Raw genomic sequence first — 72,089 nt, 5'->3', positions numbered from 1 at the left:
GTCTGTCTGTTCTGTGTGCTTGCCAGACACAGATAAAGGAAGCAAGCAATCCAACTCCATTAGAATCAGTAAGTACTAGCAAGAGAATGCATTCGTTTATTTTTATTTTGGCTTGTGATTTTCTCTGTGCTGAGAGGAAGGCGTATTCCTGGTTTTCTTTTTGTAACTTTAAAGTTTGGCCCAGAGGAAAATCCTCTGTGTTTTTGAATCTTTTGTTACCCTGTAAAGTTATTTTCCATCCTGATTTTACAGAGGTGATTTTTACCTTTTTTAAAAAAAATAAAATCCTTCTTTTAAGAACCTGACTGATTTCTCTATTGTCCTAAGACCCAGGGGTTTGGGTCTGTGATCACTTGGTAACCAATTGGTTAGGATATTATTCTCAAGCCTCCCCAGGAAAGGGGAAGTAAGGGTTTGGTGGGATATTTTGGGGAAACAGGAACTCCAAGTGGTCCTTTCCCTGATTCTTTGTTAAATCACTAGGTGGTGGCAGCGTACCCTCCAGGGGCAAAGAATTTTTTCCTTGGGGAAGTTTTAACCAAAGCTGGTAGAAATAAGCTTAGGGGCTCTTTCATGCAGGTCCCCACATCTGTACCCTAGAGTTCAGAGTAGGGAGGGAACCCTGTCAGGCTGTTACCACAGAACAGACTCACCATGGCACAAGAATGCGCTTGTTACTCCTCCATCCACCTGTTGCCGGCACCCAGTGCCGAGAGGCAAAACAACAGCAGGGGTTCGTTACCCGGTGTGCTTCACTCAATAATCACAACGGGGTGGAGAAGCAGAAAAGTTTATTTGAAGCTTCCAAAAGGTACAGGGAGATTAGAATCTCACATCCTGTACGCAGAGCAGGAAGTTACACAGGCTTTTATACATCCTTTCTTCAGCATATTTATCCAATAGCAAGCTGCCCTAAGTATCCATATAGCCAGCCAATCCAGTTCCCAGCTAGTTTCCTTGTTTTTTGTATCATTTGTTAAACTATACATAAAGCTGCTTTATTCAGCATTGTTCTTCCATATCTGCCCTGTTTGGCCTTGTTTAGTTTCAGGCAGTCTGACTCTGCAACATATTGTTGCAGATCCTCAGCATAACTGCTGCGAGTGCCTGCGGGCGGGGGCGGGGGGGGGGGGCAAGGACACTTGGGCCTAGTGCGAGGGGGCTTCATCGACACTTGTGGTCTTCCATCTTCTCGAGTTACGTAGTGGTCATGCCCAGTGTCCCAACACACCCTAGAACATATTATGTGCCAGGGCCTTTTGCAAGGCAGGAAGCGAGACTTGGTGGAACCAGTTCTTTGGATCCACAGAGGTTTTCGTGCACTGTGCCACTTACATATAGCCCCTTTGCACTGACACAAAGTGGCTACAGGATAAGTATTACTCAGGACCATCCCCCTAGTGTGTGGATCATCATTCAGGTATGCCAACAGGGTAACTGGCTAACTGCCATTAAATCACCACCCCACATATTCTTTAACAAAACAGAGTATATTTCACTGACAAAATTGATTTTTTTTTAATATATATAAAAATGTTGAAGGTCCACTACACGGTTAGTGCTGGTTGACAAGTTCCCAAACAATAGCAAGAAACAGTTTACATATTTCAGTAGATTGTGTGGATGGGGGGTTGTTAGTTTGTTGTTGTTGTTAATATTTACCTATAACTATGGTTTTAAAGGAATGTGGGATCAAGACGGCTTTATATTGTCAGCTCAGTTAAGTCTTTTATAGGGAAAATCTTTATTTTTTGATATTTATTGATTTCCATTGCAAGACCTCTCTTCATTTCTAGACTTTAATTTCATAAGCCACAAATGTATTGATCTCCTTAGATCTACAACCTTTTCAGATGATCTACAAGGCTGTGAGCCCCACAAAACATTAATATTTAACAGGATGTTGAAACAAAATCAGTAAAGTGTGTGTGTATAGTAAAAATAAAGGGAAGGGTAACCACCTTTCGGTATACAGTGCTACAAAATCCCTCCTGGACAGAGGCAACATCCTGTTACCTGTAAAGAGTTAAGAAGCTCAGCTAACCTGGCTGGCACCTGACCCAAAGGACCAATAAGGGGACAAGATACTTTTAAATCTTGGGGGTGGAGGGGGAAGGGTTCTTAAAAGAAGAATTTTAATTAAAGAAAAAGAATCACCTCTGTGAAATCAGGATGGTAAATACCTTACAGGGTAATCAGATTCAAAACATAGAGAATCCCTCTAGGCAAAACCTTAAGTTACAAAAAGACACAAAAACAGGAATATACATTCCTTTCAGCACAACTTATTTTATCAGCCATTTAAACAAAACAAAATCTAATGCATATCTAACTCGATTGCTTATTAACTCTTTACAGGAGTTCTGACCTGCATTCCTGCTCTAGTCCTGGCAAAAAGAAAAACCACACAGACAGAGAGAACCCTTTGTTTCCCCCCCACTCCCGACTTTGAAAGTATCTTGTCTCCTCATTGGTCATTTTGGTCAGGTGCCAGCGAGATTATCTTAGCTTCTTAACCCTTTACAGGTGAAAGGGTTTTTTCCTCTGGCCAGGAGGGATTTAAAGGTGTTTACCCTTCCCTTTATATTTATGACGGGGGGTGTGTAGGGCTTGGGGGGATATTTTGGGGGGGAAGATGTCTCCAAGTGGTCTCTTTCCCTGTTCTTTGTTTAAAACGCTTGGTGGTGGCAGCATACTGTTCAAGGACAAGGCAAAGTTTGTACCTTAGGGAAGTTTTTAACCTAAACTGGTAAGAATAAGCTTAGGTCGTCTCTTTCATGCGGGTCCCCACATCTGTACCCTAGAGTTCAGAGTTTGGAGGGAACCCTGACAGTCTGTACACACACATGAAAACTAAGCTTTATTTGTTGTGTGTGAGACAGAGATATGCATTTGAATGTCCACTTTTTGTGCAACTATATTTACACACACAAATCCAATTTCTTGTGCAACTCTATATTTATGTTGCATAAGGAACTGGACACCTTTCAGACAGCATTCAGATGTGTTTTTATTTAGAGGTCTGTATCTGAATACATATTTTAATGTTCTCTTATTCCATGATTACAATTGCTTATAAAGCCACAAGGAGAGCTAGTTTTGTTTAATCTGTTCTTTCAACGCAACACATCCATTGAAACATTGTATTGAAAAGACAAACAAAAACAATAAACCCACACTTCTCTTTACAGAGGGGAGCACGAAGATTTGAAACTATTGCTGCAGAGGAAAAGGTGACAGAACAACAAATGTTATAAATTAAATTGCATGGTAATGTCAGGCTCACAACAGAGGATCTATTGCAGAGTTTATCAGGAGGACGAGTCAAATTAAAGCTATGTTTTTCCCCCGTCAAAGAGAACATTAATAGCGCAGATTGCATTTCTGGAAAGAAATGCATTAAAGCTTTTGACCGGTTTTAAAATTGAAGCAGAACAAAAGTTCAATACAAGACAAAAATTTTTTAACCAGGTATTGTTCTTGTGAGTCTCACTCACACTGCTAAAAACAATAATGAAAAAAGAAGTCCAATGCAGATATAGAGACACCTGCCAGAAAAGCTACAGTACACAAATGATCCCTTCCAATATAAATCCCTTTCAATATTTTAGCACAACTGGGGAGATACAAGTACTAATATTTCAATTGGCACTGATTATTTAAACAAGGTGCTTCCTCTCAATACTTTCTCCTCATTGTTCCTTCTTCCACATGACCCTTATGTTTGGAATTGTCTCCACTACTTCAGTGCCAGTGGTTCAATCCAAAGCCTTATGAAGTCAATGGGAGTCTTTCCACTGACTTGAAGGGGTATTGAATCAGGCCACAAGTTACCGTCCCTCTCCTTCAAAACTCAAGGCACACTGCTTTCTTCAGAGCCTGTCCACAATGACTACTAACTACAGATTCCAACATCTCCTCAAACACTTATGCACTTACACACGCGTGCAGTCCCACCAAAATCAGAATTGACTTACAGTTACCATGCTATGATGTCTAAGGTGCCACAGTTATTTCCTTTTCAGACTAGAGCAAAGTAGCTATAACATTCCAGCTACTGTGATGTGCAAATTGTAGGTAAATTTTTCCTTTTTAAAATTTGTACCGTCAGCCATTTCTGACTATTGCTGTTGTTTACAATATTTGTGCTATTCTCTAAACTTAAAATGGGAAATGATCAGAAATAATGTTTAGAGGGTTATGTGGATACATGGCAAGTTTTTAAGGGGCTTCTGTGTGTCAGAATCTGTCAGAAATGCTTGTCTGTCTACATTAGAGTGACAGATCCTTCAAGGCGGTGTGGTCCAGGAATAAAGTAAGCAGATGAGAGTCATGTGACCTGCTTTCTATTCACAGCTCTGCCCTTGGCTCACTATACAGCTTGTCAAGTCACTTAACATTTCTGTGCCCATGTCCCCTCCCCCCCCATCTATAAAAACAGGATTAACAAAGTGTAATCACGTCGGGAAAACACAGCTATCTAGTGATGACCTTATGTACACACAAAGTACTGCTGCTGCTCCCGTGAGTGTCCCATTCTGACAGCAGCATTGCCCCTCTGCCAAGCATTCACAGGTGTTTGTGGTCTTGCAAGTTGGCTTTCCAGTGGAGGAGGAATTCATGACAGAGTCTGGATATATTTTAAGTGCAGCTTGTTTATTGACATGCATACACTAGTGAGATGGGCAAAAAAAATTTGCAGGACAATCCTTTCTTCCAGGAAACTCAGCCCAGTACCAATGCCCAGTTCCCAAAGAGCAACCTGTCTCAAGAATTGATTCTAGTCAAACACCAAAACAGAGAAAACTCTCCTGCAGAGCTTCCACAGTTCCTTCTGTCCTGAAGCAGCCTGTACCTGAAAACCTTGCCTAGCCCAAATCTAACACCATAGCACATCTGCCCAAGTTAACATTTGTACTCACACAAAGTAAGAGTTTGGAACGCTAAGTAACAGTGACACCTGCCACAACAGTTGGAGCAAGATATCACATATCTTCTCATATGTCTGTGTAACCCTTCTGCCCATCAGAGTTGGCAGCAACAAGGGCCGGGTTCAGTATCTAAGGATTCCATTCCAATAACACAATGCAAAACCGGCTCGAGCCCCCATCCGGTGCCTTGGGACAAATATATACCACCCCCGCTGGGTGCCTCTAAGAGGCAATACTTCTCCTCTTGCAAGCAGAGTCTGAGAGTGTAGCAAAAGCCTTTTAATAACAGAGAGAAACGATGTGGCATTATGTTGGGGAAACACCACCAACAGGATTCATAACACAACCCATGAGCAAAACCCATCCCAAGCAAATTGGGCTGTGTTCTTTTTCCTTTGGTTCTTGAGTCCAGCAACCCCAAAGTCACCCAAAGTCCCAAAAGTCCAACAACTCAAAAGTCTCTGTCCCTGGTCAGTGCAGCCCCAAAGTTTGAAAGTTTATCTGCAGAGTCTTACCTCCCAACCTGGGTGGAAATGGGAGGGTTAAGGGGCACCTTACATGATCCAAAGCCGATCGCCCCACCTCTCCGCTCTGCCAGCTGTCCCACGAACCGCTCTGCTCTGCCAGCCCCACCGTGAGCTGCTCCACCAGCCGCTCTGCTAGCCATCCCATGAGCTGCGCCAGCCATCCCGCGAACTGCTCCGCAATATATCTTCAGGCTCCCCCACTACTTAACACAACACTCAGTGATTTCAGCTTGTAGTAGGAGAGCGTCAGTGCTGGTGCACCATTGGCCCAAAGTGATTTAGCTCAGCAGCCTGTAACTAGACTCCTAATGGAATCAAACTTAGCTCTGATATTCCACAGTGGGGGGGGGAGGAGGGGAGGGAGAGCACAAGCGGTGCAATTGGCATGTATGGCCCTCACCACCAGATACTACTAGCTGTCCCCAACCACTCTCAAGTCATTGAGTTTTGGAACCCATATCCCTTGCCTAGCGAGTGCTACTTAGTTGATGGCGAGTCCCTCCATCATAACAAAAGGCCAAGTACAGTTCCACTGTCCTTGATTCACATAATCAGGATAATAACAATTTATTCTTCCTGCCCCAATAACAGAGAAACTGGGAATCCCACAGCAGCTAAAGTGACCATTTGGGCAGCTATGGGCTCATGCTAGGCGGAGTGGGTGTGCCTATGCAATTGAGATCAGCCCCTGAAGTTCTTTTCCACAACTTGCCACAACTCCCCACCAGATGTCAAGGTGGAGCTCATCCTGACTCTGCTTACATCTGTAAATATAATTCAATGTCTTCAAAATGCCAGGTGGTTATAGTAAGTAATGAAGGAAGAGACATTTCCAGTACATTTTGACTAGAGCTGGTAGAAACTTGGAATTTCCACTTTGAAGGAAATCCTGACATTTTGAAATTGCCTTCAAAACAAAATTTTCAAAAAAGTTTGAGCTCAACCAAAATGTTATATTTTATTAAATTTCAAAACAAAAAAGTTGCTTTGAAACAAAAAGTCAAAATGTTTCATTCTGATTTTATGGAAATGCTTTTACTCCAAAATGAAATTGTTTAAGTCCACATGTTCTCAAGGAAAGTTTTGATTTCAATGAAGCAGCATTTTCTGACAGAAAAAGTGTCCACTTAGAAGATTTTTGATTAGCTCTTAGTCACTTAAAATTCAAATGAAAGCCATCTGTCAGTTTCTCTGTTTTGTTTGCCTTTATTTACTGCTTAATTTTCTACCACAATAAAGAGGGGCAGAACCTTTCATAACTACAATTCAACAGTTATACAAATGCTTCCATGGGTATAAAACTAAAGGCCCTGTCATGGTTCTCAGGGAGCCCATGACCATGAGTTACCTTGCTATCCCACCCTTGCCTCCAGCAAGAGGGAGGCTTGCTTGTGCTTAACTGGGTGCCATCTCCCTGACACCTCCAGTCTGTTAGCCCCCCACCCCTGTTTGAAAATGTGGGCTTTACTGTATAAAAATTGAAACCAGAATCCCTGTGCATCTTGCTGTCCTTGCCAACACTGTGGTTAATCCATCTTGCTCTCCACACTGGGAGAAATTCAGCACCTCTACTGAAATGATGAGTTAGAACAGAGCAGAATTGGACCCTTTCTGTGCAGATGTAGTTCAAGTGTTTTAATAAACCCTCAAGCCTCTGTTTTGGATACTTACAGCCATGCCACCTCAAGCAGGAGAAAAATAAAAATAAAAAACAGAAAAAAAATGCACATCTCTCTCCTTCCCTTCCAAAACCCCTCATAAAAAGTATTCATCATCCCATGTTGATGGCAAAACATGGTATTAAAGCTACATCAAAACCTGTCTCTTTTTCAGGTAACCAGCACTCCCATGAATACAAGTTAACATCTACTAATCTTGTTTATGTTTGTTTAGCTGTTTCTCAGAGGTTGGCACTAAAGTTGAAAGTTAAAAATCATACAATTATGCCATTTACTGTCTAATTTGAGGAAGGAAAGGACACCAGCAGGTAGTCTATTATGTATAGTTATTCTATACTACGTTTTCATAGAGCAGCTAAAAGTTTTGAAGATGAGAAATGAAAATTGGGGTAATAATATGACTAACAAAAATATGCGTGATTGTCTGTTATTTTCGCTCACTGGCTATACTGGCTTCAGACAGGTCATTCATTGATTTATATTAGCTTGGGGATACCATAGGTTTATTCTAAATTACTAAATCACAAGAAATCTTTATAAAAAACAGCACTCACTCATACAAGTCCTGGATAAATTACTGCAGAATAAGACCAGAGTCATTTATATGGCTTGGTGATTTTGATTTTATTAAAATTTAGGACTGTAGAATACAGAACTAACACACAAAAGAAAGAAGTGATGATATTTTTTCCGCTGTCCCTCCCCTTTTCTGAATTCATGGAGTAGTCCTTGCCAAGCCTGTGAAGATAGACGTTGTGAGATACCACACCTGTTGTCTCTCATACATATCCAATATTCCCAAATTACAGGGTGTGGGTGGGGAGAGTTATTTTCTAATTCCAGCCCTGGAAACTCTCCCTATGACGTGAAAGGCAAGCAGTGTTCACTCTAGACCTGCAAGCTACTCCAAGACTGAATAATCATTAAAGAGAATCCCTGTTTTTGACTACATGAACAGCTAATTCCTTAGAGACAAATTGTAAGAACCACCCCCACACACAATACAGTTCTTGAACTGCATCCTCACATTTCTGCTATGCTATATTATTCCCAGAAGTACCACCAGGGAAAACAGTTAATTCCCCATGAGCTTATACTTTTTCAGGAGTATAAATCCAGAGATTTCTAAGGCGACACAATATGGCATCCACCTGAATGACAGTAACACCCACCCATAGTAGTTGATAAGTGTCTACACTTAAGTACTGCAGCTGTATTTTAAGTGTACACAAAGCCTAAGGCAGGAGTTCTCAACCTTTTTCTTTCTGAGCCTGCCCCGCCCCTCACCATGTTATAAAAACTCCACCACCCACCTGTGCCACCACAACTGTTTTTCTGCATATAAAAGCCAGGGCAAGCATTAGGGGGTACCAAGAAGAGCAATTGCCCAGGGCCCTGTGGGACCTGCAAAGCTTAGGCTCCAGCTTCAGCATCCATGTGGTGGGGTTTGGCCTTCTGCCCTGGGCCTCAGAAAGTCTAACGCTGGCCCTGCTTGGCAGAGCCCCTGAAACCTGCTCATGGCCCTCCAGGGGGCTCCAAACTCCCGGTTGAGAACCACTGGCCTAAGGGAATAACAGTCCTGGGTTTACAATGCAGTGTAGACATATACCCTTAGAGGGTAGGGAGAGTTGGGTCTCTTTTCTATCCTCACTATCTAGCTGGGATAGGGAAGCAGCTGAGGGACAGATCTTCCTATCAAAGAAAGGAGGCAGATAAGGGACTCCCAGCTTGGACAATTCTTCTCCCATCAGGTTCTGGTGCGGCTCCAACTACTGCTGTGAGGAGGTTTGGAGCCAAACTCCCCAGCCAGGCATTTGATCCCATTGTCGATCCCAATTTGGATTCTCTTACCTGAAGAGTCCCTATTTCACCAGCCAGCAAAGAGGTGGAAGGAGGGAAGTTCAAGTCCCTCAAGCATGGGAGAAATGCAAAAGGAACTCTCCATATGGTTTTAGCAGAGGATGAGGAGGGCCCCCTTCTGCTTACACTCCATCCTCCACCTTGTTGCTGGCAGTTGCAAGATCTAAGATATTAGAATGAAAGAACAGTTTTCTGATGTAAGCTAAACTTGAAAATAAGCAGCTCATGGCTTATTGGACTGTTTTTATTTAAATATCATTTGTCTTTTCACAAATACCCCAGGAAAATAAAACACAGCTTAATCTACTAATGAACACGGGGAAAGTGAAATCTAAATGCTGATAATGAATATTATAAACCCGCAAGCTCTGTATTTAAGTGTTGGGAATTGTTGATTTCTAATGTTAACACTCCAGAGTAAATATTTGTGCTGAGGGCGCTGGTCTAACCATGCAGAACTACTACATTTGCATGTATTATGTAAATTTGATTTTGAAAACAATTCTGGTTTGTGTTTTTCTCTGTTGAAAATTGGTATTTTATAGACATTATGTAAATAAGCTGTTGTGGAAAGAGTACTTTTTTCCCCCTCTAGAGAGATTTATGAAACTTGAAAAAAACTAAGACACTTTAGAATTGTATATGGAGTAGTGCAATGTGAGCAAATATTTAAGACACTACAGTAGAACTTCGGAGTTACGAACACCAGAGTTACAAACTGACCAGTCAACCACACACATTTGGAATGGGAAGTACACAATTAGGCAGCAGAGACAAACACACACAAAAAAAACTGTACAGTACAGAACTGTGTTAAATGTAAACTACTAAAAAATAAAGTGAAAGTTTTAAAAAGATTTGACAAAGCAAAGCAACTGTTTCGGTGCTTTCTGACAGGGTCAGATGGCTATAGGAGAGTAATTTTTTTGTTTGCATAACACACTTACAAAACAAAAAACAGCATATGCAATGTGTAACACAGCAACCAATGACAATTGTTCTCATTAGCTTCAGGGGAGGGAAATGTTCAAGCTTGCCTGGGCCCAGAGCGGGGGGGGCTTCCTCGACTCTAATGGTCTTCCACCCTTCCGAGTTATGTGGTGGTCCAGAGCAAGGGGGCTTCATCGACTCTCAAGGTCTTCCACCCCCTCGAGTTACCTGGCGTCACACCCGAGTGTCACCAACAATTCCCTTCTCTGAAAGCACCCAACAAAAGGGGCAGGCTGTGGGGTGGGCAACCCGGGGAGGAGGGGGCACGTGCACCCACGTGTGAAAGGACCCCTCTAAGGTGGTGGTGTCCGCAGCAGCAAGGCTGGGGTCCCTTACTCTCTCCCCCAGTCAAAGGGTCAAAACAAAGGGAGCCGGATGGGGACACTGAGCAGAGAATCTCGGACAGCGCCCACTGCTCCTCAAAAGCATCAAGGGAGTCAGTGGACGTCGCCCAGAGGAACTCCGTCCGGATACGTGAACGGACCGAGGAACGGAAAACGGCCCCACAGTCACAGGAAACTCCATCGGCCAACCTCCTCTCTCTGGTTTTATAGATGGCCGTTTTAGCCAGAGCCAGGAGGAGGTTGACTAGGAGATCCCGCGACTTTGTGAGGCCACGGATGGGGAGTGCATAAATAAAAAGGTGAGGGGAAAAATGCAACCAAAAATGTAATAAAAGATTTGTGAGGAGCCGGAACAGGGGCTGCAGCCTGGCGAACTCCAAATATACGTGCGCCAGGGTTTCCCTCACACCGCAAAAGGGACAAGTATCTGGGATGGGGTTGAACTGCGCCAAGTACGTGCCCATGCTCACAGCTCCATGAAGGAGCCGCCAACTAATATCCCCGACGGGCCTCCGAACCAAGGTGGAATATAGGCTGGCCCACCGGGGCTGCTCACCCTCCAAAGATGGCAGAAGGTCTCGCCACTTTGTGTCGGGGCGGGACATTAGGGTGAGGACGTGAAGGGTGTGGAGCACGAGCGTGTATAGATGTTTCCTTGGTGCGGTTTGGAAGCATACCGGCTGCAGTTCATGCAGCCAGCTCTCCGTAAAAGGGTGAAGGGGTCAATTGGGTCTACGGGGCAGGGGTCCAATATAAAGGTCTGGCAGGCCTGGGGTAGAGGGTGGACGGGGCGTGCCTTCAAGCAGGACCCGGTCGAGGTAAGCTCTAGCAGCAGGCGGCAAAGCGGCCTTCACCTCCTGAAGTACACGCCAGGGGGTACGAGGTCTGGAGAGCCCCATGCGCCGAGTGAGCGTCAGGGATCCAGCCAGTCTCCCCAGTCGTAGTCCCGGAGGTCTCCAACTCTCGTGACTTCTGCCAGGATCAAGCTCTGGCGCACCAAGCGGGACTCCGCCACCTGCACACGGAGCTGGGGGTTGTGTAGCAGGGACTCCGCGAGGAGATCTGCCCTCTCGGTGGCCGCCACAGACCTGCCCTCTCGGTGGCCGCCACAGACCTGGTCATTAAAAACAGTTTCCAAGTCCGGAGGAGGCCTGGTAGAAGACCGGCAGCCCGGAGGAGGTCTCGCGGAAGACCTCCTGGACAGAAATAAAAGAGCTGCCGGTCATATCGGAGCCCTTGGATGCGGCGCAGGATGGCATGCGCCAGTATGCTCCACGCCGAACTGCCTGCACCATAAACCAGCCTCTGTAGGGCCTGGAGGCAGAAAACGCAAACCTGAGTGTGCAGACACTTCAGGCCCTGTCCTCCTTCCTTCAGGGGTAGATGAAGAACCCTTACAGGGGCCCAGTGCATTCCTGACCAACAGAACCCCAGAATCAATGTCCAGAGGTTGGTCAGGAAACCAAGTCCGGGGGTTGGCCAGGACCAGGGCGTTGAGCCGGTACCAGAGCATGGACAGGACTAGTTGATTAAGCACCAGCGCTCTCCCTTGGAGAGAGAGACATCAGAGTAGTCCCTTCCATTTCCGGAGCCGCTCTATCACCCCGCCCTCTAAGTTTTCCCAGTTCTCCGGTGGAGAGGGAAGCGTGGCAGAAAGGTAAATGCCGAGGTAGAGCAGCGGACCCGCGCTCCACCAGATGGTCTGAAGCGCGGGCGGGAGGGAGCTCGCCTGCCGCCAGTCTCCTACCGCCAAGCCAGAGCTCTTGACCCAGTTGACCCAGGTGGAGGAGGCTGCCGAATAGATGGCCTGGCAAGCCTCCACCCGCGCCAAGTCGCCGGGGTCCTGGATCATGAGGAGCACGTCATCAGCGTACGCCGACAGGACCAGCTGCAGCTCCGGCTCCCACAGCACCAACCCTGTCAACCTCCTGCGGAGGAGACAGAGGAAGGGCTCGATCGCCAGAGTGTACAGCTGGCCCGAGAGGGGGCACCCCTGCCGTACTCCTAGCCCGAAGTTGATTGGTTCGTTCAGGGTCCAGTTGAGCTGAACTAGACACTCTGCGGAAGCATACAGCCCACAGAGTGCTCAGGAGGTACCTGTGGTCCACCCTATCGAAAGCCTTCTCCTGATCTAGGGACAGGAGGGCAAATGACAGACCGTCTCTACGCCTGAGTTCCAAAAGATCCCGAACCATAAATAGGTTATCAAAGATACTGCAGTCCAGGACAGTGTAGGTCTGGTCTGGGTGGATCACGTCTCCCAGCACAGACCCTAGCCGCAGCGAGATTGCTTTCACTACGATTTTGTAGTCTGTACTGAGGAGCGAGACGGGACGTCAATTTCGTAAATTGAGGAGGTCCCCCTTCTTCGGCAGTAAGGCGAGCACAGCTCTCCTGCACGAAAGAGGGAGGACCCCGCTCTGCAGAGACTCGGACCAGACGGTGACTAGGTCTGGGCCGAGGACGTCCCAAAACACGCAGTAGAACTCCACGGTCAGCCCGTCCATGCCTGGAGACTTATTAGTGGGCATACAACAGAGGGCTTCCGAGAACTCAGCCAGAGCGAGAGGCAATTCTAGCTGGTCTCGGTCGCTCGCGCTGACCATAGGGAGCTCCTCCCAGAGCACTCTGCAAGCACCAGGGTCGGTCGGATCCGGGGAGAAAAGACTGCATAGAAGGCTCGGTCCCTCCCGCACATCTCCACTGGTTCCGTGAGGGGGGTGCCGTCTTCTGCCAGGAAGCAGGTGACGTGTTTCTTGGCCCCCCTCGTTTTCTCCAGGGCATAGAAGAAGCCGGAGCCGTGATCCATCTCCCAAAGGAGGCGGATGCGGGATCAAACAAAGGTGCCCCGGGCCCGATGGTCCTCGAGGGCCTGGAGCTCCTCGCGCTTCTCCCGGCATGCTCCGCAGAGGAGCAGGTCCTCGGGGCTGGTGGCCAAACGCCTCTCCAGCTCTAAGACCTCCCGTTCCAACTGCTCTATCGCCGCATTTCTCCATCAGCTGGTGCCCCGGATGTAGTCACGGCAGAAAAGCCTGGCGCGCACCTTCCCCAGGTCCCACCATCGCCGCGCCGAGGGAAAGGCACGCTGCTGCCCTCGCCAGGCCAGCCAGAATTCCCGGAAGGACGTCACGAAGCCTTCATCCTCCAACAGGCTGTTAAAATGCCAGTAGGCTGGCCCCGGCCTCTCCACACAGAGGGAGGCTGTCACGGTGGCTAGATGAAGGTCAGAAAATGGGGCCAGCCGAATGCTGGAGGAGTGGGCTCGTGAGAGATGGACACGTGATAAATAAATGCGGTCCAACCAGGAGTGGCTCGACTGACAGGCTTCCACCCAGACAAAGCTGAACCTGGAAGTGTCATCCGGGTGGTGGTCGCACCAGATGTCCACTAGGGAGTGATGTTTGACTATCTCCCGGAGGGTGTCCGGGCTCTGCTCGGTCCCCGAGCGGTCCTGTTCCTCGAGGTGGTATTAAAGTCCCCTCCCAGGACCAGGCACTCGTGAGAATCTAAGGTGCCGAGGAAGACGGACACCTGCTGGTAGAATTGCAGCCACTCTGGGCCCGATGTCGGGGCATAGACATTAACTATGTTAACCATGAGCCCCTCCATTCAGACCTGGAGATGCAGCAGGTGACCCGGCACGGCCTCGGCGACCCCTAGCACCTCAGGCCGCAGGTCGGGGGAGAACAGGGTCGCCACTCCAGCCTGTCGAACCATGGAATGGCTAAAGTAAACCCTGTCCCCCCACTCCAACCATCAACTGTCTTCGGCGGTCAGGTCCATATGGGTCTCCTGCAGGAAAAGCACAGAGTACCCTCCCTCCCGAAGGAAGGAGAGCACCTGGGACCTGCGGAGAGCCATCCTACAATCCCGGGTGTTCAACGTTGCGATGGTGAGAGGTGTCATGGGGAGGGTCGGGGGGGTCCTCACTGGCAGGGACACTCGCATCTCCCAGCGGGCCGCGCAGCAGTCCGTGACCCATCCCGTAGGTAATTGTTCAAGGAAGACGTGGACCCATCAGTGGGCCGCGGCATCCTGCTTCCCCGTCCCTTTACCTTCCCCCATGAGGGCCCTTGTGGCCCAGAGGATTTGAGAAAAGTCCCCCCATTGCTGGAGATCAAGTTGTACCTTGTTGCGGGAGCCAGGGACATCCTCTAAAAACTTCTGCAGCTCTCCTCGCAGCTCATGGGGGGGTGGGGTTACGGTTTCCCGGTTGTTCCCCGGCGGGGCCCTTGGTGCAGCCCCGTGGTCCACTAAAACGGACAAGCAGGGTGTGGACCCCCGACGGGGTGCCTGATGGGCTGGAGCTTCTAGGCCCACCTCAAGCTCTGGAGTGATGGGGGCGGTGGAGGGAAAATAGCAGCTCCTAATGGGTCGGGGCAGGAGAACACAAAGGCCGCTCCCTGGGGGTCATCAGTTGGGAAAGGGAAGGAGACAGCCCTGGGGGTGGCAATGACATTGCAGGAGGTAAATTGGATAGGGGTAGGGGCAGAGGCAGGGGCAGAGGCGAGGTTCTGGGTTTCAGGAGGTAAGCAGCTGGGTGTAGGCGCCTCCCAATCAGGCTCAAGGGTTAACAGGGTGGGGAGGGAGCTCTCAGTGACACTGGGCGCGTGCTCTGTGGTGGATTTAGCAGCCACAGCATCAGGAGGTGGATTATCCAGCCCCCGCCCGGGAAGGAAGTCGATTGCTCCGCACCAACGGGGGGTGCCCCTGGCGACTCGTGTCCCGGCCGTGTGGCACCGGCTGTCACCTGAGCAGGCTCGGTGGTCGTCAGCGGGGTGCCATCAGCGGCTGGGTCGGTGGAGGAGTCCAGGGGCTCCTCGGAGGTGGGAGTAGAAGCAGCAGTTAAGGGGAGGGAGCATGGGGAAAAGAGGGGTGGAGTGAGGTCGCCCAGATCAAGATTTGCTGGCAAAAGGTCATCCTCCCCCTGGGCAACCGGAGTCAGATCTAAGGCCTCGATCTCCTCGAACATGGAGGCGAGGACGCTTTCCACCACCCCGGGGTTCTCCCCGCTGGCACCCGCCATGACGGTTGCCTCGGGGTTCATGGGGGCTTCAGGTAGCATCAGGACAGAAGGGGCTTCCTCAAGGGTCTCGGAGGGGAGGGAAGACACTACCCTCCCGTGCTGCCATGTCTTTCCCGGCTGACACCGGTGGATGGAACGCACTCATGGGCAAAGCGGAAGGTTCGGCATTGGTGCTCCCCTTCCTGGTCTTCCCGGGGGCCTCTGCCTCGGGTAGATAAGGCGGAGCTCGAGCCTTCCGCTTGCCTCGCTTCCCCTGGACTAGGGCCCAGCCGTCCATGGTATCATCTGGGGGCTGGTTAGCAGGGGTCGTGTCAGGGGGTAAAGGCGATGGCTCAGGGACTTGGGGGGGGGGAACGGTGGGGCAGCATAAGGGAGGGAGGATTCTCCCTGTGGCAGGCTCTCTCCCATGCCTGGTGGTATCTCTGTCACACCCTCCTCCATAGGCCCGGCTAGATTGTCAGCAGCGAGGGTGGGGCTCTCCCGCTCATCTGGGCGTTGTAGGGGAGGTGCCCCTTAGGCCTGAGCGGGAGTAGCGGTGTTCCGAAGAGGAGGGGGGGCAGGTTCAGGTACCGGGCGGCCAGGGGCGTCGGCAATGCTGGGGCGATGCACTGCCGGGTCTCAGAGATCCCAGGTGCCCCTCCTTGTCGGGCTAAGGGGCAGTCCCTCCGGACATGCCCCGACGCCCGGCAGAAGTAGCACCAGGCTTCCCCTGTGGAGAAATACACCTGGTAACGGGCCCCCTGGTGGGGGACTAGGAAGGACCCTTCGAGCGCCACTCCATCACACGCCGCTGATGGCAGAAAAAGTTGCACTTGCTGGCAGAAGGAAAAAATGTGACGGAGGGTGGGGTCCTTGCAGCCCAACGGGAGAGGGCTGATAACAGAAACAGGCTTCCCCAGGGTGGAAAGGGCGGGTAACAGGGCAGCATTGGGGAGAAAAGGAGGGACAGAGGTCAGGACCAGGTGGACACCCAGGTCCTCTAGCGGCTCTAGAGGGACAAGCACCCCCCATCCACCGCCAGGCCCTTCTCCACCGCTTCCTAGGCAGAAGCCTCCAATGCTAAGAAGAAAATGACCTTCCCATACATTTTGGAGGCCGCCACAATGGCCGAGGGCCCCACCACCCTCGCCAACACCCGCACGTAGGTCTCCACGTGGGGCGAGGCAGGCATCAGGAGGCATCGGACACCATGCTTCCTTGTCATGGTGGGAAAGGGGCCCCGGCCGCTATTCATGGTGGCGGAGGTGGTGGGCAGGAGAGATGACGAGGCAGAAGGCGGGGGGGCTGCCGCCGCCCGGGCATACATCCTGGGGGTTGAGGGAGGGACATCCGCAGAGCTGGTGGAGGGGGCAGCAGGGGAGGATGCCGTGGTCGGTGGCGGGGCTGCAGGAGTGGGGGTGGCCCCTGCCATGGAGGGCCCGGTGGTTTTAGCGGGGCCTTTCCCACTGCCTGGGGGGCTTCCCTAGAGTCTGGGGAGGCGATGGGCATGGCAGAGGCAGAGGTCACCCCGGTGCCCTCCATTGCCAATGCCCCAGCGGGGGCAGTGGCAGGTGATTAACAGGAGTTGGGGTTAGGTAGAAAGGGACAAGCTTTGGGGTGGACAATTCGGGGCGGGGGGCACATGAACCACCGTACACTTGTCCACAGAGTCCTGTTTGGTTGGCTGGTGCTTCTGGCCCACGCAGTGGAATCATGGTGAGCAGGTGAGTCCAGAGGCAGATGTTAGACAGCCAGCAAAGATGGTGGAGTGGGGGGGTTGAAGATCGTAGTGTGGGGGTTGGGAGGACACAGATGGATCGGGGGGCAGCTCTGTGCCACACCCTCTGTGTCCCTACAAACACAGTTAAGACACAGTCAAGGCCTCCCCCCACACGAGAGCACAGTTTGAAAGTTACTCAGTCTTAGGCCCCCTCCACAGCAATTTGTAGATTCCCCGGGTGGTGTTCCTCCGGTGGACGGCTTTTTCTCTGTCTGTTCCGGGCTTTCTTTTTTGCAGCAGCAGCATTCCAGAAATGCCGGAGCAAGTGATAAGAGTCCTCTTGACCGGAGACGGGTCCGGAGACAAACAGCAAGCGGCTGGATCTGGGGCTGGGTCCTTCCACTCCCCCCCTCCGGGGAAGCAGGCCGGCAGGACCCCCCTCTCTTGGGGGGGGTTTCAGCAGGAGCGGCAGCAGCGTCCGAGAGTGGGCGGCGGTGGGGGGGGGGCGCGCTAACAGCCGGCCGGCAGCCGGCCAGCACTCTAGCAACAGCAGAGAAAGAAAAAAAACAACAACAAGAAAAGAAAGGGGGGAGAGCATCTGGCCCAGTCACGGGGGAAGCTGAAAGCAGGGGCAAAAAGCAAGGAAAGCCCAGGCCAGAAGGCAGCAGCAGGAGAGCAGGCTAAGTAGGTACCTTTTCCCTGGTTAAGGTAACAGGGAAGATTCCAGAACAATCAGGAACCTTCTGGAGACAATTAAGACAGGCTGATTAGAACACCTGCAGCCAATCAAGAAGCTGTTAGGATCAATTAAGGCAGGCTAATCAGGGCACCTGGGTTTGAAAAAGAAGTTCACTTCAGTTTGTGGTGTGTGTGTGAGGAGCTGGGAGCAAGAGGCACTAGGAGCTGAGAGTGAGAATGTGGACTGTTGGAGGACTGAGGTGTACAAGCATTACCAGACACCAGGAGGAAGGTCCTATGGTGAGGATAAAGAAGGTGTTGGGAGGAGACCATGGGGAAGTAGCCCAGGGAGTTGTAGCTGTCGCACAGCTGTTCCAGGAAGCACTCTAGACAGCTGCATTCCACAGGGCCCTGGGCTGGAACCCGGAGTAGAGGGTGGGCCTGGGTTTCCCCCAAATCCTCCCAACTCCTGGTCAGACACAGGAGGAGTCGACCTGGACTGTGACTTCAGAAAAAAGGCCAAGCTGAGGGCTGCCATGAAGCTCCAAGGCGAGCAAATCCGCCAATAAGCGCAAGACCCACCAAGGTAGAGCAGGAACTTTGTCACAGCTTGTTTAATTTAAATTAAGATGGTTAAAAGCAGCATTTTCTCTTCTACAGTAAAGTTTCAAAGCTGTATTAAGTCAATGTTCAGTTGTAAACTTCTGAAAGAACCACCATAATGTTTTGTTCAGAGTTATAACATTTCAGAGTTACCAACAACCTCCATTCCCAAGATGTTCATAACTATGAGGTTCTGTTGTATTTTCCTTCTCTTTTGTATTCCAAAAATTTTACTGACCTTTCTGATGCTCATGGAGACATGAGCTCATGGCTAATAAATGTTCCTCACAACATTTTCTGGAAAGGCCAAAGATTGATTCTGAAGTAGTAGAAAATAATTGTGTTGAAGAGACAGTGTCTTCTTCAATCAATCATGTTCAGGTAATAAAACCCTCTAAGGTGCATGCACAAACATGAGCATCAAATAGTATTCCTGGAATGATTAATAATTTAAATTACTTAGTTCCTCAAATAAGAAAAACTATCCATTTTTGTTTACCCCCAAGATAGGGCCCACCTATTACTCAACTCTACCTTGAAAGTAAAGGCAATAAGAAAATTGTTCACATTGTGTGAGACGCTTTGTCTACGGAATGACAAATCAGTTAAGGTTAGGGGTTCCATTCCACTGAGAATAGAAACTAAAAAAGGCTAAATTATCTAAGCAAGACTCTCAAATTTACACATTGATAAACTCATTATATCTTCTGGCCTAGTTAAAAAGGAACCCCAAAAGATTTCCAAAGCAGAGCAACACCTTGCTTTCCTATGCAAAGTGGCCCTTTACATACTGTGAATGAATCAAGATCAAGAGATGGGTGGGGAAGCTGCAGGTTTAAACCAGTCATGACAGTCTGCTATGTTACTGGGACCAAGTTTCCTTGTTGCTCCAAGAACTCTGGTTCACAAGTTTTCAACCCGAATTATAAACTACACATTTGTGTGCTTGATGAATAAAATACACCATGGATAATCTGTTGTTCATTCAATATGTCTTTCATTCCAAATTATAAGCTGTACATCTGTCTTCCTTGTGAATCAGATAAACAGTCTCTCTCTATGTGGAAAATGCCTCTTGTTCATAATCATTTCACATCAGTTAGGGCTTACAATACAAAAAAAATATGTATGGACTATGTCCCCAGATTTAGAAGACTAAAAGGGATTTTGCTTTCTAAACTACTGTTGCACTATGGAAATGGTACGATTTGTGTAGGACAAGAAAAGAACATTACATAGGACTGGAAAGGACCTCCAGGATCATCTAGTACTGACAGATCCAATTACATAAACAAGGTACCCCTTTAGAATATTATGATAAATTGTTTAAAAGGGGGGTATTTCAAATAAATATTATTCACTAATACTGAAATACAATCCAAGAAACCAAACAAAAACCCCTCCAACTAAGAAACACATCAAAGAAATGTGTTACACAGTGGTGCCATCTACTGGATACTGATGGAAGCAGTAAAGACAATTAGCTGGAATTGAGTGATCAGACAAGTGCCAAATAGAAAATAAGAGGACTACCTTCCTCTAACAGATCCCAAACAGGATATATAAACCCAAGAACACAACATGGGCACCATAGATAGCTGAACCCATGGAGAGAGACTTCCCCTCTCCCCCCCCCCAGGCTTAACAGGGGTGAGATTTTACTTCAGATATGTATTTATTTTTGCATTCTTTAATACAAAGAACTGAAAGTTATCTGGTTGAGTCTACACTCTTTTTAGTAAGACCTCAAGTAACCATATTTTGCATTTGAACTAAATAATGCTGCATGCATACTCCTTTAAAAGCCAAAGCAAATTGGCCTAACAAAACAATTGCTTGTGATATTCTAAACTTATTTTCATTTCAAACTTTTCAGATAACACAGATTACACTATTAAGAATGTCTTTAAGACAAGCGTATCCTTGTTCTTTGCAGAGGTCCTGAAAGTATAGTAAATTTATTAAAAGTACTAAAGAATTGGTAACTGATTATTATCGATAAATGTAATAAGAAATCTTGGTGATTTGCCTTGTTCCCTTGTATAGTTACTGGACCTCAAAACTGGTTTGTTAATTATTTAAAAGATTGCATGTGTACAAATATTCAGTATTTGACTGGAACTTTTGTATCTACACTGGATCAATTAACTGTTGATTATGTACTCAGGTGGTTGTGGGTGAATTAATAGACTATTAGTTAAGAATAACAGTATCCAGATCTAAAAAATACTGTCCAAGGTAAAAGTTGACTTGGAAAGAGCCTAACGTTAAAATTAGTAAAACTAATTTGTACTCAATTAAAAGGGGTTATTCTATTTAAATTCCATCACAGTATTGGCTAGAATACTTATGAGATTGCTGAGCTGCCAGATAGATTTTAAAGCTGATATCTGACTAACTGGATTTGCTAAATTCATAAAAAGTTGACCTTCATTCACACTTTCATCTGACAGAGAAATAACCTGATTTGAAGGAATATGCTCATCCGGTCCCAGCAGAGAGACAGACTCCAAGATAAAATTCTCCAAAGGCTGAGGAAACACAGAAGAGAAGGAAAGCAGGATGGTGAGGAAGAAACTGATCTACTAGAAAGTATTTTAGGAAGTGACCAAACCTTCATCTCTCACCTAAACCCTATCCTCAATCCAAATCTATTACTCCTTTTACCCAAATACCCATTTCATGGAAACCCAAGAAATTAATTTCAATGGTTACTTGTGCTACTACTAGGGTACACAACTTTGTATAGCTGCCAAGTCCCGCTGACATTTGTTGATGATGGTACAAGACATTCACACTAGCGCCTAGGGGGAACCTCTGTTCTCAAGCTAGGTCAAATGCCACATGGCAGTACAAGCAATCTACAGAGAATATCAGAGGAAACTTACATAGGGAAGAGATGAGGGAGGAAAGATCTTGTGGGGACAAAGGAGGAGTTGTTGGAGGGAGAGAGGGGAAAAAAGAGGGATTCAGGGAATCAGGTGACAGAGGAAGGATAGAGAAAGTTGAGCACGTGTCAGTGGGAGAAGGTCTGTAAAAGGAGTAGAGGAGACTAAGGAGGGGAGGAGAGGAGAGAAACTAAAGGATGTGGGTGGCACACAAGGGAAGAATGAATATGAAATATGAGATAAGGCAATAAGAGAAAAAAATTACAAAATGGAAAAAAGGAAAAGACAAGAAATGATTCATAGTATTACCCATGTAGATATTTCAAAGTGTACAGAGCCTGGCCCACTGATTTATCACCATAAATTATAACAAAGAGTCTAAAGAAAAGATTTCCTAAAGAAGGATTTTGTTGTTTTAAGAGACTAGCTACGGTGCTCTCTTTGCATCTAAGTGATGTAGCCAAGCTTCTCTTGGTAACGTACATGATTTAAGGCGTAAAATTGTCTGATTGGTAATCAGATTTAAATAGAATTCAGACCCTGCTTACCTTAGCTAAAAATTTTAGTGTGGCTAACTTATTCTTTTGGAAGACTGCACAAGGGGGATGAACCTGAATATTCATAACCTAGAAAGTTAATTATTTTAAAAAGGTGCCTTCCTTCTCCAATATACAGTGGCACTGAATACAGCTAGCATGCTCTTCAGATTACAGTATTTAACATTCCTTCAGGAAGCCTACTATGTTCTGTAGAATATAGTCAATATTGTACACCTTCCTAAAACAGCATCATATGACATGCTTAGAAACCACCTTACCTTCTCTATTTACTAAATTTTTACCAAAATATAACAAGAACATTTCTAGAAGCATAACATAGGTTTCCGATTTTTGTAGAGAAGATATGAGACAACGGGAAGGAAGTAACCTCTCAGTTCTATTTGGTAAACTAAAAGAGTGACCGTGTCAACCTTTTAATACAGTTCTCTACAGTCACTTGCAAAAGCCCTCTGGCAAGAGCCAGCAGGCTCAGACATTGTGCCCTAATCTGGGAAAAAGATACACCCCCCCATCTCCTCCTTGAGTGGGCTAAAACTATAGTTCAATTCATAACCTGAGCAAAGGATGCTTATGCAAAGGTAACTAACACTAGAGGAGAAAATCTCTCTCTTCAGTCTAAGCCCTTAGAAGTGGTGCTGAATGAAAACATCTAGAGTGAGTGGATAAACTCCAATTTCATGGTTGCTAAATCCTCTAGGGATTACTGCCTGGTGCTAAATCAATTTATGACTGCCCACATCTTTCACATAAATAGCCTCAAAGACCTACGTCAAAGCTCATTTTTTTTTGTAAAGGAGGCTTTCTGGAAAAACTACACCTGAACAATCTCCCCACAACCCAAATTACAAAGTGTAGCTGACATTGTCTTGGAAAGAAATTCTGTTCATCAACAAAGAGTTATAGTGTTTGATCTGTGTTTTGGCTCAGGGCTTTTACCATTGCAATAATCCAGTTAGGTAAGGTTTCTGAGAGTAAAAGTGCTTATTTACTTAGGGTGAGGCAAGTACTCCCATTGAAATGAATGGAGACACATGTAGATTAAAATGCTACTTAATGTGAATAATGGTATCAGTCTCTCCCATTAAAAGTTTTCAGAAAGAATGTTGTTTTGTTTTTAGCATGGGTGTTGTACTGTGTGTGTGTGTGTACGTACACACACACAGTACATTTTAATGTACAGTATCTATTGTAAGTTAGTAAGTCATTCTTTATTGGGTTATCAAAGAGATTGTTATTTTACATGTGTCTGTCAGAGGGAAAGGTACCATATTTATGAGGGATTCTGACAGTTTTTCGTTTGGGTATGACAATGAGCTCTGCTATCTCCTCTTATTTAAATGCACAGGTGAATACGCTACCATTGACAAATGAAGGACATATTCACTGAAGTCAGTACCAATACACTAGGGGTAAATTTGCCCCAGTGTTTCCATGTTCCCCTCTTTTTCTATTCTTAAAAATCAAAGCTTTTTTTAAGCCACATCCACAATGTTAGGGGTATTATACTGCAGTAATCATTACTGGCCAATTGTGGGTCTACTGTGATCAAATGTGATGGGATCAACTAATGTGTGTAATACAAATTTCAAATAGCTAAGAACATGCCTGAAACAGTAGGGTAAGTATTATCGCCACAATCTTTTGAGGAGTTGAGTGCATTCAACTCTCACTGACTTCACAGAAAGTCTTCATCATCTTAGAGGAACAGGTCCCAATTCCCTAGTTAAGGGCTTGTCTACATGGTGCCACAGTACAAACTAGAAGGCTGTGAATTGTGAAGCATTGTAACTTATTGCCCTCTAGCTGCCTCATGTAGATCATGATGGTGCAAACTAAGTGGCAGCTAGTCCATGTTAACATAATCCTTTGCAGCAGTGCACTAAAGGATATGCGTTAGTTCATTGCTAATTAACAAAGCACTGAGTATATGCTTTAGTGATTTGTTGAATTTTGGATTTAAACAAAAGCTGAAAGGGATTCCAAGATTAATTTACTGTGAATTTGCTAATATACTGTAATAAATTTTAAAGGCAGTCTTTGTGTATGTCAGTGAAGATGGGTGTTATAACTAGCAAGGATAATGATTCTCTTATCTGAATAATTGAACACATGCTATTCTCTTTTTAGAAGTTAATTTTTGAGCATAACAAAGTTCAATGGTCAAGAACACCACACTGACAGCTCCAATATAAAAATACTTCTTGTTTTCTATCAATATATAGAGCAAGGCATTAAAATAAAACATTTTTAATTGTAACAGTGGATGATAATCCATATCTAATTACCCTTAACTATATAAACCTGCTCTCATGATGCTTTGTATGTAAAACACTACTACAGTACAGTACTTTCAAATACCTTTTAAGGACTCAAATCAAATAGATATTCCACGTGATACTGATTTCATCCTTTCTAATAGCTATCTCTATATAGCCATCTCATGGCAGGCTCCAATATTGAAAAAAAAAAATGCTTCCTGTGGCAGAATAGACAGGGGCTATGGTTAGCAAAGGATGTCAGCCCAACATCTGGCAATTTAAAGAAAAAAGTCTAAGTTTAAAGAGACCTAATTTGTCATAGAGTTTTCAGTATAACAGGTGTCATTTAGCATGTTTATTCTGAAATATCTACTGCTGATCTGATTGGCTGAGAATTGGACAAATGCTATTTGTACTGTGGCACTATCTTGGATCTCCAGTCATTGTGCTAGGTGCTGTACAAACACAGTACAAAGATGGTTTCTGCCCCAAAGAGCAAACATCGAGCTTATAGTTTCAAATACCCCACACTAGTTTAGACAGGGAAGGCACTGTTAATTCCCTGCAAAGAGAACCAGGCAAAGGACCTATGACGCCTTGGGAGAGAGGGAACACTCATCTTACCTATTCGAGGGAGCATTCAGACTTTGACTCCTCACAACACTCACATTAGCTGTAACTTTTTTTAAAAGCAGTGACTGGTGTGGTGGTCACTAACAAAGTGTTGCCTAAGCTTTGTGCATAACTTTTGAAGCTTAGGCCTGGTCTACACTTGGGGGGGGCGGTAATCGATCTAAGATACACAACTTCAGCTACGAGAATAGCATAGCTGAAGTTGACATATCTTAGATAGACTTAGAATTACTTACTTCGCGTCCTTGCGGAGCAGGATTGGCAGTGGCCGCTCCCCCGTCGACTCTGCTTCTGCCTCTCACAATGGTGGAGTTCCGGAGTCGACGGCAGAGCGATCGGGGATCGATTTATCGTGTCTACACTAGACGTGACAAATCAATCCCCGATAGATCAATCACTACCCGCCGATCCGGTGGGCAGTGTAGACATGGTCTTAGTCTACACTTCTCGGTATAGCTATAGCAGTTCAGGGCGTGGGGGAAAAAACCCTCACACCCTTGCCAACGTAGCTATGACAACAAAACCGAAAGTGTAGATGCAGCTATGTCAACAGAAGAATGCTTATGTCAACATAAATAAAGTTTGGGGGAAGTGGTGTTCCTACACAAACAAAAAAAAAAAACCTTTCTTTCTGTGTACATGGTTTCTACATAGCCATACTGGCATAAATGCCATAGTGTAGACATAGCCTTGTTGGATCATATTAAAGAAGTTCTTATTAAAATCACAAATGAGTTTGATTCCCCATAGTTTAAATTCCAGGGTATTACTAATTAAGAGGTCTCTTGGGTTTTGGTACTGTTTCTCTCCCTCCGTGTGAAACTTGCAAGCTACTAATTGTGTTAGTACATTCTAAGACAGTCTGTTCTCAAAGCAATTCTTTGTAACAACTATTCACACAGAGAGAGACTCAAAGCAATACTCTGTAACAATAGAAACAGCACCCAGAGACTCCCCGCCCTTTTGTTGTATTCATCTCGCTTTAACAATTGCGATTAAAATAGAGATAGAGGATGTATGTGGATGGATGCTTGGTGTGGATAATAACTGAATGATCAGGGAGGTGCCAGCCTAAGAATCCAATGTCCATCGGCTGAAGAAGGCGTCAAGTGGAAATAACCAGAGGACCCCCGGAGGGCAGATTGGAATCCACCCAACAGCTTCAAGAATGGGAGAACCAAAGAACAAGATAACATCTGGCAGCACAGAGCCGTCAGGAATGTGACATCTGCTGATTGATTCAGCAACAGCATGATGAAGCAATTCCCAAGACTGGCATAGGAAGAAATTCCTATAAAAATGGACTCTAGAAAGTGAGAACTTTGGGGTCTGATTCTGCAAACCAACTTCCAGGAGCATCAGATGAGCATCTGACAAGGCCCTGCTCCCTCCTCATGTCCAGGCCACCTGGCCAGTGGCTTGGCATGAGCAACTCTAAGGCTGGTAACTAGGATAACAACCTTGCAGAACCTGTGTATGTGTGTATGAATGAATGTGTGAATAAATATGAAATTGAATGGAATGTTATAGCTATAACTAACTGCTTACTATGATTCTTTCTGTATTCACAATAAATGTGGTATTTTGCCTTTTCCCCTTTAATAAGATCCTGCTGGTTTTTATTTTATCGGTATAACAGCCTGAAATATGATTCAGCTTTAGGAATTATTTTATGAATGAGTTACCTCTCCTTTCTGCCATGGCAATATTGCTACAGCATTTATTACACTTTCTGGGGCAGATCTTCCTCGTTTAAACTGGTATGAGAGTTGCTGTGGATTTACACCACTGTAAAGCCTTCTATATTTTAAGACACATTGTGTTATCTGCAGGGTTTCCAAACTGGGGTATATGGTTCATCAGACATTCTAGTTTTAAGAAAGAACTATGCATCTGAACACGTGCAGTAATGTAATGGTTGCTTTCCCAGTCAGTAATAGAAAAACAATGCACATGATGGTGTTAGGGCTGTCTAAATAGAGATATGAAGCAGAGAAAAAAAAAGTGTAACAACTTCATAGTGTACTCTCGTTACATTTCCATTAGAATAGCTACTTTTCCTAACCTTTTTTTTAATTCACATTGCATTTTATAGGGTCATTATTATAATAGCATGCGGCCTTCCATAGAAGTCAAGTTTGGATTGGAATTAGAGATTTTTATTTTTACTAATTACTGTAGTACTGACAAGCTGGGTGAGGGAATATATTTTATTGGACCAACTTCTGCTAGTGCAAGAGACAAGCTTCTGAGCTGTAAAAAGCTCTTCAGAGAGTACTGATCAGTAGGTGACCTACAGTATGTTAAGACCATTAAAAGAATCAGATGTCATTCATGATTCATGTGGTTGCTGACCCATTTAGTCACTGCACATCACAGAAAGCATTTTTGTCCTTTTCCCCTTTCAAGTTGAATTCCAGAAGCTGATCCTGGTTACTTAATGCACTGTTTGATATTACTGCATTGTGGAAAGCCGACTTTAAATTCCCTGATCCTCTTGTATCTCCTCTGCATCTGTGAAATTCTCCACTTCGATTGAAATGCTTCAATAACTATTGTACCTACTCACTTTAAAAGCTTCCTGTCATATAGTAATTGAGTGTGGACAGCTGAAAGAACAAGTTCATAAACAGATAGAAAATAAAAGAGATCCAGACAAGGGAAAAAACCAAATAATGTAGATTCAAGAGTGCAAAACACAGGACATTTTGGAAAAGATTAGGTAATCTTGCTAGGATTACCACTTATGTAGTCACTTAATACAAGGTTCTGACATTCCCACAATTACAGGAGCACATTTTCCCCCGCAAGAATGGACTCATTTGACACTGTCTTTAAACGTGAGGTATTATGCATCTGTTCTGAAGTTGTTCAAGTTCTCTTACAACCCTAACAAGCAAACAGAATATTGTTCTGTTCATACGGTTTTCTCACTAGGATATGATGCCTTGAACATCTTGATGCCTTGAACATTTAAGGACCTAATCTAGCAAAGCATTTTAACACACATGAATAGTTCCATTCATTCATTAAGACTACTCACAAACTTGAAGTTAGCTAAACACTTCCTGTTTTGCTGGATGGACACCTGATACTCTTTTGCACCACTTTTCTCCTTTGGACACTAGCTTCAGCAGCATGGGTAGACTTTGCTCAGGTAATTCTCATATACTGTGCTGCTGAAGATTGCCTCTTCATAACTAAAGGCTACATAACACGTGCTGTTGATGTTGTAATTACACCCTCTCTACAAAAATTACATCTAGCTTGCTGGTCTGATATCAGGGGACAGAGGGGCTGGATAGGAGTTAAACTGAGAGAGAGAGAGAATGAATGTGGGTGCACATCTCCCCTTTACTAAAAGCAGAGTGGAGAGTTCCTTCCTATCCCACACCTGGGTATGAGGGAAGCTAACATATGGCAGCAGCCAAGGGGCACACAGCACCATGGGCAAAACCCACTTCTATTTCCTCTTCACCAGGGCTCTTTTAAGGACTCACTCAGTTCTCAGCAGTCTTCTCAGCCCAGATTCCTTTAGTTCACTCTTCAGCAGGCTGGCAACAGTTTGTCAAAAACACAGCACTCAGAAGTTCCAAAACAAACACAATGTCTTTTTCAATTCTAGCTCCAGCCTCCTGAACTGCCTTATCTTACAGCCAGATTACCTACCTCTGGCAGTCTCAGCTACTTCTCACAATCATCCCCTCTCTACAGCCTCCTGCTGCCTTTTATATTGGAATTACCTGATTCCTCCCAGGTGGAGTTTATCTTGTAATCAGGGCTGGCTGAGCCCCAGGCTCTACAGCTCATGATTTTGGGGGCCTCCCACATTTATTTGGAATACTTATTTGGAATCATAGGTAATTCTCTCAAGTCAGATGCCTCAAGTTAGTAGGAAACAGTATATTATACATGTCCTCCATTTGCTTCCCAAACCATTATCATTTAGTTGTTTATAAACCACATTTCTTCAGACATGTCTTATACTCTTGAGAAACGAAGGCCCTAGCAAGTCTGAAAGTTGAAAGAAACTATCTTTGAGTTACCAGAGTGCAAAATGTGCCTGAAAAACTGCAACTGGTGGAGAAAATACAGGGATTTATGCTCAGACATCTCATGCTCAGATATCAAAACCAGCCAAACAGCATGTTACTGCATTTGTACTTTATTACATTTTCCTCTGATCCTAAATTTATTATGCTTGTTTTAGGGGAATTTTTAACCGTCTTAAAATAGGGTCTTAGACTGGAAATGCGTTTGCAACTGTAACTATAATGCCACCAGTTCAGTGCTATAATAATGTGAATCCCAGTCCAGAAACAATAGAACACTGCAACAGAAGCATCTTTCATGATTAGCACATGGTGTAAGCTTAGTTGCATGCTGTATCCATTTGGGAGCAAAACTACCTGGGCACTGCTATCATCATTTGAGAGGTTGTGGAATGAGTGAGTTAATGAAATCACTAATTTAAAAAAAACCACCACCACCACCAAAACATAAAAACTCACAGGCCTCAACCAAACCCCAATCACAAAACCTGTTGTGATCATGATCATGCAGTCATGCAGATGGTTTGAACTTAGAGTTGGTTAAGCAAGATGGCTAATCCACATGAGTGGAAGAAAGTGGCCCATGACAGAATCAACTGGGAGAGAACTGGTGAGCTACTTCAGAGGAAAAGCAGTGGCTACTAAATGAAGCAGGATCAGACAGAGGCTAGAAGAAGATGCCACCACCATCATACAGGGCTAGGATAAAGGACCAAAAGCAATAGCAGCTGCCAATTACGGCATTGGGAGGACCCCCTGAAGAAGCCAAGAAAACCCCAGAGAGGAAATTGGTGGTGGGGGGACTGAATAATCACAGATTTCAGAGTAGCAGCCGTGTTAGTCTGTATTCGCAAAAAGAAAAGGAGTACTTGTGGCACCTTAGAGACTAACACATTTATTTGAGCATAAGCTTTCGGATGAAGTCCGATGAAGTGAGCTGTAGCTCACGAAAGCTTATGCTCAAATAAATGTGTTAGTCTCTAAGGTGCCACAAGTACTCCTTTTCTTTTTGTGAATAATCACAGTTCTTCCAAGTTTTCTACAGCTCTAGATATGATATGTTATGCACATTTAATGAGACTAATGTGCATATTTTCCAATTTTCATAGAACTATAAATTTCAGCTTTAAAAAATGATGAGAAGTTAATGCTAGTGAAAAATAATCAGCGGATTGACAGCCCTGATAACTACAGCTGGTTGAAAAGTACAAGTATTTTCCATATTTTTTTAAAAAAAGAAATTAACTATTTGTATTGATTTTTGTAGTTGTTGATGGGGGTGGGGGGGGGAAACGGGACCATGAACCTGAAACATTTCAATTTTTCTTTTAAAGTAAAAAAAGAGAAAACTTTCAAAAGAAAAAAAAATGTTTGCAAAAAAGAAAAAAAAATCCCTTACAGAAGTTCATTTTTTTTTCAGTTTAGAAAAACTGAAATGGCACTGAAACTTCTTAAGAAAGTGGTGTGTTCCATCAATGAAAATTAATATTATTGTTTCCTCCAAATCTGAATTCCTGTGGACTGAGACTGCAGTCTCATAATTGCCATTGGATCAGGGTGGGTCACTTGAAATGGTGAAATGGCACTTGAAATGGATTATTTCACTCTGCTTACTCCTTTCTTTTAGGAGTAAGCAGAGTGAACAGGAAAAAAATAAGAAGTACTGTGTCTATGCACATAAAAACAAACTGTTTAATGAGAGTAAAGGGATAATGTAATGAGAAAGATAACACAGTCAAATGGAAAAATACAAAATGTCTAAAGCTCCAAGCGTGTACAAATATGTCAGACAGAATGGGAGTAACATTCACAATACTCCATTGACTACTTCCTCCGAGTATTCCTTTAACATGTCCTGCAAAGCTTTTCTGTCAACATCCACCCAGGGATCTTCATAAATGTCAAGAATACTTAAATTTGACAGTACAGGATAAAAGCAGATGTGCTAAAATAATGAAGCAAAAATTCTAGTAGTAGTGAATCTAACAAGTGTATCAGATATTGTCATTTACACTTATTTATCTGTGATCTGATTTAAGTTGCATGGTTCGTGGAACTGGTTGAAAATTTTTTGACAGAACAGATTTCCACAAGAAATTGCTCTTTCGTAGAAATATAAATGTTTCACTGGAAGTGTCAATTTTGACAAAATATGATGGAACAGTTTTGAAATTATTTCAAATCTAGATGAGTATTTTGCTTAATTTCAACTTTTAGATTATATTTCCTATTTATATCTATGACTTATTAACTATCATATATAAAATATTATTTTATATAAGCGACATTATAGAAGCAAAATGTTTTGATACGGTTATTTCAGTGATTTCACAAAATATTTTAGGATTTTGACTTTGATTTTGTAACAATTTGGGATTCAAACAAATTTTAAGATGTTGGTGTTCTTATGGGATGGAGATTCCCATTTTTGACCAACTCTAATGCTTAGTAAATAAATATATTTTGCAGTTAAAAAAGTTTGCTAAATGAAAATTTCCCTCTCTCCCCCAGATTTCTCCTGTAGATATTTAAGTAATCTGCCTAAAGAGCTGAGGATGCCTTAAATCAAAGTAGTGTCCTGTAACATGCAGGTTGAGTAGATAGCTAGCTATTGCTTAGACACCTCTACATTTATGGTATCCTACTTATATATTGTGACAAAGTTCCTCCTCTATCTTGGTGGGTCTTGCACTTATTGGCGGATTTGCTCTCCGTGGAGCTTCACGGCAGCCCTCAGTTTGGTCATTTTCGTGAACCCACAGTCCAGGTCAACTCCTCCTGTGTCTGACCAGGAGTTGGGAGGTTTGTGGGGAACCCGGGCCCACCCTCTACTCCGGGTTCCAGCCCAGGGCCCTGTGGAATGCAGCTGTCTAGAGTGCTTCCTGGAACAGCTGTGCAACAGCTACAACTCCCTGGGCTACTTCCCCATGGCCTCCTCGCAACACTTTCTTTATCCTCACCATAGGACCTTCCTCCTGGTGACTGATAATGCTTGTATACCTTAGTCCTCCAACAGTCCACATTCTCACTCTCAGCTCCTAGTGCCTCTTGCTCGCAGCTCCTCACATGCACACCACAAACTGAAGTGAGCTCCTTTTTAAAACCCAGGTGCCCTGATTAGCCTGCCTTAATTGATTCTAGCAACTTCTTGATTGGCTGCAGGTGTTCTAATCAGCCTGTCTGTCTTAATTGTCTCCAGAAGGTTCCTTCTTGTTTCTGGAAACTTCCCTGTTGGGAAACGGTACCTCCCTCGCTTGCTCCTCAGCTATCTGCTTTCTATTCTTTCCTAAAGCCCCCTGGTCTGGATTTTTCTTACTTTTTGATCCTGCCTTAGTCCCCCCCCCCCGCCCCGACCGGGCCAGACGCTTTTTTGTTTTGTTTTGATTTTTTGCCGTTTTTTTTTTTTGCTGCCGTTTGAGTGCTGGTCGGCCTCCAGCTTGCTGCCAGCACCCGCCCCCCCCCCCCACGCCTGCTCTCAGGCGCAGCTATTTGCCTCAGCTGAAACCCAAGGAGGAGGTGGGGAAGATTGCCAATTTGCTACCCAGAGGGGGGAGTGGAAGCCCCCAGACCCAGCCGTTTTGCTGTCTGTTTGGAATTCCTTTCTTATCTCGGCCTGCCGGAAGCCTTGGTACACAGCCAACAAGCTGGAGAAGAAATCACCCAGGGAAACTACAAATCATCGTGGAGGGGGCAGTAAGACTGAGTAATTTTTTGAGTTATACTCTTTTGGGGGGAAGTTTGACTGTGGTTTAATTGCGTTTGTGGCGGCACAGGGGGTGTGGCACAGAGCTGCCCCCCAATCCATCAGTGCCCCCCCCACCATTACTACAACTGTCACGGCCCCCCCACCATCCATCCCTGCTGGCAACCTGCCATTTGCCTTCGGATCCAGCTGTTTGCTTTGAACTTTGCCTTTCGGACCGGACATAACAGCCGACCAAACGAGACTCTTTGGACAATTGTGCTTGGGTCTACACGCTCCCCCCACCCCGGACTGCTTATCCCACAGCTTGCCCCTATCACCGGACCCCGATTTCTGTTTTTCCCCCCTCCCAGTCCAACCCATTTGGCATTCCCCCCTCACCCCGCCTACAGCCCAGCAGGGAGGAGCGGTTAATCTGCTTCCCCCTCCCCCCTCCTCCTTCTGGTGTCTCCCCGTCTCTCCCTGCTCACAATTATTAAATATCAGTTGTCCCTCCCCCACCTACCCCCCTGCCCAACCCCCAAGCCCCCGCCCCACCACCACTGTCAAAACACCTGCCACCGCCCCCGCTGGGGCACCGGCAGCAGGAGGCACCAGGGCGATTACTGCCACTGCTACGTCCACCCCCCCCCCCAGATTCTAGGAACCCCCCCGCAGTTGGCCGGAAAGGCCAGGGCGGGAAGAAAGGAAAGGGCCCCTCTAAAACCACTAGGCCCTCCATGGCAGGGGCTGCCCCCATCGCTGTGGCCTCGTCATCGACCATGGCGTCCCTCCCTGCTGGTCCCTCTACCAGCTCTGCGAATGTCCCTCCCCCGGCCCCCAGGACATATGACCGGGCGGTGGCAGGCTCCCCCCTGCCTGCCGTCTCGTCATCTCGCCCACCCACTGCCTCCGCTACCATCACCAGCAGCCGGGGCCCCTTCCCCACCTTGACCAGGAGGCACGGTGTCCATTGCCTCGCCCCACGTGGAGATATTGGCGAAGGTGGTAGGACCCACGGCTATTGTGGCGGCCTCCAAAATGTATGGGAAGGTTGTTCTTTTCTTGGCTTCGGAGGCTGCTGTCCAGGAGGCGATGGAGAAGGGCCTGGCGGTGGGGCGGGTGTTTGTCCCCCTAGAGCCGCTAGAAGACCTGGGCGTTCGCCTCGTCCTCACCTCCGTTCCTCCCTTTTTACCCAATGCTGCCCTGTTACCCGCTCTCTCCACCCTGGGGAAACTTGTTTCTGTCATCAGCCCTCTCCCGTTGGGCTACAAGGACCCCACCCTTCGTCACGTCCTTTCGTTCCGCCGACAAGTGCAGCTTCTACCGCCGGTGGCGGCACATGATGGAGAGGCCCTCGAGGGGTCCTTCCTAGTCCCTTACCAAGGAGCCCGCTATCAGGTCTTTTACTCCACCGGAGAGGCCCGGTGCTACCTCTGCCGCTCAGCGGGGCAAGTCCGCAGAGACTGCCCTTTGGCCCGGGGGGGAGGGGCACCCGAGACCCCCGAGACCCGGCAGGACATCGGCCCCGTTGTTGCCGACGCCCCTGGCTGCCCGGCACCTGAAACCAACCCTCCTCCTACTCGACCCACCGCTGCTCCCATCCGGGCTCAAGAAACACCTTCCTTACAACGCCCAGGTGAGCAAGGGAGCCCCACCCTTGCTATTACCAATCCAGCAGAGCCTATGGAGGAGGGTGTGGCAAAGATATTACCGGGTATAGGAGAGGGCCCGCCCCAAGGAGAACCCCCCGCCCCTCATGCTGCCTCACCGTTACCCCCCCGAATCCCTGAACCATCGCCTCCGCCCCCCAACACGACCCCTGCTAACCAACCCCCAGACGATGCTATGGAGGGCTGGACCCTAGTCCAGGGGAAGCGAGGCAAGCGGAAGGCTCGAGCTCCGTTGCATCCATCCGACGCGGAAGCCCCCCGGAAGACCAGGAAGGGAGGCACCGATATCGAGCCTTCCGCTATGGCCACGAGTGAGATCCATCTGCTGGTGTCGAGAGGGGAAGACAGACTGGCATTGGAGGGCAGAATCCCCCCTCCACGGGAGACCCTCCCCTCCGAGACCCCTGAGGAAGCTCCTCCTGCCCGGATACCACCCGAACCCCCCGCGAACCCCGAAGCGACCATTGAGGCTGGCCCTAGAGGAGAGGCCCTCGGGGTAGCAGGAGTTGGCCTCTCCTCCATGTATGTGGAGATTGAGGCCCTAGATTTGACCCCGGTCACCCAGGGAGAGGATGATTTACTACTGGCTGGCCTCGATCTGGGCAACCTCACCCCAGCCCCCCTTTCCCCATGCTCCCTCCCCCTAATTGCCTTCCCGGGCGAGCACCCTGCAGAAGGTGGTCCACCACCTGATGCCATGGCCGCCAAGACCACCATGGAGCCAGCGCCTAGCATTACTTGGAGCCCCCTCCCTTACCCCTTAACCCTCGACCCTGCTCAGGAGGCACCTTCTTTTAGCTGCTCGCCTCCTGAACCCCAGAGCCTTACCTCTGCCCCTGCTCCCACCCCTGTCCCTGCCCAATTTACCTCCTCCTGCAATGCTATTGCCGCCCCTGGGGTTATTTCTTTCCCGCCTTTCGTAGATTCCCCCCAGGGAGCAGTCTTTGCACTTTCTAGTTGCACCCCCCATCCCCTTCCACCCCAAGGCGTGAAATGGATTTAATAACCCCAGCCTGTCAGACGCCCCGTCGGTGGTCCGCACCCTGCCTACCCGCCTTAGCGGACCACGAGGCTGCATTAAGAGCCCCACCAGGGAATACCCCGGAAATTGTAACACCACCCCCCCATGAGCTGCAGCATGCACTACGGAAGTTCTTAGAACACACCCGTGGTGCCCGCAATAGGGTACAGCTGGCTCTTCAGCTCTGGGGGGACTTTGATCAAATTCTTCAGGCCACAAGGGCCCTTACACAGGAGGGCAGGGGGCAAGGAAAGCGCGGTGCTGCGGCCTACGAGCGGGCCCGCGGCTTCCGAAAAGATCTACTCATCCACGGGATGGGTCACGGGTTGCTGCGCAACCCGCCTGGGGCCATGAACATCCCCACCAATAAGAAACCCCCACCCCCTCAGCCTTCCGCATGACGCCTCTCATTATTGCAACCTTGAACACCAGGGGCTGTAGGATGGCTCTCTGCAGGTCCCAGGTGCTCTTTTACCTTCGGGAAGGGGGGTACTCTGTAGCTTTCCTGCAGGAGACCCATACGGACCCGACCGTCGAGGACAGGTGGAGGCTGGAGTCGGGGGACGGGGTATACTTTAGCCACTTCACGACTTGGCAAGCTGGAGTGGCGACCCTGTTCTCCCCCACCCTACAGCCCGAGGTGCTAGGGGTCACTGAGGCCGTGCCGGGCCATCTGCTGCACCTTCGAGTCCGTATGGAGGGGCTCATGGTCAACCTTGTTAACATCTATGCCCCGCAAACGAGCCCAAAGCGGCCACAGTTCCATCAGCGGGTGTCCGACTTTCTCGGCACCCTAGATTCGCACGAGTGCCTGGTCCTGGGAGGGGACTTTAACACCACCCTCGAGGAACGGGACCACTCAGGGGCCGAGCCGAGCCCAGCCGCCGCGAATATTCTCCGAGGAATAGTTGAACATTACTCCCTAGTGGATGTCTGGTGTGACCATCACCCAAATGACACTTCCACATTCACTTTTGTCCGGGTGGAGGCCCATCGGTCACTCTCGGTTGGACCGTATTTACTTATCCCGCTTCCATCTTTCACAGGCCCACTCCTCCACCATTCGGCCGGCCCCATTCTCCGACCATCATTTAGTCACCATAACGGTCTCCCTCCGTGCAGAGAGACCGGGGCCGGCCTATTGGCACTTTAACAACAGCCTGTTGGAGGACAAGAGCTTCGTGATGTCCTTCCAGGAGTTTTGGCTGGCCTGGCGTGAGCAGTGGCATGCCTTTCCCTCGGTGCGGCGATGGTGGGATCTAGGGAAGGTACGCGCCAAGCTCTTCTGCCGTGACTACACTCGGGGCACCAGCCAATGGAGAAATGCAGCAATAGAGCAGTTGGAACGGGAGGTCTTAGAGATGGAGAGGTGCCTGGCCGCTAACCCCGAGGACCCGTCCCTCTGCGGAGCGTGCCGGGAGAAGCGGGAGGAGCTTCGGGCCCTCGAGGACCACCGGGCCCGAGGTGCCTTCGTTCGGTCCCGCATCCGCCTCCTTCGGGAGATGGACCGCGGCTCCCGCTTCTTCTATGCCCTGGAGAAAACGAGGGGGGTCAAGAAACACGTCACCTGCCTCTTAGCGGAGGACGGCACCCCCCTCACGGATCCAGAGGAGATGTGTGGGAGGACCCGTGACTTCTACACAAGCCTTTTCTCCCCAGATCCGACCGATCCTGGCGCTTGCGGAGTGCTCTGGGAGGAACTCCCCACAGTCAGCGTGGGTGACCGAGACCGGCTAGAGCTGCCTCTCACCCTGGCCGAGTTCTCGGAAGCCCTCCGTCACATGCCCACCAATAAATCTCCGGGCATGGATGGGCTGACCGTGGAGTTTTACCGCGCGTTCTGGGACATCCTCAGCCCAGACCTAGTCACTGTCTGGGCTGAGTCCTTGCAGAGCGGGGTCCTCCCTCTGTCGTGCAGGCGAGCAGTGCTCGCCTTGTTGCCGAAGAAGAGGGACCTCCGCGATTTACGAAACTGGCGTCCCGTCTCACTCCTTAGCACGGATTACAAAATCGTAGCGAAAGCAATCTCGCTGCGGCTAGGGTCCGTGATGGCGGACGTGATCCACCCAGACCAGACCTATACTGTCCCGGGTCGCAGCATTTTTGACAACCTATTTCTAGTCTGAGACCTTTTGGAACTCGGGCGGAGAGATGGTCTGTCGTTCGCCCTCCTGTCTCTTGGTCAGGAGAAGGCGTTCGATAGAGTAGACCATGGGTACCTCCTGAGCACTCTGCAGGCGTTTGGATTCGGACCTCAGTTTGTGAGTTTTCTCCAGGTGCTGTATGCCTCCGCGGAGTGTTTGGTTAGGCTCAACTGGACCCTGACCGAACCGGTCAGCTTTGGGCGAGGAGTGCAGCAGGGGTGCCCCCTCTCAGGCCAGCTGTACGCTCTGGCGATCGGGCTTTTCCTCTGTCTCCTCCGCAGGAGGTTGACAGGGTTGGTGCTGCGGGAGCCGGAGCTGCGGCTGGTCCTGTCAGCGTACGCCGATGACGTACTCCTCGTGGTCCAGGACCCGGGTGACTTGGCGCGAGTGGAGGCATGCCAGGCCATCTATTCGGCAGCCTCCTCCGCCCGAGTCAACTGGGTCAAGAGCTCTGGCTTGACCGTGGGGGACTGGCGGCAGGTAAGCTCCCTCCCACCCACGCTTCAGACCATCCGGTGGAGTGCGGGTCCACTGCTCTATCTCGGCGTTTACCTTTCCTCCACTCACCCTTCCCCGCCGGAGAACTGGGAAAATTTAGAGGGCGGGGTGATAGAGCGGATCCGGAAATGGACGAGGCTACTCCGATGTCTCTCCCTCCGAGGGAGAGCACTGGTGCTTAACCAACTAGTCCTGTCCACGCTCTGGTACCGGCTCAACACCCTGGCCCCGGCCCCGGGTTTCCTGACCCACCTCCAGAGATTGATTCTAGAGTTCTTTTGGTCAGGAATGCACTGGGCCCCTGTTGGAGTTCTTCATTTACCCCTGAAGGAAGGAGGGCAGGGCCTGAAGTGTCTGTACACTCAGGTCCGCGTTTTCCGCCTCCAGGCCCTGCAGAGGCTCCTTTATAGTGCAGGTAGTTCGACGTGGAGCATATTGGCGCACGCCTTCCTGCGCTGCTTCCAAGGGCTCCGATACGACCGGCAGCTCTTTTATCTTTGTCCGAGAGGTTTTCCGCGAGACCTCTCTGGGCTGCCGGTCTTCTACCAGGACCTCCTCCAGACCTGGAAACTGTTTCTAACGAACAGGTCTGTGGCGGCCACCGTGGGAGCAGATCTCCTCACAGAGCCCCTGCTACACAATCCCCAACTCCGTGTGCAGGTGGCGGAGTCCCGCTCGGTGTGCCAGAGATTGGTCCTGGCGGAAGTCACGAGGGTCGGAGACCTCCTGGACTACAACCGGAGAGACTGGCTGGATCGCCTGACGCTCGCTCGGCGCATGGGGCTCTCCAGCCCTCGTACCCCCCGGCGCGTACTTCAGGAGGTGAAGCCCACCTTGACCCCCGCTGCTCGGGCTTATGTCAGCCGAGCCTTGCGCGAGGGCGCACCCCACCCATCCTCTACCCCAGGCCCGCCGGACCTTTCCATTGAGCCCCTACCGTGCCGATCCCAACAAACCCCTCACCCTTTCACTGCAAGCCAGCTGCATGAACTGCAGCCGGTCAGTTTTCAAATCGCACCACAGAAATATTTATACACACTCACGCTTCACACCCTTCACGCCCACACCCTGGTGTCCCGCCCCGATACAAAGTGGCGGGACCTCCTGCCACCTTTGGAGGGTGAGCAACCTCGGTGGGCCAGCCTGTATTCCACCTTGGTCCCGAGGCCCATCGGGGACATCAGTTGGCGGCTCCTTCACGGAGCTGTGAGCACGGGCGTGTTTCTGACATGGTTTACCCCCATCCCAGATACTTGCCCTTTTTGTAATGTGAGGGAAACCCTGGTGCACGTATATCTAGAGTGTGCCAGATTGCAGCCCCTTTTCCGGCTCCTCACAAATATTCTATTGCACTTTTGGCTTCATTTCTCCCCTCACCTTTTTATCTATACACTCCCTGTCCGTGGCCCCACAAAATCGCAAGATCTCCTGGTTAACCTCCTCCTAGCCTTGGCTAAAACAGCCATTTATAAAACCAGAGAGGGGAGGTTGGCCCATGAAGCGTCCTGCGATTGTAGGGCCCTTTTCCGATCCTCAGTACGTTCACATATCCGGGCGGAGTTCCTCTGGGCGGCGTCCACTGACTCCCTTGACGCCTTCGAGGAGCGGTGGGCGCTGTCTGGGGTTCTCTGCTCGGTGACCCCGTCCGGTTCCCTCCGTCTGACCCTTTGATTGAGGGGAAGAGCGAGAGACGCCAGCCCCAGCCGTTGCCGCTGTGGATACCATCATTACTGTCATCTAGGAGGGGTCCTATAATACATGGGTGTCTACCCCCCAAACCGCCCACCCCGCAGCCATGCTCATCTTGCCGGGCACTCTCAGGAGAGGGATAATCGGTGACAGTGGGCGCGGCACTAGGTAACTCGAGGGGGTGGAAGACCATGAGTGTCGAGGAAGCCCCCCGGCTCTGGACCCAGGCTAGCCTGAACACTTCTCCCTCCTGAAAGCTGCTGTGTTATACCTTCTGTTTACGTTGTTTTGTTGCATAGTTTGTTTTGTTTTCTTTGGTAACTCTTTGCAAGTGTTACACAATAAAATTCTTTTCTGTTTCAAAAAAAAAAAAATCTTCCCTGTTACCTTACCCAGGGAAAAGGGAACTACTTAGCCTGCTCTCCTACTGCTGCCCTCTGACCTGGGCTTTTCTTCCTTTTTGCCCCTGCTTTCGGCTTCCCCCCCCCGAACTGGGCCAGATACTCTTCCCCTTTCTCTTCTTTTTGGTGTTTTTTTTTCTTTCTGTGCTGTTGCTAGAGTGCTAGCTGGCTGTTAGCCGCCCCTCCCTCCCCCCCCCCCGCCCGCCCTCGGACGCTGCTGCTGCTCCAGCTGAAACCCCCCCCCGAGGGGGGGGGGCCTGTTGACCCATTCCCCAGAGGGGGGGACTGGAAGGACGCAGCCCCCAGACCCAGCTGCATGCTGTTTGTTTGTGGACCTGTCTCCGGCTGAGAGAATTTCTTATCACATGCTCCGGCATCCCTGGAGTGTTGCAGCTGCGAAAAAGAAAGCCCGGACAAGGAAGGGAAACAGCCGTCTACCAGAGGAACACCACCCGGGGAATCTACAAATCGCCGTGGAGGGGGCCCAAGACTGAGTAACTTTTGAACTGTACTCTCGTGTGGGGGGAGGCCTTTAGTGTGTCATGACTGTGTTTGAAGGGACACGGGGGTGTGGCATGGAGCTGCCCCCGATCCATCTGTGTCCTCCCAACCCCCACACTACCATTTTCACAACTGCCTCCTCCACTGTCATTGCTGGCTGTTTAACATCTGCCTCTGGACTCAGCTGCTCGTGCTGATTCCACTGTGTGGGCCAGAAGCACCGGCCAACCAAACAGAACTCTCTGGACTAGCGTACGGTGGTTCATGTGCCCCCGCCCTGAACTGCCCATCCCACAGCTTGTCCCTTTTTACCTGACCCCAACTCCTGTTAACCACCTGCCACCGCCCCCGCTGAGGCATCGGCAATGGAGGGCACCGGGGTGACCTCCACCGCTGCCATGCCCCCCACCTTCCCAGACTCTAGGGGAGCCCCCCCAGCTGGCAGGAAAGGCCAGGGCAAGAAAGGGAAGGGCCCCGCTAAAACCACAGGCCCTCCGTGGCAGGGGCCACGCCCACTGCTGTAGCCCTGCCACCGACCACGGCGTCCTTCCCCGCTGCCCCCTCCACCGGCTCTGCGGGTGTCCCTCCCTCACCCCCCAGGGTGTATGCCCAGGCAGCGGCAGGCCCCCCCACCTGCTGCCTCCTCATCTCTCTACCCACCACCTCCACCACCATCAACAGCGGCCGGGGCCCCTTCCCCAAGGAACAAGGAAGCATGGTGTCCGATGCCTCCTGGTGCCCGCCTCTCCCCACGTGGAGACCTACGTGCGGGCGTTGGCGAGGGTGGTGGGGCCCTCGGCCATTGTGGTGGCCTCCAAAATGTATGGGAAGGTCGTCTTCTTCTTAGGATCGGAGGCTGCCACCCAGGAGGCGGTGGAGAGGGGCCTGGTGGTGGGGGGCGGGGGTGTTTGTCCCCCTAGATCCGCTAGAGGACCTGGGCATCCACCTGGTCCTGACCTCTGTCCCTCCTTTTCTCCCCAATGCTGCCCTGTTACCTGTCCTTTCCACCCTGGGGAAGCCTGTTTCTGTCATCAGCCCTCTCCCGTTGGGCTGCAAGGACCCCACCCTGCGTCACATCTTTTCCTTCCGCCGGCAAGTGCAGCTTCTACTGCCATCGGCGGCGCATGACGGAGTGGCGCTCAAAGGGTCCTTCCTAGTCCCCCACCAGGCGGCCCGTTACCGGGTGTATTTCTCCACGGGGGAAGCCCGGTGCTACCTCTGCCGGGCGTCAGGGCATGTCCGGAGCCACCTTGGTTCTGAGGCCCGTCGGGGACATCAGTTGGCGGCTCCTTCATGGAGCTGTGAGCACGGGCACGTACTTGGCGCGGTTCACCCCTGTCCCAGATACTTGTCCCTTTTGTGGTGTGAGGGAAACCCTGGTGCACGTATATTTGGAGTGTGCCAGGCTGCAGCCCCTGTTCCAGCTCCTCTCAAATCTCCTATTATGTTTTTGGTTGCATTTTTCCCCTCACCTTTTTATTTATGCACTCCCCATCCGTGGCCTCACAAAGTCGCGGGATCTCCTAGTTAACCTCCTCCTGGCCCTGGCTAAAACGGCCATCTATAAAACCAGACAGAGGAGGTTGGCCGATGGAGTTTCCTGTGACTGTGGGGCCGTTTTCCAATCCTCAGTCCATTCACGTATCCAGACAGAGTTCCTCTGGGCGACGTCCACCTACTCCCTTGATGCTTTTGAGGAGCAGTGGGCGCTGTCCGAGATTCTCTGCTCGGTGTCCCCGTCCGGCTCCCTTTGTCTGACCCTTTGATTGGGGGAGAGAGTAAGGGACCCCAGCCCTAGCCATTGCTGCTGCGCACACCACCACCTTAGAGGGGTCCTTTCACACATGGGTGCATGTGCTCCCCCCCGGATTGTTCACCCCACAGCCTGCTCCTCTTGTTGGGTGCTTTCAGAGGAGGGAATTGTTGGTGACACTCGGGCGTGGCGCCAGGTAACTCGAGGGGGTGGAAGACCACGAGAGTCGATGAAGCCCCCTCGCTCTGGGTCACCAGGTAACTCGGAAGGGTGGAAGACCATGAGAGTCGAGGAAGCCCCCCGCTCTGGGCCCAGGCAAGCTTGAACACTTCCCTCCCCTGAAGCTAATGAGAAAACAATTGTGATTGGTTGCTGTGTTACACATTGCATATGCTGCTGTTTTTACTTTGTATGTGTGTTATGCAAATAAAGAAACATCTTTTGCTTCAAAAAAAAAAAATCACTCTCCTGTAGCCATCTGGCCTGACCCTGTCACTAATATATATATATAGAACTCCATAGCTCCTGCCTACACAGAAGCCTTGTCAATAGAATAATTTCTTTTTTAAAAAACGTAGTTCCTGTTATCACAGTTTAAACCAAGCTTTTTGTTTTTGTTTTTCTTAGTCATGGTAGCCCCTTCAAACTACAAAGAAACTTCAAAGTAAGCATGGTGGATATAAAAAGAGGCAAAGTGAATAATTTCCAGAGGAAAAAACAATTTCCATTTTGTAAAGTAAAGCAGGTTTGACTAAATCCATTTCTATTTCTGGAATCCAAATAGCGGTTTCTTCCTGGAATCTTATAGAATTGCAAAACTTAAGAAACATCATACTATTGGTATCAGACAACAAGTATACCAAGGTTACCAGGTGCTAGTGATAGGAAATGCTTAGAGATTCTGCTGAAAACAAATTGAAGTGAGTTCTACTTTCAAATAGCGTCTAGTCTGATCCTGTAACCTTTTACTCTCATAAATAAAAGTTACTCATGAGTGAGCACAAGAGTTGAAAAACTGAGGGTGGTAAACAGAAGCATTATTGCTGTATCTGAAGAGTAACCATTTGGTTTATCATTTCATCATACTACAGTAATAGGACTACCACAGCATGACTATTTCATGCTATTCAAGGAGTTCCAAGATGGCTTGTCATATCAATAGCTCATGCACTTGTTACTTTTGTGACTGGTGGGTGACGGAAGAGGTTTGGAACCACTGATTTAAATATCTGAGCCCCTAACTACACCAGCCACTCAGAGATGATAGACATCCTAATGACCTTAACTGTGACTACTACCTACCTCAAACTCAGTTGCCATTCATCACAGTTCCCTTTACTAGGGACTGCAACTCTGCAACCGCAGTTCTTCTGGACTTCCCAGTGAAAATGGAAAAAAAATCTCCCAAAAATAAAATTATAGCATTCCTGAATAGTCAGCCAAGCATTTCTCTTGCCTGACTGAATATTCCTTACCAGAATGGTTTTCACACTGTAGACTCAATTAGTCTTAAAAAGAAAAAGAGTAAAACTGCTGGACTATTACATTTGAAGAATGCACTAAAATGGGGATGAAATAGTCTTAAAATCAGATATATTTGTTTTTATGTTTTGTGTATTGGCGCTTTATAATATTTAATGGTACTTCTGTTTTTAATGGGGTAACCAGTTCACAGTGGGACAGATTTTCAGAATGTACTTTGCTGTGCAAGTCCAGTTTCCTCTCTCTCTCTCTAATTTTATGTGCAAATCAGAGGCTTGATTACAGAGAATTTGGTGACCCGCAGCTACCATTAATGTCATGTGAAACTGTGGGCACTCAGAATTTCTGAAAAAATCTGGTGCAAGACCCCTGATTGTGTGTGCGCCTTTTTGCATGCACACTGGCACATGAAAGTTTGTGAATGTCTGGCCCATTGTCTGGGATAGAAATATTTAGCTTCCCATTGCAGTTCTGTAATGTGAAATCTTAGGGTACTATTTTGAAATAAATACAGAATGACATTAGTGGGGAATTGTGCTTATAATAAACTTTAAAAAAAGCGAGCCAGTAAGTTTATGAATAATCATTTTTTTCTAAATTGTTCTAATTTTCTACACAACTAACATAGTAGTATGCTGGATTTGTCCATCTACTTGAAATAGCATTTCCCATGACAGTGGGCTACTGAATCCATCTCAGTCTCTTTCAGATTTAGACAGGAATCACCTGTAGCACTAAAACCAGTGCAGGAAAAGATGTTGGACAAGAAAATAAGTAACTAACCATTTTTTGTTGTCAGAGATCAACTCATGCTTTGATCTTACTCTACTTTTTCACTGGAAACTTAGTTCATGCTCCTGGATCCAGAGCCATCTTGGGAAAGGGAAGAGGGCAGACAGGGAGAACATTCATACTTGAGGGGTTGTAAATGGAGGCACTGGGCTAAATGCATACCTGCTGTAACTACTGGTTACTACTGGTCCGAATACAACAGACTTCCACTAGAAGTTAATCTGGCTGTTATGCCGGTGAAAGCAACCAACAGATGTTTCTACAAGGGCATTTGAGGAAGCATGCTCACTTTTAGCCTTTGCCACAGCTTCAGAAAAAGACATAAGCTTGCGTTCCTCCCAGCACCATCCACCTGAGGTTTGCCAGCTTTTGGGAGAGCGAAAATCTGGAGGGGGCAGGAGGGTGCGACTGAAACTATCCGACCTCAACAACTTCTGCAGAGTGTTTAATGCAACTGAAAATGATAGCACGCCCATGAACTTGCTGCTAAGAGAATGCTGGCTCTATGAAGGATTCCTGAATGGCAATACTGGTTGGAGAAGCATGGACGACTCTGTGCTCCTACCCACTCTAGTGTAGCCTACCATATCTGGCCATTTGGCTCACAGGAAGATTTGAGTAAAATCTTACAGTTATAATTGTGTAATAACCTTTCACATTTGCTGAACATTTCACATTCTCAGACTTTTTTCCACAGTGTAAATAGCAGAAGACAAAGAGCCTTCTGATCATTGTAATAAAGACCAAAGTTGCACTTGAAAGGATAGATTTTAACTATCCTTATTTGGAGAGGAAGATGACTACAGGTATCCTTAGAATCCCACACCTTGCAATGCCTGGACCAGATTCCAAAGACAGTGGCATCACATAAACCAGGAGTAGTTTAAATCAGTGAAGGTATGCTGGATTTGCATAGTGTAACTGGGATCAGAATCAGACTCTGAGTATAAAGGGTATGCTAGGGAATCAAAACATTAAAAGCAACTCGAGTTACTATAAAGTGGGGAGGGCCCTGGCCTTATTCCATCCCCTTTATGATATGGTGCTGGCCCCACAGGGACAGAGTATGTTGCACCTTCTTATAAGTTTAGCAGATGCTGCTCCTCAAGTGTACCCAGAGGCATGCTTCTTGCTGGCATTCTCTGCTGTTTGAGTAACTTTTCTCCATATCCAGCCCTTGCGGGCTATGCAGCAACAACTTGGTTCTAATCCAAAGCCCACTGAAGTCACTGAAAGTCTTTCCATTAGCTTCAAAGGACTTTTGATAGAGCCTTAAATGTACAATAAAAATGTCAGTGATGCTGACCACTCCACATAAGGTCAAATCGATATATTAATCTGAATCCTAAATGTATATTTTATCCCCTTGTTTTACATTATTCCTTTTTTGGTCATGGTTTTCCTTCAGAGATTCAGTAAAGTAGGTTTCAAAGAGTTTTTACATACATACACACACACACCCCTTTTCCTGGTCAACAGGCTGCATGAAGAGAACATGAATAATTATGTACAATACTAAAAAAAGGGTAAGAATGGGAAGAAAGGGAGGGGAGTTTATAGATTTAATTGTAGATCATCTAGGATTGAATAATTTTTATAAGAATAAGCACCATAAGCCAGATGTTAAATCTTTACAAAGGCTTTTTTCCATATGGACTTTTTATAGAGCTTTATATCATTTTTATTGAACAGTTTTGTATGGATAGTGCCCAGGAAGCCACATGCTAGAAGTAAATAACCAGAGTAAGGGCAAAGAGCAAGGAAAAATGGGGTAAAGACAAGAAGACAAATGTTGAAAATTGCAACCCAACTGCAAAAACAGAGCCAAAGAAATTGGATCAAATGTCAGGGTACAGAATGGAGCCTCCGTGATAGAAAAGTTCCATAGTCTGTAAATGGCAGCAGGTTCTGTGGTATTTATTTGTACTTCACTTCCCTGTGAGAATCAAGATTTAAGTAAGATATTGAATGTTTCACAAACTTATGGTAAACATAGTTAGTTGAGCACGGAAAGTAATCAAGGATTTTTTTTTTTAAGTTCAGGTTGGACAGATATTTAGTTTATAGATATAATAAAACAGTTGACTCGATTGTTAGTAGAACTGGGAAGAGGATAATAATTGCATTGTGCAGAAGATGTCAAGATGTCACAATCTGGTTTCTTTTCAGTTTGGACCAAAACCAAAATTTGGAAGTTCTCTATGTAATGGAAGTAAAAACAAAAAAAACCCACACCATCATTATGGAAATGTTGCTTTGACCTTTAAAAAAATTTCTGGGGCTGCCCATGCTGCCCTGGTACCCTACCAGGTAGAGAACAGAGGAGTTTTAGAGGGCTGGATTTCCAGTGTTTCTGGTCAGCCCAGGCGCTGGAAGCCCTGGTTCCAGAACAGTCCGCAAGGCGCAGTAAAAAGATTGGATTTTTGTTTCTGCTACTGGGTAGTTCCCAGTTAATTTGAATCATAGAATCATAGAACTGAAAGGGACTTCAAGAGGTCATCTAGGGGGGTAGAAGGGATAGCTCAGTGGTTTGAATATTGGCCTGTTAAACCCAGGGTTGTGAGTTCAATCCTTGAGGGGTCCATTTAGGGATCTGGGGCAAAAATAGGTGGTTGGGCTAGATGACCTCCCAAGGTCCCTTTCAAACCTGATATTCTATGATTCCAGTCCTTTGACTCATGGCAGGACTAAGTATCATCTAGGCCATCCCTGACAGGTGTTTCTCTAATCTGCTCTTTAAAATCTCTAGTTATGGAGATTCCACAACCTCCTGGGCCAATTTATTCTAGTGCTTAACCACCCTGACAGTAAGTTTTTCCTAATGTCCAACCTAAACTGCCTTTGCTGAAATTTAAGCTGATTGCTTCTCATCCTATCCTCAGAGGTTAAGGAGAATAATTTTTCCCTTCTCCTTGTAACAACCTTTTACATACTTGAAAACTGTTATCATGTTCCCCCCTCAGAATTCTCTTCTCCACACTAAACAAACCCAGTTTTTTCAATCTTCCCTCACAGGTCATGTTTCCTAAACCTTTAATAATTTTTGTTTCTCTTTTCTGGACTTTCTCCAATTTGTCCACATCTTTGCTGAAATGTGGCACCCAGAACTGTACACAAAACTCCAGCTGAAGCTTAGTCAGCGCAGAGTAGAGTGGAAGAATTACTTCTCGTGTATAGCTTACAGCACTCCTGCTAATACATCCCAGAAAGATATTTGCTTCTTTTTTTCTTTGGCAACAGTGTTACACTGCTGACTCATATTTAGCTTGTGATCCACTATGACTCCCAGATCCCTTTCTGCAGTATTCTTTCGTAGGCAGTCATTTCCCATTTTGTATGTGTGCAACTGATTGTTCCTTCCTAAGTGCAGTACTTTGCATTTGGAGTAGGAATTGAAGCTCTGCTAACAAACAGGAATCCTCTAGAAATCAGACCATACCTGTTAAAAATCTGACAAAAGATGAATGGGTCAGCCTTCAGGATATTGTATCTCCTTGGATTATTTACCTATTCCATTATGGCATCTTAAAATTTCTGCATAGCTCAGGACTAACTAGAAATTAGACAAACTCCCCTGGACATATGAAGTTTTGGGTGTGTATCAGCCCGGATACCATTCCCACAAAGGAAAATGTGCAACTTAATATTTTGCCATTTAAATGTTAAGGGAGGTCTGTCAGCCAGAGGGAAGGGGGAATGAAGCCAGAAAAACATTAAGCAAGAAGAATGAAAATTAGGATAAACGTTGTTTGGCTCTATGAGTTCCTAAGACCTAACAGGTTACTCTGTAGCATTATAGGATAATTGTAATTTGGCTTGGCTTGGAAAAGGAAAAGGAAAAGGAAAAGGAAAAGGAAAAGGAAAAGAAAGAAGCCTTCCTAGTGTTCTAGTTGCAGTGTACCCTGCCATTTAGCATGTTGGTTGTAAATAACATGAGAGCATGTTTTCCAGTGCTTCTATTTGCACTTAAACTTTCTGCCTGATCAATCCATTACAAAACGACAGTACCTGCAAAGTTACATAGACCCTGTACAGACCCTGATTCTTAGCTAGTATAAATCAGCATAGCTCTGGGCTTTATCCATGCTGCAGTACCAATGGACAAATATATTTATGATTTAATTAAATATGGATTTGATTTTTATGGTTTAGTCAGTCTTCTCATGGGAAGCCACAAAACTACTTAACGCACAAACCAGTTGGTTTCTTTGAACTATGGTTCCATTCTATATAGGCTGAGCATTCACAACTGATTGTTATGGAGCATCAATGGTAGACTGAGCCTTCCATTAAGTGCTGTTGATAGTGGACAATTCTTTTTTTGACAAAGTGATTTTTTTTTCCAGATCAGAACAACATACTGGTTTTGCTACAGGGTACAGTACAGATCTGACAGAAATTAGAGGGTAACATTTAAAAAAAAAACAAAAAAAAACCCTTAGGTTCCTTAAATCCCCATTTTGAAAGTGAAAGTCATGTGACTTTCTGTGAGACTTAGGCAGGAGGCAACAGAAAAGTGTCTAAGTCACTTTTGGAAAATAGGATTTAGACTCCCAAGTCATAGTTTAAGGCCAGGCGGCCCACCACATCATCTAGTCTGATCTCTTGTGTATCACAGGCCACTAAACTCTACTCTGCAACTCCCATACCAGGCCCAACAAGCAGAATCAGAGCAAAGTATTACAGCCCTCAGGAGACTAAATTATTATGAGCAAGAGGCAGGGAATAGGAGAGACCGAGGTATACTGGTGCCCGAGGCCCCTGCAATGACAGGGAAATTAATAAGTAAGATATACCCAGAAAATCCTGGCTTGTGACCTGCACCCAGATGCTGCAGAGGTACCTCTTCCTCAGGTGCTTTTGAAAAATTTATCCATTATGACTAAGGCTGTGATTTAGTCACAGAATCCATGATCCAGAATCCAAAGACCTCCATAACTTCAGCCAGTGCTAGCTAAGAGCTGCAGGGTCCCCTGCTGCCTGCGGAGGCAAGAAGGACTCCCAGAGCTCCTGGCTGCTGCGGGTAGCAGGTGGAACCCCAGCAGCTCCCAGCCATGGCGAGAGGCAGAGAGGCTCCTCAGGGCCCCTCACCACTGTGGGAGGAAGGGGGACGCCCACAGCTTGGAGCTGCCAGCAGAGGGGGACCCTGGAGCTCCCAGTCCCCCAAGCCCCCCAGCTGCCCAGGCTACCGATTTTGTCATTGGTATTTATAGTAAAACTCAAGGACAGGTCACAGGCTTCCATGAATTTTTCATTATTGCCTGTGACCTGTCTGTAACTTTTACTAAAAATATATGTAACAAAAACTTAACCTTAATTATGATCAAATCAGTACAGATTTTCCCGAAGGACAGGATGTGGAGCCACATTTATCTGTGGGAGTACAAACTTTACAGAGCTCAAGAGTGTGTATGTGTAAATACCCAAGGCATTTTTTTGGACCTATTCACATATTCACTCCATCTCCACTCCGATACACTCTGTGTTACTGGCCCAAGAAAGCAGCTATAGTGAGTAGTTGCAATGAGCTCCTATGATTCTCTGAAAGATCAGTGAGGCATCAGGGAATTAAGTGGTAAAATAAAAACATCTGACCCTCACTGGGATTTTGTTTATGGTTGCCAGTGAACAAACTGTGTCTTTCTCCTTGGTCCTCTGCCCTAGCACCAGGCACAGAGCATGGATTGTTCCCATATATTCTGTGTAACGGAGCAAAGAGTAATGAGGCAATGAGCTGCCAATGCAGTGTGGGTTGCTCACTTTGTGCAGGCTACTACAGGTGTTAAGTCTAGTGCATGGCAGCATATTGGTTAACCTAACAAGCACTTATGCACTGTTGGAATGCGACCTGTACCCCCCCAAACTCCCCTCCAAGTAGGTAACACACTTAGGCTCAGACCCTCAAAAGTATATAGGTGTTCTAACACCTAACCACTATGGTCCCCTGCCACCTTGTGGAATCCTCAGCCCAAAGCTAGGTGCCCAGACTCCTCATATAATGCTTGGGGAGACTTCAGCATCTAAGAATGGAATCATCAGAAGCCAGCAAGCTGAGTGGCTAGTGGAGGAGGTTACCCTGTGGAAAATGCCCAGGAGATGGACCTAGGTGCTTAAGCAGATGACCTGATTGGAGACAGGTGCCTCCCTCTGCTCAAGATCCTCAGCCATGAACCCTCTTTGGGAGTTAGGCATGTATGTAGCCCATAGATTGCTTGGTAAGCTGGGCTTAAGAAAATAATAAGTGATTTAATATGACTAAATGTACATGTATACATCTAGGAACAACGAATGCTTAGAGGATGGGGGACTCTACACTGGGAAGCAGTGACTCTGAAAAAGATGTGGGAGTCATGATGGATAATCAGCTGACCCTGAGCTCCTATTGCAATGCTGTGGCAAAAAGGACTAATGCAATCCTTGGATGCATTAAGAATCTTGAGTAGGAAGAATGAGGTTATTTTACCTTTATATTTGGCAGTGGTATGACCGCAGCTGGAATCCTGTGTCTAGTTGTGGTGTCCACAACTCAGAAAGGATGTTGATAAAAGGGAAAGGATTCAGAGAAGAGCCACAAGAATGATTAATGGACTAGAAAACCTGCCTTATAGTGATAGATTCACGGAGCTCAGTCGATTTAGCTGAAGAAAAAAGAAGGTTAAGGGGTGACTTGATTACAATTTATAAGTACCTACATAGGAAACCAATATTTGAAAATGGGTTCTTCAATCTGGCAGATAAATACATAACATGATTCAACAGCTAGAAGTTGAAGACAGAGAAACTTCAGACTGGAAATAAAGCATACCTTTTTTCTTTTTTTTTTTTAAACAGTGAAGGTAAATACCCCATTGGAACAACTTACCAAGGGTTGTGGTGGATTCTCTGTCACTGGCAATTTGTAAATCAAGATTCAATGTTTTTCTAAAAGACATGGAATGATTTTGGAGAAATTCTGTAACTTGAGTTATACAGGAGATCGGATCAGATGCTCACAACTGTCCCTTCCAACCTTGGAATATATGAATAAGTGCCCTGGCAGCCAAAACAGACTCTTTCTCTCACTCCTGTTCACACTTGATAACTCTCTCACACTGTCCCTACATTTCCTTGTGTTGCAAGCTGTCTCCTGTGCGGATGCTGTGCTGCAGTGCCCCACCCCCCTGGCCCCATCATTGGCCTGCATCCATCCCTCCTGTTGCAAAGTTGGACAAGTACCAGGTCTTAGATGTGCTCAGAGTACACCTACAGGATTGGGTCCCACTGTAGTCTGAGCACTACTAAGCTAGGGCTACAAGCTGCTGATTAGCTGTGGGGTGGCATCAGGACTTAAACCAGTTTGCAAATGCCAATCAGTAGAAATTAAGATGCCAACTGAGCAGCAATTTTGAAAATGTCAGTGGTGCCTATATAGTGGACTACGGCCTTGTCTACACTACAGAGTTTTGTTGACGCCCGTGACAGACATAGCGCCACCACTTTAATTGCACCGCTGTTGCATGTCTGTGTCGGTGAAGCACATACTCAATAGCAGCTTTTGCATCAACACAGAGAGCAGTGCAGCTATCCCACTATGCAACTGACCACAAGGTGCTTTGGGAAGGATTTGCAATGCCTCATGGGGGCAGGTGCAGTGTCACATGATGAAGGTTTTTCAATCCCATCGTTCCATGGGTGTCCTACTAGATTGCCAGCCACTTTTCAACTGCCCTGGTAACCTGAAACCCAGCCATCTCTGTCAGAAACCATGGATCCTGCACTGCTCATTGTGTGCGTTATGAACACAATGAGGAGACCAAGCGGGATGGGGGGTAATTCAGCTGGGGGAATGCCTTGAAGGAGCATTTTTAACACTGAACCACAGTAAGGTGTGTAGTTGGAGTGTGCTGAAGCAACCAATCCTGAGGCAGAAGCTGGTGCACCAGTACATCGGCAGGGAGAGGGGCCCGACTTCTGCACCCACTTCCCTCCCTGGCTCTGAACAGCACGCCCCCACTCTCCAGCAGCAGCCTGCCCCTCAGGTCCTAGTGCTGGGGCGAGCAGGATTCTGTGTTAATGTTTTGATTCTGTGATTCCATCTGAGTTTTCCCAGTCTCTTCTCCCACCAGCCCAAGGAGATCCACTCCCTCCCCTGTAGTCCAGGCAGGAGTGTGTTTGCTGCAGGAAACTGGCATGTTCCGCTGGGCAGTAGCTATGTGAGGTCTCCACACTGAGCATTTTCAAAACTTCCTGGGGCTTTGAAAGAGGAGGGGCGCATACCTGGGTAGCCAGATGTAGGGCAGAGGAGTTCAAAACAGTGAGCAGAGCATCACAGTTAGCATTGTGAGGTACAGCTCAGCAGAAGCCCAGATTGAGGATGTCATTTTAATAATGCAAAAGCCTCTGAAGATTTACCCCTCAATAACTGCAATGGTTAGTTTTGTCCAAAATATAAAAAACAAAATTAAGATCTTCCAAGAAGAACTGGTCCTTGATAACCACCTACATTCACACAATTACTTCTAAGAAACAGATGGAAAAGAGGCATGAATAAGGCATCCATACTTTTCATTCTAACAGTTACCTTTCACCACATTAGACCAACATTTAAGAATGATTTGGGTCCACTCCAGGTATTGATGTATCTGACTTAATTTGATAAATGGGGGAAATATACAATACTATAGCCTCCTTGTTTTTAACAAAACATACCCAGAATACTTCATTATATGATTTAGTTCTACAGATTTTGCTTACAAAGTCTTGAAAAATAAAAACTAGACATCCCACCACTGAACTATCCCTCAAGCTCTTTTGCAAATGAAAATATTTCCTGCAATCTAAGAAAATCTTCCAACCTTCAAAAATACCAGCACTACTTCCAGGAACACAGAAAGGTTCAACCATTAATACTGTTGTACACTGTACTGTTCAATCAGTTTTCAAGTTTGATGGATAACCTTTTCTACAGCACAGATAGTGTTTCTATGGGAGTCTGCAGTATGAAGTTTGCCACCAATTCATTGTTTGCTTTCACTCCATTTAATAAGCATATTTCTGAATTTCACGTTTTTGCTGGCCTAAATTTACATTACATTCCAGGTAATAAAAGATGCCACCCTGTCAGAAGAATTTGGTATTGCTGAATTGTGAGACTGATCAATTATTCATTTTTATTGGACTGTAAACTTTTTACCCCCAAACCATCTTTCTGTTGACAAAAAATACAAACTTTATACAAAACATGAGACAGTTTAGCTCAATGATGCAGTCATTAGAGCTACATAATCTGATTCATTTGATGTTTTAATAATGCAAAACATGGTTTTTTTGTTTTATTGCATTGCTGTTAATGCAGAAATGACATGCTTACAAAAGATTTACTATATTCCTATTTGCATCCAAGCTTCCTTAATAGATGGAAATTCTCACTGCTCCTTTGAAAATGAATTTTTTAGTCTAAACATTGTATACTGAACTAAGACTGCCATCTTCTGCCACAATTGCAATACACATGTATCCCCAAGTCAGTGGTAATGAAGGGATTACACATTAGATGGGACTTGTTCAATATCTTAGAATAGCCTCTCCCTTATTATCCACTTAGTGTAAGAAAATTGAGGTGGGGAAACTATATATGTTTCAATAGAGGGTCACAAAATATGTTTTGGGGGTCATTTTGTTTTTCTGCAATGTGATGTTTTCACTATGCTATAGGCTGCTATTGTCCAAGTATACCAAAAGAAAGACAGGAGCCATTACATATGGTTTTAATCAGGCCGCAAGTTTATTGTTAGATGTTCGGGATTACCCAGGAGATAAAAGTGTTCAGTGCAGGTAACCCCATGTTTATTCAATAACTTCTTGGGGGGGGGGTTCCGCCAGCCACCCCTTTTCCATCCAGGTCCCCCAGGCAACCCATTGCTGAGAACTTACCATCCACTTCCCCCACCCCCACCCCGTAGAGAGTTAAGGTGGGCTATAAGAAAGGTGGGTTGACTCCCTGCTATATCAATGATAGGAGTTCCCACTCCCACTCCCATTCCGTTCTTTTAACCAACACCTCCTTTTTAAATCATTTTCCAGGCCATTTATCTGGTCACTGTATACCTTCCCTATGGAATACCTGCACTGGACATCTGTCACAAGGATGCGCCAGCAATTAGCATGGCTGCCTCCTCCCCAAATCCAGTCAGGTTCCCAGATATCTCCCAATGCCCTCTTTTATAGCAGCCAAAAATGTGTCAGCGCCTAAGTCTGACAGGTGAACCCCATCCCCCCCAGAATAACTCTGGGGCCCCATATACTGTGCCAGGATGCAAAATTATTGGCCCTCCTATGGTCCCAAAGAATTTGGCCACCTTCCTGTTCACATACCTCCTTATTCTGTCCACCTGGGGGAGGCATGGCTCCCCTCCAAACCCTGCGTTGAAGCATGTCTGACCATACAAATTTAACGATTTGGAAAAAGTTCAAGGATCAGCCTCAAGTCCCTCCTTGCTCTGAGCATTAATTTGACTCCTTTACATATTCCCAAATCATTTCCTGCAAGGTGCACTGCAATTATATCGGATGGCCACTGACAGGCTCCCACAGCATACAGCAGTGGTATCAGCTGATCCCATAACATGCCCCTCTTTGCATGCTAACTCAGTATTGCTTCACTGCCGAACCCCAGCTGCGAACCCTCGGGCAATTTGGGCACACGCCTGTGCACCTAAAAGACAATACTGTGCCTGCAGATCCATACCACTGTCTGCATGAACAGTCGTCCAATATCTGGAATGAGATTACCACTAATTAATGCTGACTTGCCGCCTGAGGTCTGACGTACGTTTGGTACGCTTCCAAATGCCAACGCCCGATTGCCTCTGCTCCCATACCTAGCTGTGCTGCTGCTGCCCCGATTCTGAATCGGTGGACACCAAATTCGTGGGCTGGCAGCCCCAACCTCGTTAGTCCCTGTCTCAACATTGTAATGAATCGATATGTTGTGAGGGGACTCCAGTCACTGTGCATGAAAAGGTGCCCTTCCCCCCCGGCCATATCGCCATGTAGGCCCTCAAGGCCTGCATGGGGCAGACCCCAGGCTCACTGTCCTCCCGTAGAATAACATATTCACCCTAGCCTACTTGATCTGTCTTTGACCTTTGCAAGTGTAATATCACTGGATGCTCATGCCATTGTATATCACCCAGCTCCAAAACCCTTCCGGTAGAGTCGCTACCGGACCCAGATACTAGTTCCAAAAAAAATGCTATCAAGAATGCTGACCTGAACAAGGCTATCAAGAATGCTGACCTGTCCACTACAACATACAGCGCCAAGAATCTGCCTCAGCCTGCTCCATGTGAAAGGGGGCTTCACTGCACGTGCTGACCCCTTTAAACCCTTCTGCCCATTCAGATTCCAGGGGATGAGTCAGTGTAGCCCCTTGTTCCCTTTTGCAGCAATTTGACCTCTCTCACTCCCCTCCCCAGTCGTAATGCACTGTTCCCTTCATTCAGTCAGCCAACCAAATTCCCCTCCCCCCTGGTTAAAGGTGCACTGCAATCATTCTTTCAATGTTTGTAAGATGCAAGGAGGTAAGCTATTGAAACAGGATTGCTAAACATTTCTACCTATTTACTCAAGACAAATCATAATGCATTAAAGCAGCAACTCCAAAACAACATCCTCTTATCTAAAAGCACTGATGTTACCTTTGAAGTAAATCAGTAAGTACAATTTAAGACTGAAATTGTGGTAATTTAGCAACGGGAGGAAAGGTTAAATTCAGTGGCTGGAAAGTTAATGGGAGACCTGCTCAGTGAATGTTCTCAAATCCCAGCTGCCCATGGAATGATATGCTGCATGAACATCAGGAGTCCTACTGGGAGAATGAAATGCTGTAGAGTTATGAGAAATTTGTTCATTTCAATTCACATTTATTGAAACACCATGAAATTTGAAATTCCAAATTGCAGACAGACCTAGCCCAGACAAACTTTCTACACCCAAGAATTAGCAATAATTTGATCTGAAATAGAGTGTGTCCAAAATTCACTTGGTACCAAAGGCTTCTGAATTAACATGTGAACTTTTAGCAAAGCTGGTCTGAATCTGGAACAGAGCTGGGTGAAAAAGTTTTGTCGAAAACTTTTTTTTTTGTACTGAAAATAAGCAAATGCAGCTAATCCAAAATATTTTATGAATTCATGTTATTTTCTGCAAATCGTTTTGGTCAAATCAAAAAAAGAAATTTGTTTCAACATTAACAAAACGTCTCATTTTCATTTTTTTTTGGACTAGATTCACACAACAAAACCATCATGGGGAGAAAGGTGTTCATGGAGACAATGTTGCTTCCTTTATAACTGGAACTGGGTGAATTTTTGTGGATGAATAGTTTATTCACCAAAAAACAAATGAAGTTTGGTTGATCCAAAACTATTTGGGAATAGGATATGAATGTCAAATAGTTTCGGTCAAAACAAAAATCCCACACCTTTTTTCTGAACTTGGATGCCATTCACAAAATAGCTGGAGGAGGAGGCGGTGTCTCCCACATAACCTTTAGCCTAGTGTACTTACCTGGGAAGTGGGGAGGGTAGGCTCAATACCCCCTCGTGCCTGGTGGGGAGCAGGAATTTGAACCAGGGCTCTCCTACATTCTTGGAGTGTGACTCCCTCTGGGCTGGAGAGTGCACTAACCAGGGGGATGTAGGATATTCTAATATAGACCTCTCTATCTCTCCTGCAGAAGCTGTTCCACTGTGTATAAATGGTCACTGGAGCAGGGACATAAACTTGGGTCTCTGACCTCCAGGTGGGTGCCCTAATCACCAAGCAATAGAGATTCATTCTCTCTCACTCTGGCCCCATGATTATAACATTTTATAGAGAGGGGAACAGTTTCAACAGGAGAACTTGAGACAGGTCTATATCACAATATCCTATAGCCCACTGGTTAGTGCACTCTTCCAGCAACAGGGGAGAACATGTTCAAATCCTTGTTCCACATCAGGCAGAGAAGGGAATTGGACCTATTTTTCCTCCACATTCTAGATGATGACCACAACCAGTAACCACCGGGCTCCTCCTGCTGCCATTTGGTTTACCTAACTCTTCGTTTATCTTGCACTTCCTTTGCTTTTTGTTTGATCCAAACCAAAATTTTTCTGAGACTTTTTTCAGTTCACCAAAAATTCCAGGAAAACTCTTTTGTTTCAACCAATACTGAACATTTCCCCACCCCCCATTTTTGTGAAGCTCCTAAGAAACCAAAAAAAATCAGTTATTTTCCTGGCTCTAGTTTATAATGAATAACAAAACAGGTGAATTTTGCATTGTTTGGGTCTTTATGGTGGACATATTGTTATACCAATAAAATAAAAACCAGCAGGATGTTATGAAAGGGAAAAAGGCAAAATACCACATTTATTGTGAATACAGAAAGAATCATAGTAAGCAGTTAGTTATAGCTATAACATTCCATTCAATCTCATATTTATTCACACATTCATTCATACAAACACACACACACAGGTTCTGCAAGGTTGTTATCATAGTGACCAGCCTTAGAGTTGCTCATGCCAAGCCACTGGCCAGGTGGCCTGGACATGAGGAGGGAGCAGGGCCTTGTCAGATGCTCATCTGATGCTTCTGGAAGTGGGTTTGCAGAATCAGACCCCAAAGTTCTCACTTTATAGAGTCCATTTTTATAGGAATTTCTTCCTATGCCAGTCTATGGGAATTGCTTCATCATGCTGTTGCTGAATCAATCAGCAGATGGCACATTCCTGACGGTTCCATGCTGCTAGATGTTATCTTGTTCTTTGGTTCTCCCATTCTTGAGGCTGTTGGGTGGATTCCAGTCTGCCCTCCGGGGGTACTCTGGTTATTTCCACTTGACGCCTTCTTCAGCCAATGGACACTGGATTCTTAGGCTGGCACCTCCCTGATCATTCAGTTATTATCCACACCAAGCATCCATCCACATACATCCTCTATCTCTATTTTAATCACAATTGTTAATACAACAAAAGGGCGGGGAGTCTCTGGGTGCTGTTTCTGTTGTTACAGAGTATTGCTTTGAGTCTCTCTCTGTGTGAATTGCTTTGAGAACAGACTCTGTCTTAGAATGTACTAACGCAATTAGCAGCTTGCAAGTTTAACACACAGAGGGAGAGAAACAGTACCAAAACCCAAGAGACCTCTTAATTAGTAATACCCTGGAATTTAAACTATGGGGAATCAAACTCATTTGTGATTTTAATACAGAACTTCTTTAATATGATCCAACAATGTTTCATACCTCTGTTGTATTTGTAAAAAGCAAACAAGACAAGAAATGAAAACTGCGTGCTTTGAGATAGACCATGAAACTGTTTTTCCACATTGCATCTAGATGGTTGTTTTATTATTATTATTTGCATTGTGGTATACAGCCACCAGGTCTCAACCCTATAGTGTATATACTTCTGGTTTTTTTGTGGGGATGTATTTATAAATAGAACACAGTCAGTCACACCATTCCACAGCCCCACTATTAGCATTATGCAAAGTCACACAGCCTTCCCTGATTCTTTAATGCAGGATTCTGTACTAAGTTCTGGTATGGATCTGCAGAGCACACCACAGAGTAAAGTTGGATAGAGGATTGTTCTACTAAAAATCCACAACCCACTCCAGTCTACCATCAGATACAGCTAAATCTCAGTCCACAGGGGACACCAGTTCCCCATAATGAACCTAGGGAAGCAAGTCTTTTTCCCATCTTGTTTTCTATTGGCCAACTGAATCTACAGGGTTGGGTGAGGTGCTCTGGCCTGTGTTATGTCGGAGGTCAAACTAGATGATCTAGCCTTATTACTGGCATCATAGATTTTAAGTTCTGTTTCTGGGCGTGTAGTCCCATTTCATTCACTAGCTTCATTAGAGGAAATAAGAAGAGAACATGAACACTTCAAGAGACAATCTTACAGATCAACCCATCCTAGAGTTCTGATATGCTGACATATCTTTTTGTCCACTTAGGGCCTAATCCAAAGCCCACTGAAGTCCATGGAAAGGTTTCCATGGACTCCAGTGGGCTTTGGATCAAGCCATCAAAGAATTAGCCAACCAGGAAAGGGTCAGGGAGACAAAGGAAAAAAGATCAAAACAAAAAAAGGAATAAGAGAGGATGGACAGATAGAGAAGGCGAGCATCTCTGACACTGAGAAAACAGAGATACAAGAGAATAAGATGCAGAAGAAAAAAAGCAAAGAGAAAAAAGTGACATCTGACAGTAGGAGAATCAGTCAAGGCTGTGGATAATCAGACACAGAGATGTCACTACCTCATTGATGTGTCATGTAGCTTAGGGTACTAATCAACCTGGTCTCCTCTTTTGGCCTAAAATAATATGGACAGGTGAGGAACAAAGAGGCCAGGTCTGAATAAAGCTTGAACAAGTGACTCATGGTAAACATAGTGTTGTGTTCATGACAAATATACAGATAAGTTAGATAAAAACAAATACTTTTGCTGGAAGGCTGGAACATAATTTTACTTTATTTCTTAGAATTCAGAATGATAAAACACAAGAACCCCCAAACGGAGAAACACAAAGCAAGCTGCTATCTAAAACAGACAGGCACAACAACTCAGCCCACATTACTTTAGACTGTTTTTTTCCTGACTGATTCAGCTCACACTCTTCCATACAGAGCCCCCTAGTCTGTAAGCAGCACCCGGAAGAACTCACCACAGTTCCAACATAGCCCTCAATACACCACACTAAAGAGTGGGGAATAAACAAGAAAGCTTAAGTCAGACTCAGCCAACTGCTAGTGTAATCACACAGTAAGCCTACAGCCAGAAAGCAAGGGAAACAGCCAGTGATGTGAGTCTAACAAGTTGCAGGGACATGAAAAAGGAAGCTTAGCAAGGAAGGAATGCTTTAACTTTGCCAAACACCACAAGCTTTGGCAGGTGAACACGATCAGCTAAAAAGTGATAGGGTTGGAGAAGTGAACATACTATCAGGCAGTTCACTGGTCTCGCAAGCAGAACCATGAAGAACACTTGATGGCCCCTACAACAAAACCTGAGAGTAGCCTTTGAACAGCAATTCCAGCGAGACCTAGTTGAGGTTCCTGGCTTCTAGAGCCTAGATTTCTGCAAACAGAAGGATAAACAAATCATCTGAAACAAGGACAATCTACTACAAATTTGCCATGCAGCCAAGCATCCATCACAGTTATCAAGGACAGGAAAGATAAAGGCTATGTCTACACTATGAACTAGGGGTGCAATTCCCAGCTTGCATAGACATACTCAATGAGAGCTAGTGCCCAAAAAATAGTCGTGTAGCATGGGCAGCGGCAAGCAGTGGCACAGGCTAGCTGTGCTGACTATGTGCCCATGACATCTGGGGAAATTTGTACTCAGCATGGCTAGCATGTGACACCATTCATCACTACCCATGCTACTCTGGCTACACAACTATTTTTAGCAAGCTAGGTCAAGGAGAGCTAGCATGAGTAGGTCTACTCGATCTGGAAGTCACCCTGAACTCCAAGTGTATATATATATCCTAAGAATGGAGGGGAGGTGGGATAGGGCCCTCAGTGGCCAGGCAGCCTAATGGCCAGATTGTTGGTTGGGGGGTTGAGGGGGACCTCATCCCTCCTTCTCCTTCAGGTCCTGACCCAGGGTCCTGTGTTGCTCATCCCTTAAACAGGAGAGATGGATCTTTCTTCCAGCCATGGGGGGGGCGAGGAGGGGTGTCAGGGCCTGTTTTCCTGGCCTGCTCACTATGCAAGTCCTTTTAGTTTGGAGCATGGCCCCACTAGTCCCATTGCCCCACAGTTGGGGCTTCTCTGTAGGTTCCCCTTGGCCAGGAAAGACTTACTTGCACCCAGAGGCTGCATTGGCAGGCAGGTTGCTGGTCTGTACCTTCTGGCAGACATACAGAGAGCTCCTGCCTCTTTGCCAATCAGCCCCTGACTGATCCAGGCTTCCTTCTTTTCTTCCCCCTCCAGGCCTGGCATTGCCTGCAGGTATAACGGGGCGGGGCCAGCTGAACCCGAAGTGTTCTTTAACCTCTGCTGTGCCCAGCTGCAGTCCCTCTCCTCCTTCACAGGGTTGTGTGATTTGTAATCCAACTCCAACACTGGCCACTTTGACAAAACAGCTGTCTGCTCATACCTAGGCAGAGTGGGTGTGTTTATGTAAATACAGACTGGCCCTGAAGCCTTTTCCTTTCCCCAGCTCATCACTCGATGTCAGGGGAGAGCTCATTCAGTCCCTGCTTACAGAGACAATACTACTGTCATGGCAGTACCTTTTTGTTATCTCCACCAGGAGCTCGTTGCTCTGAGATTTTAATCAGATGATGGATGCATGGTCGTAAATATTAGTGTCTTATTGCTAGATTCTCACATATTTCATTTTATATGGAAATATGTTTATTGCAAAAAAAATTGTAAATATGAACTTGATAGGCTGTGTAAACTTGAATTTTAAATGTTCCCAATTAATATCAAATTGTTAAAGATAAGTGTGCAATAAATCAAACTTAGTTCTCAGGTTCAAACTTCTAGGTCAGTTACAGACAATTTAATTTAGTCGAGAACCCTTGGATAACACTGTGAATAAGAGAACCAAACTTTATTTAAGAGAAAAATAATTAATTAAGCAAACAGGCATTTAATTACCATTTACACAGATATTGCAATTATACTTATGCTCAAGGATGCAATGGTGTATCAATGGGTATTCTGTCCAGTGAGAACAAAAAGAAATATACCCTTATAATCCTGTGACCTCATGGTACACTTTTAGTGTTAATTGAAGCTCTCCCCAATTTTGCAAGGCTACTCCTTTTAAACCAATTATAATACTAATTAACATTAAATCTATCAATTGCCATATCTACATATCTTCCATATCTTTATAGGCTCTTTACATTACACATTATGTAAATTAATGTCTGCACCAATGCCCTTCCCATGTTATCAATATAGATACCTAGTCACAACATAACCCTGGGTCACATCCTTGCTTACTTCTATTTTCCCATCTCACTGTCTCCAACTTATCTCCAGCTTTTGCTCATACTAACAAGCTCAATTTCCCATATGCCTCTCTACTTAGCCTAACTTAGGCCAAAGCCTCATTTCCACTTACCATAACCAAGCAATCCTTCTAGAGGCTAAAACTAGAAGAAAGTGGTAGACTCTAGAAGGCTGTATAGAAATTGAGGGCCCTTCTATCACCTTAGCCTCTGGAGCTAAAGCCATGTATTAAGATTCAGGGAAATTAACTGATGAATAGAGCAGGTTGAAAAATAGGAACATTTTTTTATGAAATTGCCTACAGTGGCATATGGCCCATTCATAACTGCTATATACAGATATCTCAAATGGATGGAGATGGGAAGGCTTTGAATTACTACAGAGAATTCTTTCCCAGGTGTCTGGCTGGTAGGTCTTGCCTATATACTGAGGGTGTAACTGATCACCATATTTGGGTTTGGGAAGGAATTTTCCTTCAGGGCAGATTCGCAGAGACCCTAGGGGCTTTTTGTCTTTGTCTGAGTTGCTTTCTGGTTTGAACTAGAGTAAATGGTGGATTCTCTGTAACCTGAAGTCTTTCAATCAATATTTGAGGAATTTAGTAACTCAATCAGAGTTTATGAGCTTACTGCAGGTGGGTGAGGTTCTGCAATGTTCAGAATGTCAGACTAGATGATCATGGTGGTCCCTTTTTCCCTCAAAGTCTAGGAGTCCAGCTAGGGACTCTGACCCACCAGGAAGAATCAGGGTATCAGGCACCTAAACTAAAATTCCCTGGATGCAATGCGAGAGAATGGACAAATGTAGTTTAATCTTGAATTGACTCAAACTGAAAGGTTTTGGGTCAGTTCAACAAAACAAAATGAAATGTTTTGACATTTCTGAATTGAAATTTCAGAACTTCTATTGCATGAAAATTTTTGAAATTGTAACTTTTTGTCCCGATTTAGGTTGAAAAATAAATAAAGTGCTGAAATTTCCTATATGATAGAAATTCTACATTTTGTTCAACTCTAGTACTTAAGCATGTGCCTAACTGTAAATACACAAGAAGGAAGTCAAATGGGTCTATTTTTGTGCCTTACTTTAGGCACACGCTTAAGTATCTTCTGAATTAGGGCAAAAAAATAAAACAAAATAAAAAAGATGTTAGTTCTCTAGGGCTCACAAACAAACAAGTGTACTTTAGAAATGCTGAAAAGAATGTATGTTTCATTTTGTTAGGAACTTCTGTTATTGAATGGGTCTAAATGGAGATGATAAATAAAATAAATTATATTGTGAGTTTTAAAAGTAAAAATCCAGAAGCCTAGCAGTATTACTTTAGGTAACCATAGCGGATATGTCTACAATTAGACTATAATGGCTGGCCCATGCCAGCTGACTCAGGCTTGTGGGCTCAGGTTAAGGGGCTGTTTAATTGAGGTGTAGATGTTCCAGTTCGGACCCCACCCCAACCCTGAACATCTACACTGCCATTAAAATGCCCCCTTAGCCAGAGCTCCATGAGCCTTAGTCAGCTGGAAGAGACCAGCCTCTGGTTTTTAATTGCAGTGAAGACATATCCACTATTTCTTTTCCTCAGATCTATTGACTGTTCACATTGTTAACTTTGAGTCATTCATTGCAAGTTACCTTGCACTGTTGGAGCTCCTACAGCAGTTGTCAGCTAGTGATAAAGGAGAATGTGATGTCAAAGCAAGCGGTGATTTACCCCAGCTACTGGATCCCAAGATACACTTTTGCATGAATATTCTGGAGAGCCTGCTCCCAGGACATTTTCAACACAGCTCTTCAAGGTCAAAACCAACATCTTTACCTTTGGGGAACTATGATAAATTGTCTATAGAAACTCTACAACATACTAGGGGTTAGCGACTGATTGAAGAGCTAAACAAAAAAGAACAACTGACCTCATCTGCAATACTTAACTTAGTTGAATAAAGGGGATGTTACAAGTTCAGTGCATCAATGGGGCTGCACGGGAAGTTTCCACGGTACTTGTCTATACTAGGGGTGACATTCTTGCCCCCATTGAAATCAATGGGAGTTTCGTCATTGATTTCAATGGAGTCAGGATTTCACCCTACATCTTGTTTTAGCCAGTGCTTCCAGTGTCTTTTGTGCATGAACATTAACACTGACTAAATTTGTCATTCATCATTCAAATAACTCCCCTAATCCATAAAAGACAATCTTCACAGGGTCATCTCAATGGCCATTCTTATGTCAGCATATTCCAAGAAATTTCACAAGGTTACCTTGTAAATAGTTATTCTAGAATACATGGGTGATGTAAAGGACCAATGTACATTTAACTAATCACTTACAACATTTGTCAAGTGGCTCATTCTTTTTATGAGAAGCTGAGCTGCATCAGTGTCTGCAATTTCTTTGTTTCCCCACCCCCCACCCTCCGCCATGGTGTTTGGAGAGTTTGTCACTGAAGTGTGTGAAAGAAACCCATTTTTACTAAACAAATTCATCTGGTTTGCTATGGAGAAGCAAGACTCCCCTTAAAATGGGTTCCTTTTCAGTGTGAAAAATGACAGGTATTAATATTAAATATTTTAATCAAGTGGCAACAGTGTGCAAGGTGCTTTACAGACACATGAAACATGATCTTTTCCCTGCAGAGTCTAACTTGACAGAGAGGAAAACTACAGGATGAGGGGTCAAATCAGACAAATGTGCTAAGCTGAAGTGATTTCTGCCCAGTAGAGAACTTTTGAAAACAGAGCATGCAGATTCCCTGGCTCTCTCCCTCTCTCCACTCCCTTTTCCCCCACTCAGGTGGTGCAAAAAAAGTAGAAACTTCCTGTAACCCCCCAGCTGCGGATACCTCCAGTTGTGGAGTGTTATGTTCTCAGCATACACAGAGATAAATTAAACCTTCTCAGAATTCAGAACAGTTATGCACAAAAACAGTGAGCAATAGAGAGAAAAAACAGGCTCTCCCTACAACAGCAAGGCACAACTCACCCCATCTTGTTTCAAGCTGACTCCTTCCTGATCAGTTGCCTGTTGACTGACTCAAATGACCCAAATCACAGGGCATTCCTCAGAGCTTGCAAATCAGTTCCATGAAATCCCTCATACTTAAAGTGACAGTTTGTCATTTTAACCAGTTTCCAATACATCACAAGAGGAGTCCTCAGGTGATATGGAGTCACCTCCTACACCTCCCGCTTCATCACCACCAGCACAGAGAGCAAGGGGGGCTTGCAGGGGGTGGCTAGCGTGTATACTCCCTAGATGACTATACCCATCTGGAGTAATTCAGAGTGTCTCCCTTTGTTGTCCTCAACTGAGCTACACCTGTTTCCACCAGCTGAGGACCTGACCCTAGCTATGTAGATTCAGAGATGTTCTGAAGACATGTATTTTTAGGATCAGTTTAGGTGCTCAAATTGGAGGAAGGGCCACGCACTAATGTACAGTAGATGGGAAAGTGCTAAGTCATTACACCCAGATTGCTGGGTTTAAAAATCAAACTGAGGCTAAAGAAGTTGCTTTTAAAGAAGCAATGCTTTTGAAGCTGTATCTGCAGAACAGGTTACAGTACTTAAAAGGAAAAACTGTTGGGGTTTAAGTTTCTAGTTGGAAAGTGTGGTGTTTAGATGCTGCTTGTAATTATTAGAACTGGGAGCACTGGCTGTTGGGAGTCTGAAAGGACAGGAAACAGGAAGTGGGGGGGCGGGGAGTTGAGGAGGTGGAGTGAGAGCTACCGAGGGTACAGCAGCAGCTTGGTAAAGAGGTTTCCACTTTAAAAATAAAGTCATGTTGAAGTTTGTTAGTACCTTGCCTGGTTGCTACAATATTTTGGTGATGAGGATGGATCTTCTGCCTCTGAACCCACCTGCACCCTTTCTGCAAAGCCCAGGTGAGCCTCCAATTGCTTTTACTGCCTGTATCCATATGTTTGAGACTTATCTGCTTGCAATCACTGCTACAGAGATTTCTGAAGTAAGAAAGAGTGCTCTGCTAATCCACTGTCTTGGAGCAGAAGGGCAGCATATATTTTACACTTTTTCCCTTGCAGCTGATAAATATGAGACTGCACTCACTGCATAAAAGAACTTTTTTATGCCAAAAGTGAATGTAGTAGCTAATCGCTACAGATTTTGCCAGCGTGAGCAGAAAACAGGGGAGACTATAATGCAGTATATTGCTTCCCCGAGGAGTCTGATTATAACTTGTGACTTTGGGAATATGGCAGATGAGATGATTAGAGACCAGCTCATTGAGAAAACAACCATGCTTCATGTAAGAGGAGGCTTACTTCTAGAACGACAACTTACACTAGAAAAAGCAATAACTATTGCTACTCAGATTGAGTCAGCTACAGCTGAAGCCAAAATAATGAGCATGGATACAGGAGGCACAGTCCAGGCTGTGACTGCTTTGCAGAAAAGTTCACTATCGCTGCAGACAAACGATTACAAAAGGAAAACTAATGAAAAACCACTGAATCAGCAAATTCAAAATACAGTAAAAGCATGCTTTCGCTGTGGATCCCCACAACTCCTTGCACGCTACACAGGATGTCCAGCAAAAGTAGCTCAGTGCAATCATTGCAAAAAGATTGAGCATTTTGCTCAAGTATGTCACAGCAGCCAGTTCAATCAACAGGTGCATGCAGTTACAATACCAGATGTTACTGTGCTGAGCGTGGACAAAATCACTACTGCATATATTCCAGAACAAATAAAGTGCACTGTAAACTTTTCCGCCATACCGTCAGGCAAATCACACTCTATTCAGCTAATATTGGACACTGGCACAGCAGTATCTATACTACCTGATTCCATCTATTTGCATTACTTTAAAGATGTGCCTCTTACTGAACCCAAACTTCACTTGGTGTGCTATTTGAAAAACCATATTCCAGTATACGGCTGCCTCCCAGCAATAGTTTCTTTTGGTGATTGCTGTGTAACTGCAGAGTTCTACATTGTCCACAAAGGCACTCCTATCCTTGGCTGAGATTTATTGGCCGCTTTAAATCTCAAGGTAATTAATGCATGAATTGATCTTCCTCAGCAAAGCACTCTCATGGTAGACACACCAGTTTCAGCTGGGACCCAACACCAGGTTGAGGAAAAACTTGGCTGTGTTTATTGGTTTCCGCATAAAGTTAAAATGCAGAATAATGTGATGCCTGTATGACAGAAGTTACGGCACTTACCATTTTCAGTCAGGGAAGCTGTTTCAGAGGAACTTAGAAAACTTGTTCAAAAGGACATTATTTAAGAGATTTGACTCCTCGGAATGGGTTTCACCTATAGTAGTGATGCAGAAGAAGGGTGGAGACATTCGCCTTTGTGTGGACTTAACGGAGCCAAATAAAGCTATTGTGATTGACAGCCATCCTCTTCCTCACATAGAAGAAGTATTTGCAGAACTCCGTGGAGCAAAGATGTTTTCTACTCTTGATTTGCAGACCACATACTACCAGGTTATGTTGCATGAAGATAGCAGAGACCTCAAAGCATTTATTACACAAGGGACTATTTCGTTTTAAACATGTTCCATACGGTCTCGCATTTGCCCCGAGTGCCTTCCAAAAAAATGATGTCACTGATTCTGAAGAATCAACCTGGAGTTCCGTGCTACGTGGATGATATTATTGTGTTTGGAAATATTTCTGAGGAGCATGACAATGACCTGCAGTCTGTACTAACATGCATCAGCAAAGTAGGCCTCAAGCTCAATAGGTCCAAATGCAAATTTAGACAAACTGAACTCTCCTTTCTGGGGGCATACAATTTCACAGGCTGGACTAAAACCTGATCTAGATAATATCCTGGCAATTTCAAATGCTCCTCCTCCAACAGATTTGTAAACCTTACATTCCTTCTTGGGTCTTACCTCCTGGTATGCAAAATTCGTTCCCAATGATGCTTCTGTCATTGAACCATTATGAGAATTACTATGGAGAAGTTCAACCTTAGTGTGGACAACAGATGCACAAGCTAGTTTCAAAATGGTGAAAGACTTGATTGTACATAGTCAAGTACTTGCACTATTCACTCCTGCATTGCCCACAATTGTAACTACTGATGCTTCTGATTATGGACTTGGTGCTGTCCTCACACAACTTCATAAGGACAACAAAGAGAGGACTGTTGCATTTGCTTCAAGGACACTAAGTAATGCTGAGAGGAAATATTCTACAGTCGAAAAAGAAGCACTTGCCTGTGTCTGGGCTACTGAAAAATGAAGAACTTACCTGTGGGGCTGCACATTCAAGTTGAGCACAGACTACAGCCCTTTGACGACATTGCTCACCATGAAAGGACTGGGAAGAGCAGGATATCATATTGCTAGATGGTCTGCAAGACTACTCTCTTTCAATTATGCAGTGGAATATAAGTCTGGAAACCAAAATGTGGTAGCTGATTGCCTTTCTCGCCTGCCTTTGCCTTCACCAGATGGTCCACCGGAGGATGAGGATGTAGTAGTTGCGCTTATTACAAGCACTCTTACTGCAGTTAAAAAAAGAACAATTTCAAGCTGCTTGTTCAGCATGTCCAATTCAACAAAAACTATGGGAATTTCTGACAAAGAGATGACTCAGTAACCCTAAAAACCTTGACCCAGTTTTGCTGCCTTATTTTAGAGTTCGGGATGAACTTTCTTTGCTTGATGGCTGTGTACTATGAGGTACACACCGGCTACTTGTGCCAGAAGAATCACAGTCAAAACTCATACACCTGGCACACGATACTCATGAAGGAATTGTCAGAACCAAACAATGACTACAGGATCTGTATTGGTGGCCAGAGATGGACTCTCAAACTGAAGCACTCATAAAATCCTGTGTCACTTGCCAAATGCATGATAAGACAGCAGTGACATGTACCCCTCCATTAGAGCCTCTTCCGCTTCCTGAATCTGCATGGGAAAAAGTGGTGATTGACATTGTAGGACCCTTTGATACTGCTCCAAGTGACTGCCGTTATGCCATCACTTTAATAGACTATTTCAATAAATGGCCTGAGGTAGCATTTACATCGCAAATCTCTTCTGCTACAGTAATTAAGTTTTTCTCTCTTCAGAATTAGCAGGGAAGGTAACCCCAAAGAACTGGTTTCAGATAATGGTAGTCAATTTACTTCCCTGGAGTTTGAAACTTTTCTGGCACAGAGGAACATTTTACACAGAAGGTCATCCCTATATTACCCTCAAGCCAATGGGGAAATCAAACAGTTTACAGAAGTTTGAAAGAGAGTTTGCAAATGGCTAAACTGGAAGGGTGATTGTGGATAACCTTCACCACTGATTTTCTTGCAAGCATACTGGGCTACACGACATGCCACAATGCAAAGATCACCCGTGGAGTTACTGCATGGGAATACTAAACTGAACATTCCTGGAATGTTAAAGGCATGACCTGATGCCCCAACAGAAGATGATGTGAGAAAAACAGTTGAACAGAACCAAGCAAAGTCTAAGGCTTTCACGGACAAGCGGCAGGGTGCTAAGGAACCAAAGTTTGAGTGTGGTTCCTTCGTTAGAATATGAAAACCTGGAATTTTACACAAAGGGGACCATAAATTCACAGCTCCTCTTAAAATCATAGAGAAGAAGGGACCTCACACCTATCGACTTTCTGATGGGTGGGTATGGAATGCTTCTTATCTTGCACCTGCCTATGCACCAAGAGGAGATTATGCCAACACCCAGTCTGCATTGGATGACTTCACCGTAGTATCAACACAACAAGACATTGCACTGGAACCGGGACTTGAGAGACGGCCTGTCAGACCCAGATGACCACCTGTCTGGACTAGAGACTATGTTATGTAGTATCTACAGTGTTTTCAGTGTAATATTTCTTCCAACAGTATAGTGTCTTATTTCATATTTGTTCCTGTGGTTAGAACAACAATGTTTATTTTAATTGGGAGAGTTTCTTAAGAGAGAAGGGAATGTGGTGTTTAGGTGCTGCTTGTAATGATTAGAATTGGGAGCACTGGCTGTTGGGAGTCTGAAAGGACAGGAAACAGGAAGAGGGGGGAAGTTGAGGAGGTGGAGTGAGAGCTACCGAGGGTGCAGCAGCAGCTTGGTAATGAGGTTTCCACTTTAAAAATAAAGTCCTGGTGAAGTTTGTTAGTACCTTGCCTGGTTGCTACAACAGAAAGCTGGTATAAAACAGCACTATTTTTCTTTTGGCTAAAAGACGAATTCATGCTGTTGAGAAAACAGTCCAGTTTAAACTGTTCATTGTCTACTGAGACATGTTGAGATGAGTTTATTTTCTGATAAGTTAGCTAGTAAACATAGGACGCTGATCACATTAGGTTTCTGGTGAGGTTACAACTCAGTGAAGACTTCATTCAGCACTGAAGCATGACTGTGGAGAAGTAGGACTTTCTATCAAAGTGGATTACTTGTGGGTGTAAAAGAAGAAAGCGGATTAGATTTTTAATACGTAAATAAAATTTTGCCTAATACTACATGTTTGCATATTTTATGCTTCAATGAAAGTTGAGCCTTCTCTTCTCAAATGTCTCAACTGATCTTCCCCATTCACATGATCACCAGCATCAACAAACTTTCACTGTGCACTAAGTATATCTCAGAGCTATTTGATAGTTCAGAAACCACTTGTCATTACAGCAGCACTTCTGATCCTTTATAAGGCAGCAGCAGAAGACAGCTGACAATTCTGTTGACTAAAGAACAGTTTGATAAAACATCTGTGAAGATCTGGGAAATCTATGTACAGTGTATGAATTATTTGAAATTATGCAATCTGTAGATGTATGCACTTATGTCGGTCTGTGCTGTATTCCTGCATCAGAATTCTTTTGCTAAGGAGAGAAGGATTGGTGCCTGGCTGTCTGCGTCAGACAGTTGTTGAGGACTATCAAGAACTGAATAAGCCCTGTCCTGAATAAGCAAAACAATGGCGTAAAAACAGTTCTCTCCAGCTTGTCTCTAGAGAAGCGAAGAATAGAAAAAAACAGAAGAACAAAGAACCAAGCTGTTAGTGCTAGCTTTTAAACTACAGAGATTAAGAGGATCACAAACTCAAAGGGAGCTTGCAGAAGGAATACAGAGACTCCAGGATCCACAGGAAAAACCTGAGCTGGAAGACTAAATTCTAGGAGAGGGAGTGGATCTGTATCTCTCTTGTACTGTCAACAAGTAAAGCATGCTTGATTTTAGAAAGCTCTCCAAAGACTGTGTCTATTTGGTTCAATTATCATGTGTCCCTAAAAGGCAAGCTGTAAACCAAAGTACCCAATGAAGGTGGAGCTCTGAGTAGAGTGTGCTTAACCTACTGGAAAGTCTTCGGGGTTCAGCACTGACCTAGGAACCTAGGGCAACAGGACTGTGGGGGTCCATTTCTGAGAAGGGGCACCAGACATAGAGTCTTTGCCCAGGAAGCATGTGTGAAACCTGGAGCCTACCTAGATCCAGGAGAGCTTAAAAGGTCACGGATCCAAGCGCAGCAACCTAGTAAGTGTCCAATAAGGGGGAGTTTGGGCAGGTTTATGACAACACCATTTACAAAAACAAACAAACAAAAAACCCAGTGTAATATGAAAGTTAAACTCACATTGGGGTAAATATATCCTGGGCAACATCCTGGCCTCATTGAACTTAATGGGAAAACTCCCACTGACTTCTAAGAGTCAGGATTACACCCCTTAATGTACAGGTTGCATATGTATTGAAGAATATTTTAGCTGG

Source organism: Natator depressus, chromosome 1 (genome assembly GCF_965152275.1).
Source record: "Natator depressus isolate rNatDep1 chromosome 1, rNatDep2.hap1, whole genome shotgun sequence".
In the NCBI taxonomy this organism is placed as follows: Eukaryota; Metazoa; Chordata; order Testudines; family Cheloniidae; genus Natator; species Natator depressus.
Note: the sequence above shows the minus strand (reverse complement) of the source record.